The following is a 72,089-nucleotide window of genomic DNA, read 5'->3' on the forward strand; positions in this document are numbered from 1 at the left end:
CAGTATTGCAAAAGCCCCAAGAGAAGAAAGTGCTTGAGACTGAGAAGAACTAGAAGAGGTTCAGAGGTGTGGGAACATCACTGCTTTGTGTTCACCTCATCTCCCCTTCATGAAAGCTTAGTTCTGATTTAAATGTTTAAATGTCATTTGGCTGGATCCCCTTTCTTAGGAGTTCCCTTAGACAGTTTATGTGGGTCCCTACAGTAAATGGCATAATTGCTGAGCCCTTGTATGCCTAAAATTTCTTTCTTTTGCTCATGTGTTAGTCTGGGCTTTCCAGAGAAACAAAACCAATAGGATGCGTGGATGGATAGATATAGATAGATGATAGAGATAGATAGATGATAGAATCTATAGAGCTCTGCATCTATCATTATTCATCCATGTATCTATCTATCTATCTCTATCATCTATCTATCATCTATAGAACCAATAGTATATATAGGAAGACGGAAAGGGGCAGGAGAGACAGAAAGAGAGGAGACGGGGGCCAGCAAGTCCCAAGATCTGCATTTGACAAGCTGGAGACCCAGGAGAGTCAATGGTATAGTGTGAGTTGGAGTTTGAAGGCCTGAGAACCAGGAGAGCTGATGGTGTAAGTTCCAGTTGGAGACTGAGTCAGAAGGGAGGAGGAGACTGATGTCCCAGCTTCAAGATAAACACAGAAAGCTTTCTTATTTAGCCTTTTCATTTTATTCAGGCCTTCCATGGATTGGGTGAGGACTGCTCACATAGGGGAGGGCAATTAGTCCCCTGATTCAAATGTTAATCTCATATGAAACACTCTCACAGACACACCCAGAAATGGTGTTTAACCAAATACCTGAACACCTGTGGACCAGTCAAATTGGCACATAAAATTAACCATCACAGCTCTCACTTGATAGGGGGATTTTGGCTAAAGCAGTAGATGATGTTGGTGTTCAACTCAATCATTGTCAGTTTTTTCCAGCAACAACATGCCTTATCCCACGGAGGGTGACTGAGTAAATTATGTTTATACTTAACATGTGCCTGGTACAGTGCTAAAAGTTTCACATAATTAACTTTTTTTTTTTTTGAGAGCGAGCACAAGTGTGGGAGGGAGACGGAGAGAGAAACTCCTAAGCAGGCTTCACGCCAGCACAGAGCCTGATGCAGGCTGGATCTCTCAACCCTGAGATCATGACCTGAACCAAAATCAAGAGTCAGATGCTTAATCGACGAAGCCACCCAGGTGCCCCATAATTAACCAATTTAAATCTAGCAGCAAACCCCTGCACATGTGGTAATAATGTTGCCATTATAACAATGAGCAAAAATAGAGCTTATGAATATTAAGCAACTTGCCCAAGGCCCACCATTTCCAAGTGGGATGATATGGATTTGAGCCATATTGGTTGTGTTTCAGGGCCTTTAGGGCTGAACCACTCTTTATTATACAAATATTAAAAGGAATTATCTTAAGGATGATGAAACTTGAATTTCAAATTTTTATCAACTAGTTAGAATTAGCCAGTGCCTAATATTAAATGTACCTTTAAAAATACTGTTTATATTACACATTTATATTTTACGGCACATCTATAACTTCACAAAGTTGAGGAGACGTATTTTTTTTTTTAAAGATTTTATTTATTTATTTGAGAGAGAGAATGAGAAAGAGAGAGCACATGAGAGGGGGGAGGGTCAGAGGGAGAAGCAGACTCCCTGCCGAGCAGGGAGCCCGATGCGGGACTCGATCCCGGGACTCCAGGATCATGACCTAAGCTGAAGGCAGTGGCTTAACCAACTGAGCCACCCAGGCACCCCGGGGAGACCTATTTTTATATGTAACCTATTTTTTCTCATTTCTTGAGAACTTGTATCAGTCATTATACCTCTACATAATTATTATTAACACCTGCCCAGATTTCCATTTTTTGGAATAGAATACTGTGCCTATTCATAATTATTGTTTCCAAGTTTGCTAATATAAATAATCCTATGGAAAATATAACTTGTCACTTTAACCATTACCATGAAGTATATTCTTTTAAATGGGTTGCATTCAAGAACATATTTGTTTTAAATAGGGGCATAAAATACTCTCTAGGAAAGTTGTATATGAATTCTTTTACACCAAATTAATTTGGAATTAATAGTGCATGAAAATTATGGTACAATGGATATGATTTTTATAAAAATTTGCTAGTTTTTAGGCCAATATGGAATATTTAATGACATATCTATATTATTATCTCATAAATTTAGATATATTTTCTTTTTTTAAAATATTTTATTTATTTATTTGACAGAGATAGTAAGAGCAGGAACACAAGCAGGGGGAGTGGGAGAGGGAGAAGCAGGCTTCCCACTGAGCAGGGAGCCCAATGTGGGGCTCGATCCCAGGACCCTGGGATCATGACCTGAGCCAAAGGCAGATGCTTAACGACAGCCACCCAGGCATCCCTAGATATATTTTCATGTACACATTTATTTGTATTAAATCTCCATTTATATCCTTAGCTCATTCTTTTTCACATCAGTGTGTTCATCTGTGTATTGATATATAAAAACTGCTTATTGGGGCACCTGGTTGGCTCAGTCAATAGAGCACATGACTTGATCTTGGGGCTGTGAGTTTGAGCCCCATGTTGTATATAGAGATTACTTAAAAATGAATCTTTTAAAAAACTGCTATTAATTCAGTCAAATATTTTGTTTCTCATATGTAGAACAAAAAATTTGTGCTTAATTTGCTTTTAACTTGGCAAGGGGGTATTGAAACAGGAGTGTTGTTTTCACAGATAAATCTGTTAATTATTTACTTCATGATTTCACTTGGATATCATGCACTCAAGATTAAGAATTATAGGGGCACCTGGGTGGCTCAGTCGGTTAAGTGACTGCCTTTGGCTCAGGTCATGATCCTGGAGTCCCAGGATCGAGTCCCACATCGGGCTCCCTGCTCAGCGGGGAGCCTGCTTCTCCCTCTCCCGCTCCCCCCTCTCATGTACTCTCTCTCATTCTTTTTTTTTTTTTTAAAGATTTTATTTATTTATTTGACAGAGAGAGACACAGCGAGAGAGGGAACACAAGCAGGGGGAGTGGGAGAGGGAGAAGCAGGCTCCCCACAGAGCAGGGAGCCCGATGCAGGACTCGATCCAGGGACTCCAGGATCATGACCTGAACCGAAGGCAGTTGCTCAACCGACTGAGCCACCCAGGCACCCTACTCTGTCTCATTCTTGCTCTCTCAAATAAATCTTTAAAAAAAAAAAAGATTAAGAATTATAATAGTCTTCATTTCTATTTTATAAATACACTGGTAGTTTTCTTCATTATTTTTCTTATTGTAATATATGTTGACATAATGTTTACCATTTTAACAATTTTTAAGTGCACAGTTCAGTAGCACTAAGGACATTTACACTGTGCAAGGACTACTACTGTCCATCTCCAGAACTTTTCGCCATCCCAAACCAAAATTCTGTACTTCTTAAGTAACTCCCCATTGGCACAGCCTCTACTCCCCCAAACTCCTGGTAACTACTATTCTACTTTCTGTCTCTATGGATTTGACTTTTCTAGGTACCCTATATAAGTGGAATCATACAATATTGTCATTTTCTGTCTGGTTTATTTCACTTAGCATGACGTTTTCAAGGTTCATCCATGTGATAGCATATATCAAAATTTTCCTTCCTTAAGGCTGAATAGCATTCCACAATATATATACATATATGATAACATATATATATGTACATATATATATATCACATTTAGTTTATCCATTCATCTATTGTAGACACTGGGTTTTTACTACCTTTGGCTATTGTGATATAATGTGAACATTGGAGTACAAATATCTGTTGAAATCCCTGCTTTCAATTTTTTGGGTATATATGTAGAAGTGGAATTGTTGGGTTAAATGATAATTCTATATTTAAAATTTTGAGGGTTGGGGCACCTGGATGGCTTAGTCATTAAGCGTCTGCCTTTGGCTCAGGTCATGGTCCCAGGGTCCTGGGATCGAGCCCCACATCAGGCTCCCTGCTTGGCGGGAAGCCTGCTTCTCCCTCTCCCACTCCCCCTGCTTGTGTTCCTTCTCTCTCTGTGTGTCTCTCTGTCAAATAAAGAAATCTTTAAAATTTTGAGGGTTACCATATTGTTTTCCATAGCAACTGTACCATTTTACGTTTCTACCAGCTGCACAAAGGTTGTAGTTTCTCCACATCCTCACCAGCACTTGTTCTTTCTTCTTTCTTTCTTTTTTTTTTAAATAGCCATCCTACTGGGTGTGAAGTGGTATCTATTTGTGGTTTTGATTTGCCCAATTTCCCTAATGATTAATATTGATCATCTTTTCATGTGCTTATTGGCCATTTGCATAGCTTCTTGGGAGAAATATCCAATTCATTTGCTCATTTTTTAAAAAGATTTATTTATTTATTTTAGAGCACGAGCATGGGGTGGGGGGAGGGGCAGAGGGAAAGGGAGAGAGAGTCTCAAGGAGACTCGGCACTGAGCACAGAGCCTGACACGGCTTGATCCCACAACCCCGAGATCACGACCCAAGCTGAAACCACGAATCAGATGTTCAACCAGCTGAGCCACCCAGGCACCCCTATTTGCTCATTTTTTAATTGGGCTGTTTGTTGTTTTGTGGCTGAGTTGTAGGAATTCTTTATATATTCTGGATATTAATCTCTTGTCAGATAGATAATTTGAAATATTTCCTCCATTTCTGAGGGCCACATTTTCACTTTGTTTATAGTGACTGCTGATATACAAAGGTTTTTGATTTTGATGAAGTCCAACTCATCTATTTTTGGTTTCCTGTGCTTTTAGTGTTATATCTGAGAAATCTTTACCAAATCCAATTTCATGAAGTTCTCCCCCTATGTTTTATTCTAAGAGTTCTATAAGCTCTTCCTTTTAGGTCTTTGATCCATTTTGAGTTAATTTTTTTATTTTTTAATGATGTGAGTTAGGGCCCAGCTTCATTCTTTTGCATGTGGGTGTTCAGTTTTCCCAGCACCATTTGTTGAAGAAACTGTTCTTTCCCCATAAAATGGTCTTGGCCTCCTTGTCAAAAATCAATGGACAATATAGTGTATGGGTTTATTTATGGTCTCTCAATTCTATTCTATTGATCTGTGTGTCTATCACTTATGTCAGTAACAGTTTTGATTATCATAGCTTTGTCATAAGTTGTGGAATCAGGATGTTTGAGTTCTCTAACTTGGTCAGGTTTTAAAAATAATCCATATGCACTTCAGCATGTATTCAGTGCATGTTAAGTGCATGGCTTTTATAATATGCTCATAAGATCAAATATATTCATCATGCAATTTTTATCTGCTTGAAGTATCATTTACTGAGCGATGTGTTAAAATCTCCCACTATGTGTTTGAATTTGTTGCTCCTTGTAGCTTCTAGCATCACTTTTGTCTCCAGGTTCGTTCATTTTGTAACATCCCAGGTAGCCCCAGCATTATTGACTTTTCAGTTTCTGTTTTCACTTTTGCCCCCAGTGCAGATTTCTTTAATATTCTTAGATAACTCTGCTATATAAGCACTCGATAGAATATCTGTCAGTATTTGAGATAATTTTTCTATTTTACTGAGCATTTTTAGTTGATTTGTAGGATTTTTCTGCTCCAAATAGAAGTCTTCACATCATTTCATGAAGTCCTGCCAGATTCTGTTTGGTTTTGGTGCCTACCTACCTCAGCCCCCTTTACTATTATTTCATAGCACCTAGTTGTACTGCATTATAAGTATCATATTACTGGTCTACCTTTCTAAGTCAACAGGCAGATATATTTCAGATTCATCTCTGTGTCCTCAGTACAAGGGCTATCTCTGTAGGTTAAAAGAAGGTTCTTGGTTCCAGCATCCTGATGGGAAATGAAATCACAAAGTGTCAGAGGTCATGATTGGAACTTACACAAATGTAGTAAATAGTAGGCTGGTGGAAGAAGGACTTTAAATATTTGTTTCTGGGCTAGGTGGAAGAAGGGTCAGTCACATGTCTACAGGGGATAATTTGAGTCTGAGAATTCACAGGAGTACTTACTTATTCCAGGTCCTAGGGCAAAAACTTTCATTCTTACAGTGTCAAGGACATAAACTGTGTATCTGGTTCTATCAGGAATCAAGCTCAGGACAGATTAAGGATAGACATCCTGGCCTAGACCTTAATCCTGAGACTTCTCTCTGTGGGTCTAGTTTCAATTCTACCCTTTTAAGAGAAATTGTAACACCCCTCTGCAAACTTTAAATGAATCAGTATGGCATCTCTGATAGGCTGGAGTACTATTTCCACTCTTGAAAGAACCTAGGGTTCCCAAGGTTGGAGGTAGCAGTTCAGATTTATCAAGCCCGAGTTTCAGAATGGAATTATTGTAAATTGGCTAGTTAGGAGATACAAAACATGGCTGTTCTTTCGTGGATTGTAGCTGCTCTTTCTGTACCTGCCTTAAAGCAGTTTTCTATCTCAATTTCACAAAGATAGACATGGGGGAACACTCAGTTTAAAAGCCAAGTATAGCAGGCTTTGATAATTCCACTAACTTCTGCTAATGCTCATTGCTTATGTTTCCCAAGCATAGAAGCATTTATTTTATTTAAGCTCCTATCTTGTAATATTCTGTTTTTTATTATGTTCAGTTAGCCACTGTATAGTACATCATTAGTTTTTGATGTAGTGTTCAATGATTCATTAGTTGCATGTAACACCCAGTGCTCATAATATTCTATAAATTAACTTGGCTCCTCTTCCCCAAGGGATGGTCTTAAATAATAGCCTCTAATGACTTTTCTTCCAAAGCTCATGTAGTCTTTCAAAATGTCATTTGGCACTATTTGAATTCTTCTAGAAAAGCAGAAAAGTATGTCCTAGAAGGGAAATAAAAATGTCTCCCCCTTGCAGGTATTCTGAATTTTTGATGAGGTGGGAATGAATACTTACATGGGAATATTCATGTAAAATCTCTGCTCTGTTTTTGATTGAGATGAGATAGGAACATGTGATGACTGTTCTTAGTATACAGTAACCTGGATGAATCAGTAAAGATTGTTTGGCTATAAAAAATGACCCAGAATGACTGGTTCAACCAGGAAAATTTTTCTGTCACATAAAATTCTGGAGGTGGCAGTCTAAGCCGGGTGTGGCTCTGCTCCAAAGTCCTCCAGACCATCTTATCCAAATCCAGGCAGTGGAATGGAGGCATGGAGGAAGGAAGAAAGGGAGATACCCAGGTGTGTTTAAGGTAGGTTCCTTCAAACTGCCACACAATTTCAATTATCTCCAGTTGGACATAACAGAAGAGCCATGGACCAATAAGGTGGGGGAATCATCATCCTAGTGGTGCACACAAGGAAATAAAGGAAGAAAGGAAGATTGATATGGGGGGGTAATTAGCAGACGCCCTAATTCAAATACCAACCATGGAACCCGACTTCCTGGATGCCAGTATTGAACAAAAGATCTAGTAGGCTAGAATTAAATAATTGAAATGGGGGCTTACCGGTACACTTACAGTATTTGAGAATCTTTGTGGAATTTGTGGTCTCTCACATCCCATCATGTCCTGCTGATTGTCCTTAATGTGTGAAAAATATTTGATTTTTTCTACAATCACAGCTGTAGTGAATCTTCCTTATGTCCAATCTGGATTATTGCAATGCCTAGTAATACTGGACAGATACCTTGTATTCAGTTTTTTCTGATGCTCATCTCATTCCCACCCTACATCTAATATAGTGTATATGGCCACCAAATTGAACTTTCTAAGACACAAGTCTAGTGTGACTGAGAAACTGATTTAAATTTCATCCAATTTTAATTAATTTAAATATTAAAAAAGCAATGTAAAATATTTTACCATTACTGACAACTTTATTGTTTTGGTAGGACTACATTTCACTTCAACCATTGCATTGCATAGATTTTATTTTTGTATTATAGTGTGCATGTAGTGTATATGTTTCTAGGGTTACACATAAACACATCACTGACCTAGCTGATGTCAAGCAATTGATGTGTTTATTTGGATATTTTATGAAAGCAACATGAGTTACAGGGTTATGAAGGAAATAATTGGTAATTAAATATACTTATTACTTTAATTACAGTTAAATTATTCTAGGTTAAGTAAGTGTGTACTGATTTTAAAACTTAAAATGAGGGGCGCCTGGGTGGCTCAGTCGTTAAGTGTCTGCCTTCGGCTCAGGTCATGATCCCAGGGTCCTGGGATCGAGCCCCGCATCGGGCTCCCTGCTCCGCGGGAAACCTGCTTCTCCCTCTCCCACTCCCCCTGCTTGTGTTCCTGCTCTCGCTGTGTCTCTCTCTCTGTCAAATAAATAAATAAAATCTTTAAAAAAATTAAAAAAAAAAAAACCTTAAAATGAATATGTATTAATGATGCATAGTCAAGTAGAGGCCAGTACTGTGGCCAGAATAGTAAAAAAAATAAGAGACTGGAAGAAGTACTGTGAATTTCACAACAAATGCCAATTACAATTTGCTGTGAATAGAGCAAAATAAAAAAGCTGGTAGATAATGTACAAAAATTAAGTTAGGGCGCCTGGGTGGCTCAGTTGGTTAAGCGACTGCCTTCGGCTCAGGTCATGATCCTGGAGTCCCTGGATTGAGTCCCGCATCGGGCTCCCTGCTCGGCGGGGAGCCTGCTTCTCCCTCTGACCCTCCCCTCTCTCATGTGCTCTCTCTCTCTCATTCTCTCTGTCTCAAATAAATAAATAAAATCTTAAAAAAAAAAAATAAATAAAATAAAATTAAGTTAAAGTAGAGAATATTGTGAGACATTTGCAACAAATACATAACACATTTGATGAGAATTTTCCTTTTGATAACCAAAAAGGAATAGATAAAATTAGTTGCCTGAAATTATAATTAAATGGGCAACCAAAATTTTAAATAACTTTTGAAACATAATCTGAGCTTATAACTTTGTGTAGCTATAAAATGGCTTTGTGTGTTTCATACACAAAACACCAAATTTTAAGTGGAAATATGGGAAGATAAATTATTACTGTAGTTATGGAAGTTTTGTTAGGATATTATGAAAAAAGAAAAATTATATTGTATAAAAATTAAAAAAAAAATTTAAGCCACCAGTCAACTGCCTATAAAAGTCTTTCTAACAATATCAAAGATTAATTCAAAATTAGTAAAGCTACATATATTCTTCTCTAGCTTTAGATGAGTTGTACAATATGAAATATTGCCCACTTAATACTTTGGGTACATTTTGCCTCAAAAGACTTCCAAATCAAATAGAAATGTTGTCAATTTGCAGCCTACAAAATCAGAGTCATAGCATAGATATTTTAAAATATTTTATATATGTCAAAAAAGAATTTCCACTAGATATGAAAAAAATAATTTCTATTATGATTAAACAGCTATGCTAAGTTAAAAATGTGAATTCCGTAAATTTTAAAGAGCTTTATGTCTCCCTAATTGATTTGCTCCACAGTATGAAAAGTATGATGGTTTAGTATATATGGGTAAATATGAATCACTGTCACTTTATGGAACTGTTGAAAGAAATAGAAAACAATGAATTTATTTATGGTCTTTGCCAATGTTCATTGGTTCAGTGGTTGAAGAGTTTTACAGATCTTTTACAAAGATTTACTGTATTTTGAACTCCAAGGCTTTCTTTAAAAAAATACTTGGCAAATATTTCATAATGAAGACCCCCAAAATGACAGTGTGATTTGTTTTCTCACCAGTATCACACTACATATAAACAAAGAAAATCTGGAATGCCAAGGAAAGGAAAAGCTGTTTTTGTGACCTAACTAAAAGGGTAGGAATATTTCTGGAAACTGATACTTTTCATAAGTTAAAAATAATTTTACTTATTTTTCTATCATGAATCAATATATGAAAGATTTTCACTGGAATCAAAAGCATTGTCAAAATATACAATGAAGAAACAGGAAATCTTAGTAAAGAAATAGAAACTATATTAAAAAAACACTAAATGAAGATAGTAGAACTGAAAAGTGCCATATCTCAAACATTTGATAGATAAGCTTAACAGCATAATTGAGATGACAAGAAAAAGAATCAGTAAATTTGAAGAGAGAGCAATAGAAATTATCCAATCTGAAAAAGAGAAAAAAGGCTGGAGAGAGTCACTAACAGAGCCAGTGACCTGTGGGACAATATCAAAAGATTTAACACAAGTACCTGGAATCCCAGAAGGAGGAGAAGCAAGGGCAGAAAAAAATATCTGAATATGGACAAAATTTTCTGAAATTTGGGGAAAAGTATAAGTGTACAGATTTCAGAGGCTCAGAGAACCCCAAACAGGAGTAACATAAAACCACACTTAGACCAGCATACTCAAATAGATGAAAACCAAAGGTAATGAAAAATCTTGAAAGCATGCAGAGAGAAATGACATATACAGAGGAAAAATAATTCAAATGACTTCTCATCATAACCCATGGAGGACAGAAATCAGTGTCTATCTTTTTAAAAATACAAACCCCAGAATTCTATAGCAAGAAAAATAATCCTGGGGCACCTGGGTGGCTCAGTCGTTGGGCATCTGCCTTCAGCTCGGGTCGTGATCCCAGTGTCCTGGGATTGAGCCCCACATTGGGCTCCCTGCTCGACGGGAAGCCTGCTTCTCCCTCTCCCACACCCCCTGCTTGTGTCCCCTCTCTTGCTTTCTCTCTCTCTGTCAAATAAATAAAATATTTTAAAAAAAAGAAAAATAATCCTTCAAGAACAAAGGCATTTGGTAAAAGAAACTGATAATTCACCACCAGCAGATGTGCACTCCAAGAAATGCTAAATTAAGTTCTTCAAGCTGAGTGAAAGTGATACCAGATGGAAATTCAGACAATTGGGAATTGGTAATTGGGAAATCAGGAAGAGCATGGGAAAGGGTAAATATATGGGTAAATGTAAAATATGAGGGTTTTGGGGGGGTGTCTTAATTTCTTTTTTTTTTTTTTTTAAGATTTTATTTATTTGACAGAGAAAGACACAGCGAGAGAGGGAACACAAACGGGGAGTGGGAGAGGGAGAAGCAGACTCCCTGCCGAGCAGGGAGCCCGATGCGGGACTCGATCCAGGGACTCCAGGATCATGACCTGAGCCGAAGGCAGTCGCTTAACCAACTGAGCCACCCAGGCGCCCTTAATTTCTTTAAAAAAATTTTTTTAAAAATTATGTTCAGTTAGCCACTGTATAGTACATCATTAGTTTTTGATGTAATGTTCAATGATTCATTCATTGCGTATAACACCCAGTGCTCATTACAACACTTGCCCTCCTCAGTACCCATCACCCTGGAGAAGATATTTGCAAATGACATTACAGATAAAGGGCTGATATCCAAGATCTGTAAAGAACTTCTCAAACACTCAAAAAGTCAAAAAGTGGGCAGAAGACATGAACAGACACTTCTGCAAAGAAGACATACAAATGGCTAACAGATACATGAAAAAATGCTCAACATCACTAGCCATCAGGGAAATACAAATCAAAACCACAATAAGATACCACCTTACACCGGTTAGAATGGCAAAAATTAACAAAACAGGAAACAAATGTTGGCAAGGATGTGGAGAAAGGGGAACCTTCTTACACTGTTGGTGGGAATGCAAACTGGTACAGCCACTCTGGAAAACAGTATGGAGGTTCCTCAAGATGTTAATTTCTTTAAAATAATAGCCTGTTTAAATTTCTGAGTGAAGTGCCAGTGTGACTTTACATGGATTACTAATTGCAAAGAAAATATACCAATACAATGGAGGGAACTGGTGGTCAATACATGAATCAAGAGATCAAACATAGTTTCACTTGTATGCCACCTGATATTTTATATTAAATACATTATTATCTATGAAGTAGTCTTATAAAAAATGTTTAATCTGAAACTTAAGCCTCTAGACATAACCTTCAGTTCACAATAAATACAAAGGATAGAGGAACAAGTTAAGCCCACCTTGAGAAAAAGCAGGACAAATATGGAATCACAACATTATATAGGTTACTTCTTCTGAGTCTTCAAAAAATGTAAGGAGGTGGAGGGTAAATTCTTGACCAATTCTTATTAGACCCAATAAGCTGCAGTCATATAAAATACATGAGCTTAGTTTGGTTTTTGGCTTTTAAAAAGCTGGCACTTTTAGAAGATATTCTTTAGCCAATCAGAGAAATTTGTAAATGGGCTGAATACTGTAGAACAATATAGGATTATTATTAGTGTTTTTTAGGTAACAGTGGTTTAATGGTCATCTAGAAGATTACCCTTAATTCTAAGAGTTGTATGTTGACTTTTTAGAGGTGAAGTGATATCTAAAACATTCACTGAAAAACACAGCAAAATGATATATGTAAAATATATTCAATATATATGATATATATATGCATCTGTATATATACATGTTCATATTTATGAGAGAAATATCATATATATTGAATCTAGGTGGAGGGCAAACAAACTTCATTGTAACACTGTTGTACCTTTTATGTAAATTTGAAAACTTTCAAAAACTCAAGGAAAACCTTTCCAAGTCAACCTAGGTCTTTGGCTACCAAATTGTTAAGTTTTTAATTTATTTCAGTTGTAGGGCATGAGGAATGTATGTTATCTGTATTACAGAATTTATTGTAAGAAACTTACTTCAAACTACTCTCCAATTTTTCACAGCTGAACTCACAATATCCAATAAGGGCACAGTGTTTCTTTTTTTTAAACCTTTTTTTTTTTTAAGATTTTATTTATTTATTTGACAGAGAGATAGAAGAGCACAAGCAGAGGGAATGGCAGAGGGAGAGGGAGAAGCAGGCTCTGCACTGAGCAGGGAGCCTGATGTGGGACTCGATTCCAGGACCCTGGGATCGTGACCTGAGCCGAAGGCAGACTCTTAACCATCTGAGCCACCCAGGCAGCCGGGCACAGCGTTTCTTATTATTAATCTTCAGGGGGTTGAGCTTTGAATAAAAAAGTGTCTTGTTTAATATATTCTATGGGATTTTGTCCAGAATTAATTATCTGAAGAAAATATGGATGAGCACTGATGCATTTTAAAAATATGGTTATAGGGCGCCTGGGTGGCTCAGATGGTTAAGCGTCTGCCTTCGGCTCAGGTCATGATCCCAGCGTCCTGGGATCGAGTCCCGCATCGGGCTCCCTGCTCCTTGAGAGCCTGCTTCTCCCTCTGCCTCTCTCTCAATCTCTCTGTCTCTCATGAATAAATAAATAAAATCTTAAAAAAAAAAAAATGGTTATAGGGTCTTCCTTCCACATGAATTTATGTATAGTAATAATGGTGATTATCATTAAAAAAAACCACAATACTTAGTAAGCAAATACTATGTGCCAGATGCCCCTCTAAGCATTTAAAGTTTGTGTTAAATAATCTTTACCATAACATCATTGGGTGGTAGAATAGTGATAATGATAAAGGATGTGCCAAAGGTAAATGCTTTCTGACTCTCATTACATCAGGAGTTTCTCACCACTATGAAATCTTTGATGTTGAGTAAGTTGATAGCAACGAGTAAAGGCCTTTCCACATTCCTTACATTTGTATGGTTTCACACCAGTATGAATTCTCTGATGTTGCGTAAGTCGATCACTACGATTAAAGGCCTTCCCACATTCTTTACATTCATAGGGTTTTTCACCAGTATGAATTCTCTTATGTTGAGAAAGACCTGAGATAGAACGAAAGGCCTTCTTACATTCTTTACACATGTATGGTTTCAAACCAGTGTGAATTGTCTGATGATAAATCAGTTGAGAATTAAGTCTAAAGGTTTTTCCACATTCCTTACATTCAAAGGGTTTTTCCCCTGCATGAATTGACTGATGTGTTTTAAGGTCTCCAACACGACTGAAGGCTTTCCCACATTGTTTACATTCATACGGTTTCAAATCAGTATGAATTATCTGATGTTGAATAAGGTACGAATGAAGCTTAAATGTCTTCCCACATTCTTTGCATTCATGTGGCTTCTCGCCAGTATGAATTCTTTGATGTTGTGTAAGTTGAGAGCCTCTACAGAAGGCCTTCCCACAGTCCTTACAATCATAGAGTTTCTCACTACTGTGAATTCTCTTATGTTTAAGAAGGCTTGAACCCCTGCTAAAGGTCTTCCCACAGTCCTTACATTCATGCGGCTTCTCGCCAGTATGACTTCTCTGATGTTCAATAAGTAGATAGCTGCGAACAAAGGCCTTTCCACATTGTTTACATTTATATGGTTTCTCACCAGAATGAATTTTCTTATGTTGATAAAGACTTGAACGATGACCAAAGGCCTTCCCACATTCCTTGCATATATAGGGTTTCACACCATGATGAACTTTCTGATGTAGGCACATATGTCGGTACAATCTAAAAGTCTCCCCACATTCCTTACATTCATAGGGTTTCAAACCGATATGAATTTTTTGATGTTCAGTAAGGTGAGAATAACGTCTAAAAGACTTCCCACATTGCTTACATTCGTAGGGTTTTACACCAGTATGAATGATCTGATGTTGAATAAGCTGTGAATAAAACCTAAAGGCCTTCTCACATCCATTACATTCATAGGGTTTTAAATCAGTGTGAATTTTTTTATGTCTAATAAAATGCTGGAGAACTATAAAGGCTTTTCCACATTCCTTACATTCATAGGGTCTCACACCACTATGGTCTCTCAAATGCTTGGTAAGGTGTGAATATTTTCTAAAGCCCCACCTACATTCCTTACATTCATAGGATTTCTCTCTAGGGTGAATTCTCTGATGTAGAGGAAGAGATATATGTTTTATAAATGTCATTTGACTAAAACATCCCATGTTAGGCACCTGTTCTCTCCCAAATTCAATTCTGCACTGTGGGTCATTTCTGAAAATAAACCTCGTAAGGTTGAAGGTTTTACTTCTTTTCATTGCCTTCCAATGGTATGAATTTACTTCATAACTGCTTTTTTCTGAAGATAACTTGTTGGTCTCAGTTGTAAAATCAATGTCTGAAAGAAAACAAGAAAATAAAAATAAACAAAAAAACAAAAATAAACAAATAAACAAAGCTATTTTCCTATACTGGGGATGAGGAGGGGCCTTCTAGAGTAAAAATAGTGATGAATTGAGAAGTATATTCACTAGAAGTAAAAGGGTCATAAAATCCTAAAATACTGTCATGAAATTTTTAAAAGGCAAGAAGGCCTCAGAAATTATGAAAGTTCATAATGAGAACTATAAAGTTTGTGAGTAGGCAAAGAGAAAAAGTCAGTAGTTCTCATATTTAGTATGGATCAAAATTATAGAGGGAGCTTCTTACATACACTACCTTTTAGATATCTGCTGAGACTGAGTGAATCAGAATCTAGAGGAGTAGGTTCTGGTCATCTACATTTCTAACATTAATCTATCAGATGGCTTTATGTAATTTTTTCAATGGTTTGTCTTTATTTTAGAATAAAACCCTAAACACATAATCATGAATAAAAAGGATCTGTCTTTTTACACAAATTCATCTCAAGCCCTTGGCATCTTTTGTTCCCTATATACTATCCAAATGCATCTCTTCAGCTACTAAGACATATATAACCTTTCCCATTTCCTGGGACTTCACACAGGTGCTCCACCTTTCAGAAATCCTTTTACCTAGTGCCTTTAAATTATTATCTTGCAGATTAGAAATCACTTCTTCAGAAAGGCTGCCTCTGCTAACTCTTAAGTAAATTCATATCCTTTATTCTATATTCCAACACCTAATTTTTATCTTCAAAATACTTTTCTCTATTACATATTTATTTTCTCATTTGTTTTACTACTTATTTTCTTACTCTAAAACTCAAAACTTCTTTTAACTACTACTGCAAAACAAGTCCTTACCACAAGGTAAATATTAATTGTAGGATAAAATACTGAATTTTAAAAATGAACTTGGATGAAGGTAAAAGTAAATAAGAATGAAAATTAAGGTTACTGGGGAAGGCAACTGAGTAAAATATCCATTTAGTTTCTGAAAATTATGCAACAGTTATCCACCATCTCTCCCTGATTAATCTCTCATACCTTATTACAGTAAAATATGTTTTCTATCATTTACCTTCTATGGCCTTTAACCATAGAAGGTTATCATTTACCAATCTATGGCCTTTAACTGTACTGCTGCAAACTCTTGGACTAAAAGGCTTACATCTAATGAAAAACTAAAGAATTAAAATGAATGAATTAAATATTAAATCAAAAATTAGAAAAAGAATGATAGTCTGCTGAAGGAAAATAGAAAAAGGGAAATGAATATAATAAAAACAAATTTTAAGTAAAATTGTACAATTAACACATGCAAACAAACCAGTAGCCTACCTATTCAAGGAACAAAAGATAGGAGGAAAATCTAAACACAATGATAGTAGGGAAACAGTCATCAATAAGGAAATAAAAAATGTTTAAGAAACCCATACAAGATAACTATGCAAATAAATTTGAGATGTACATGAAACGATGAATTTTTTGAAAATATAATTTATAAAAACTGACCCCAGTTAAATTTACTGACTTGCTTCTAACAAATAAAATATGAAAAGGGGAAAAAATAACTTTTCAATGAAGAAAACCGGCAGACACCACTTTATACAAGTTTTTAAAGTTAGCACCCCACTGATAAATCATGTTGATATCATGTGCCCCTAATATACAATGAGAAGGGCACTTCTCTGGTATTCTTCCCCCAAATCCATAATCTCAGTTTAATAATAAGAAAACACATGGGGCGCCTGGGTGGCTCAGTTGGTTAAGCGACTGCCTTCGGCTCAGGTCATGATCCTGGAGTCTCAGGATCGAGTCCCGCATCGGGCTCCCTGCTCAGCAGGGAGTCTGCTTCTCCCTCTGACCCTCCTCCCTCTCGTGCTCTCTGTCTCTCATTCTCTCTCTCTCAAATAAATAAATAAATAAATAAAAATCTTTAAAAAAAAATAGTTTTCCTCTCCTTAAAAAAGAAAACACTAAACACACCAAAATTTGGAGGCACTCTACTAACCAAACAGTATCTTCAAAAGTATCAAGGTCAAGAAAGAAGGAAAAACAGAAACTGTTACATTTGGAGGAAACTAAGGACACAGGATGACTAAAAGAAATGTGGTATCCTGGATTGGATCCTGAAACAGAAAAAAAGACATTAGTACCAAAACTGGTGAAATCTAAATAAAATATTTATAGTATTGTAAAATGTTAATTTGATAGTTTTCACAAATGTACCATGGTTATGTAAGATGTTATCATTATGGGAATTATATACTGGAACTCTTTGTACCACATTTGTAAATCTGTGAATCTAAAATTATTTCAGAATAAAAGTAAGACCATAACAGAAACAGATTCCAGAAGAGATGGAAAATCTAAACAGACCAATTTCCACAGAATAGTTTTAAAAATTGTATATTTATCTCACAAAAAGGTGATTACAATTAGCTTCCCTGTTGTCCAGGTTTCAGTCCCTGTAAACTATTTCCCACTGATGTTAATGAGGGTGCCTTAGAGAAACAGCTAATTCCTAGTCCAAGGCAGGGAAGATACAAGGTGAATCTAAGACCTCTTGTACTAGAGTGCAAAGAAGCTTTCAAAGACAGAGTTAATAATTTGTGCTTTTGGTCATGTAACATTAAGAGGGATCAAATTTGCCTTCCTACCTTAAACAACTAGAAAACCAAACAAAATATATGAAACAACATCTTTCAAATATTGGAAAATAGTACAAGATAGAAATCTCCCGAGGGAGGGGAAACAAATGAAGTGTGCCCCACAAGTACCACAGCTGACTGTCTAAAGAGAATTTCTAGAAAGAAGCACATGGAGGAGAACCTAAGTGCAGCTGTATCCCCAAGTTGAGAAGACAGAGTAGAGAATTAAGGGAAAGAAAGAAGTGCAGAATTTGCAAGGCAGAGTACTAGAGAGGAGGGAGCTGCACAGAGAGATCTCTGGAGATCTGTAGAGGAATCCCCTTGATACTGTGGCTGAATGTGAATCTGAGCATCTCTATGAGGAAACTAATGAGAACAAAGAATGTACTACTAGATAGGAGTAGGCAGAACATCCCCTAGAAGTCACAAAGGGCAGGGGATAGTTCTTGTTTCCACCAACCACAGTGGAAAGGCCCCATACCACACAAGGCATCAAACATAGTCCCCAGAAGGATATTGCCTCAGTAGTGGGGCCAAGTTAGCCCTATACTAAAAGCTGTTCTGGACCCACCCTAACAAAGCTTAAAAGCAAACCATGAAAGGATCAACAGATTCCAAATTACATACCTACATCCAAGAACAAAGCCCAAATATGTAAAAGAATATTAGAAAATCCAACATCCCAACACAGTAAACTTCACAATGTCTGGCATCTAATAAAAAATTATTAGGCATGTAAAATAGCAGGAAAGTATGACCCTTACTAGGAGAAAATTAATCAAAAGAAACACAACAAGGAATGATACAGATAATATAATTAGTAGATAAGGATATTGAAAGAGCTGTTTTTACTTTTATTTTTAAAATATTTTATTTATTTATTTATTTGAGAGAGAGGGTGAGAGAGAGCATAAGCAGGGGGAGAGGCAGTTGGAGAGGTAGAGGCAGACTTCCCTGCTGAGCAGGAAGCCAGATGTGGGGCTTGATCCCAGGACCCTGGGATCATGACCTGAGCCAAAGGCAGACGCTTAACTGACTGAGCCACCCAGGTGCCCTGTTTTGTTTTGTTTTTTTTCTTGACTGGAATTTTTTATAGATTAAAAATTTCTAATGATTTATTTCATTTGATTTCTCAAAGTTTTTGGCAAAATGTTTTTCAAAATACCATATTTTCAAGGCTTCATGGTTTGTAATGTGGTGCCTTTTTTCCTTACATAAATTTTTTTTTCTTGATTCATGTTGATAGAGTAGCACCACTTTTATTCATTCTTTGAGAGAACCAAATTTATAGTTGTGACTTGCTCTTTTGTATGTTTGGTTTTTATTTCATTAATTTCCGTTCTTTCCTTTATTATTTCCTTTCTTCTACTTTCTTTAAGTCTGTTGTGCTCTTCTTTTCCTGGCATATCAAATGGATGATCAGCTTATTAATTTTCAATATTTCTTCTGGAATCAAAAGATCCATTGGGAGAGGAAGCTTGAAATCAAAACACATAAACAATAAGAGCCATGAAGAAGTGGTGAATTGGCCCTGAGGATCTACCACTTTTCCACTGCAGAAACTTACTTATTCTGAGTACAGCTAGCAGTAAAGGCAGTGATTTAAAAGAAAAAGGTAACTAAGAATTACCAAAACTGAAAACCAGCACCAACCCAGCTCAATCCCTGATTATATTATAGTGATCAGCCTGCCACTCTATCGATTAATAGAGGAAAGTATAAATACTCTGGTGGAATATACCATCATCGGAAACCATTCAGTTATTTTTTTTTTTAAGGTTTTATTTATTTATTTGAGAGACAGAGAGAGGGAGGGAGAGAAAGCAGGGGGGAGAAACAGGAGGAGAGGGACAAGGAGACTCTGTGCCAAACACAAAGCCCAATCGAGCGGGGCTCAATCCCACAACCCTGAGATCATGACCTGAGCTGAAACCAAGAGTCAGATGCCCAACCGACTGAGCCACCCAAGTGCCCCCGTTCAGTTCTTTTGTACACAATATCCAGCATACAATCACAATTACTAGTAACTTGAAGAGGAATTACCATATGATGAATAACAAGAGCAAAGAAGAAATATAAGCATGCCCACAGATGAAAAAACAGTAATGAAAGAAAGTAAATAAAGAATGAGAAGAATTTATATAAAATTAGATGTTATAAGACAAATTGAATTTCTAGAACTGAAAAAGACAACATATGATATGAAAAACCCATCTTTAAGAGCAGACTTATCATAGCAGAATACAGGTAAGTGAGCTGAAATACAGGTCAACAGAAAATAATAGAGATAAAAGGAGATATATACATGATAGAACTGTGAGATATACTCAAAAGATCTAACATAGGTATAACTGGAGTCCCAGAAGAGAGGAAAGAATGGTCAAGTATTTTTCTTTTTTTTTCTTTTTCTTTTTTTTTTTTTTTAATTTTATTTATTTATTTGCGAGAGAGAATGAGATAGAGAGAGCATGAGAGGGGGGAGGGTCAGAGGGAGAAGCAGACCCCCTGCTGAGCAGGGAGCCCGATGCGGGACTCGATCCCAGGACTCCAGGATCATGACCTGAGCCAAAGGCAGTCGCTTAACCAACTGAGCCACCCAGGCGCCCTGGTCAAGTATTTTTCAAAAACTGAATGAAGACTTTCATTTCTTAGTAGAAACTATAAAATCACTGCAAGCCAACATTTCCATTGCTATAAGTATAAAAATAATACTAAAAAGATAATGTTCTTGATTTATTCTACACTGTAAAAATTACCAAGGTTCATTTGTAGCAAAGAGAAAACCAGGACCCCATGTTACCTGTTTTCCATGTAGGTGGACCAGCAATTAAAATGGAATATTTGTAGATATTCTGAACATACACATAATATGAAATTTGTTTTCTTTGCCATTGGCTATTCAGAAAAAATCCTAGAATTCAAATCTTTATTTTGGAAAAAGAAGGAATTGCAGGATGGGGCAGAGGGAGGTAGGAAGGTAAATGAAAGAAAAGATTCAGGTGCTGAATGGAGATGCCCATTTCCATCTAACAAACGTCAAACTAGGCTCTGAGAATATGGAGAATATGAATATGGAAAAATTTATCTAGTTTCTCAGCATAGAGCATAAAATATACAGTGGAGAAAACAGCTATTCCAGATAGCAGATTCTACATCACTTCAGGCAGATGTCCTTACCCAGGGAGACCAAGTTAGTATAATTCTCCAACATCACATCTCTGTACAAATCCCTCTGATCGGAATTTAGGCATTCCCACTCCTCCTGAGAGAAGTCTATGGCAACATCACTGAATGTCAATGGCACCTGCAAAGACAAACCCATGTATTATTCATAACAGTAAAGAAAAAATGTTCAAGATGGAATGACCGAATTGCAGTAAGGGGGCAATATAGAAAAACAAATAAGCTGAAGTTACAAGATCATGACACGATTAGATGAGAATAAATACATTAGCTTCTGAAGTAGAGTACCAACACAGTCTTGAAGAATCCTGTTGGAGTGCACAAAATTTCTTTAAAAATAAAGGAAAACTCAAATACCTAAATGTATGAAAATGAATAAAGTAAACAGACTTTCCCAATTAAATGAAACAGTATATATAAGAACATTACCTACTATGTACCCAATTCACATACTATTAGTAAATACAAGTTCTTATGTCTTTTCTCTTCAAGGACTATGTAAAAAGAATTGTTCATTTTTTCTCCAAAATGAATTATAAAATCTCTTACAGCTAAGATGGAGTAACATGGATTGGATTTACCCTCCCATGTGAAATAACAAAAAACATAGACAAATTGTATGAAACAATGGTTTTTGAGGCAGAAAATATTGGGTAGTGATCCCTGAGAGACAAGTAACAAATGAAGTGAGCCTTATGATTGCTTATGAGTGGCTTACTGTTAGGAGACAGTATTACTACACAATTATTAGAATGGCTAAAATTTAAGACTGACCATTTTAAGTGTTGCCGGAGATGTGAAAAAAAAATGGAACTCTCACACACTGATGGTGGGATTGTAAAATGGTAAATCACTTTGAAAAATAGTTTATTGATTTCTTAAAAAGTTAAACATCCATATTCCCCAGTCATTCCACTCCTAGTGTTTATCCAAGAGAAATGAAAACATATGTCCACACAAAAGTTTGTGCATGAAGCAGCTTTACTTCTAATAGCCAAAAAGTGGAAAGAACTCAAAAATCCATCAACAGAGAAATGGATAGACAAATTTTTGTATATACTGAGAATAGAATACTAATCAGCAATTAAATGGATGAGCTAATATATGTAACAATATGGATGAATCTTAAGATAAATATGCTGAATGAAATAAGATTAAAAAGGACACATGATGTATGATTCCATTTATATAAAATTCTAGAAAATGCGAATTAACCTATAGTGGCAGAAAGCAGAACAGTTGCCTGGGCATGAAGGGCAAGTTTGGGGGCAGGTAGGAAGGGGCAATTATAAAGGGGCATGAGAAAAAATTTGGAATGATGGATATGTTCATTATCTTGGCTGTGGTAATAGTTTCACAGGTATATACATAAGTCAAAATTTATCAAATTCTACACTTTAAATATGAGCAATTTATTGTCAATTATATTTCAATAAATCTGCTTTAAAAAGACAAAATACATACACTTAATTATATATCAATTATACTTCAAAAAGCTGATAAAAAGTTTCTATCTTAGGAAATGGAGTTTGTGTAAAATTAAGTAATTTTATCAAAGCATAATATATGTCAGATTATGCATCATAAGCAGTTCCTTTATTCTCACAAGTTAATGTTTTCATTTAGCCCCTCTTAAAGACATCAGATTTAATCTTTCTTAAAGTATTAGGTATTATTAATAATATTATTAAAGTAATATTAAATTTTAAAGTATTATACTATTACAATATTTAGGTTGGACACAAATTCTAACCTCTTCCCCACTGTTCAGTATCATCTACCACTTGTAGTTCTAGATGATCTTCCTTTCTTCAATCCCTTACTGAACTCCTGTTCCTAGTTAGAACACACTAATGTAGGATGATCAGAACAATACTGATTTACTCAAGACCAGCAATTTCTCTTTCAATACAAAATTCTCAGTGATTTCTGTAGCCAGGGCCCTGATATCTGTCTGTCTGTCTGTCTGTCTCTCAGCAGGCACCAATAACATTTCTACCCAAACCTAAAAGCTTTCAAAGCTGAGTTCTCATCTCACACCTGAGTCTGAGACCATTCATAACCCCAAACTTCCTTATCTTCCTGGAAAACTAAGGAGAAAGTTTTCTCTCCTGTGGTCAGATAGGGCCACCATTTATTTTCCTTTCCTTTTTTTGTGGGGGGGCAGGCAGAAGGAGAGAGAGAATCTTAAGCAGACTCCATGCCCAGCACAGAGCCCAACATGGGGTTCGATCTCACGACTCTTAGATCATGACCTGAGCCAAAATCAAGAGTCAGATGCTTAACCAACTGAGCCACCCAGGTGCCCCAGGACCATCATTTCTATAAAATAAAACCACAAACCTGACAAAGGAAGCTCAAATATTTCCTTCAACGTACTTCACTCGTGCACTGCTCCAACACTGCTCTTGAGAAAAGACTGAACACATAGAAGATGAATAATTGAAAATCAGTTAGAAAAAAAGGGAGCAAATGAGGAGGACACCATCCTTCTCTGTGAGGGGAGAAACCATGAAATAGGGTCAGAGATACAGCTTTCCTAGGTAGGAAGTATGGGGATAAAGAATGAAAGTTTTACCTGAGTTAAAAATCATAGGATTTCAGGAGGGAGACAGACATCCACTTACCTGGGCCATGGTTTTCAAACTGCTGATCTTCCTCAGGTTTCGTCTTTTAGAGAGGCCGATTTCAGAGAAGCCAGAGCTGGGAGAGGAAAAAGAGGCCTTGAGATCTGGTGTATCTCAGAACTCCAAAAATTATTTAAGGTAATATAATCTTTCTTCGTTCTTTATTCCTGCTTCCCACTGTCCTTGCCCACTCTCTACCCTCCCAAACACATGAACACATGTCAGGGGATATGTGAAGTCTAGACAAACCCAAGCCCTTCCCCATACCTACAGATACAAGCCACATAAGAGTGGATACAGAACAGAGGCATTCTTGCACCAAAGCTAGATCCAGACACCCACACTGCTTTATTTCTCATACTTATCAAGCCAACTGAACCCAGCCTTGGTTGTTCAGTGATACTGAATAGATCCTCATCCAGGCGTATCTTCCCGGGTAAAGACCAAACCACACAACACAAACTGCAACAACCTTCATGTCTTTGGGATGGACCTGGACATGAAATCTTTTGCACCAGATAAAAGACAGATAACAGTAGGGACCAACCTGGAAATCTTGACCACTGAAAACTGCCTGCCCATGTGAAGCCTTTCCCCTAAGCCAGAACTATGATTCCCAAGATCCTCTGGGCTAACCAGCCTGGATTTCCCGATCAGGATCTACTTTGCTGGCGTGAGTCATTCCCTGTGCCTCAGCAACCAACCCACCCAGTACCCATTAGAGAGGAGTGAATTCATTCTTACTGAAACCATATAGCAGCACATAGATTTTTTTGCAAACTTATATGTGACAGGTAGTCTATACACATTGACATTTAATTCCACAATGTAGTTATTATCTCAGTTCAACAGATGAAAAAATGAAAGTTCAAACAATTAAAGACATATCCCCATATCACAAACAATAAGGAGAAGTGATGTGTTTTGAATCGCATTTCTATAGTTATAAGGCCAATATTTCTCCAACTATTGCCTTTTAAACCCATATTTTTTGTTCCCTTGTGTGAAACTTAAGAACAGGTAATTAAGACATCACCTATCAAAAGATTTACTAAAGAGATGTTTTTAAGTAATAAGGTACCATCATTTATAAGTATTCAATTTTCAGATTGTAAAGGTTGGTGATGCACCACATATAGTAAGGTTGTAGGGAACGGAGCATTGTTATGGTGTCCTGTAGACTTGTGAAAACCTAGGGCACTTGAGACATGTAAGCAGAATTATGCATAAGAATTTAACCATGAAAGGTGATTTCTGAATCTCCATCCAAAGGAAATAACTGTAAAATGTGCCTAGAGATGAAGAAAGGAATATGATAGATACTAGTGAAAATTTTTTAAAAAACTGGAGAGAAATTTAAAGGTACTAAATCGAAAGGTACTTAGATGGGTGGTTAATTAAATAAACTATAGTGCATTCATACAATGGAAAATGAAGTAGACTTTGAAAATGATTGTACAGACCACTGGTTCTCAATAGTGGAACATTCAGCAATGTCTGAAGACATACTTGGTTGTCAAAATGTGGGAAGGGGTGCCATTGTTTCTATTAGGTAGAGAACTAGGGATGCTGTTAAACATCCTATAACGCACAGGAAAGCCCCCCACAACAAAGAATTATCTAGCCAAAAATATCAACAGCACTAAGTTTGAAAAACCCTGAAGTAAACTCATTAAAGAAAGATAACATAATCCAGAATCTGTATATTATCCACAATGCCACCTTACAATAACAAATATTAAACATTCAAAGAAACAGGAAAAAGTTAACTGATAATCAAGAAAAAAAATCTCAGTAGAGGGTGGGAGGATGGGTTAGTCCGGTGATGGGTATTAAAGAGGCACGTTCTGCATGGAGCACTGGGTGTTATACGCAAATAATGAATCATGGAACACTACATCAAAAACTAATGATGTAATGTATGGTGATTAACATAACATAAAAAAAAAAAATCTCAGTAGAAACAGACCCAGAAATGACCTACATAGTGGAGCTAGTGGACAAGGACTTGAAAACATTATGACTAAGATGCTAAAAAAAATAGAGGAAAACATGGGCAAAACGGGGTGCAAAATGGGTTCAGTTGATAGAGCATGCTACTATTGATCTCAGGGTTGTAAGTTAAAGCCCCATGTTGGATGAAGAGCTTACTTAAAAAGGGGGGGTGGGGAGTGCCTGGCTGGCTCAGTCAGAATACAAAATGAAGCATATCAATAGAGATTTAGAATCTTAAAGATTCACATGAACACTTTATAACTTAAAATATATTGAAAATTAAGAATGCATTGGGTAGTCAATGTAAAGTCAAATTAACAATAATCTTATGCAGAGAGAAAAAAGGAAAGAACAGAGCAAAATACAAAAGAAATATAGGAGACAGGGCGCCTGGGTGGCTCAGTTGGTTGGGCAACTGCCTTCGGCTCAGGTCATGATCCTGGAGTCCCGGGATCGAGTCCCGCATCGGGCTCCCTGCTCAGCAGGGAGTCTGCTTCTCCCTCTGACCCTCCCCCCTCTCATGCTCTCTCTCTGTCTCATTCTCTCTCAAATAAATAAATAAAATCTTAAAAAAAAAAAAAGAAATATAGGAGACAGTCAAACCATGAAATTGGAAACCTAAAAATATAGAACAGAAAATTTATTTGAAGAAATAATGGACAAAAACATCACAAATCTCATGAAATGTTTTGATACATAAATTTAAAAACTCATCAAACCTAACCAGATAAAATAAGGAAATCCATACCTAGGCACAGCGTGGCCAAAGTGTTGAAAAACAAAGTTTACAAATACATCATAATAGTATGTATTTAAAAAAAGCCTGGCGATGGGTATTAAGGAGGGCACGTACTGCATGGAGCACTGGGTGTTATACACAAACAATGAATCATGGAACACTACATCAGAAACTAATGATGTACTGTATGGTGACTAACATAATAAGATAAGATAAATAAAATAAAATAATAAAATATAAAATAAAATAGGGTATCAGTTATAAGAAAAAGTTCATGTCTCAATAGAAACTACAGTGGCCTGAAGAATGGAATTATATCTTTAAAGTATTGAAAGAAAAAAATGACAACTGTTAATTTTATACCCGGAGAAAATATCTTTCATAAATGAAAGTGAAAGAAAGATCTTAGAATTCTAACAGAAGCTTAGACAATTTCTTATTAACAGACCTACAATATGAGAAATACTAAAGGATAGCAGTCAGACTAAAGGCAAATAATCCCAGGTGGAAGCATGTGCAAAAAACTATGACATAGTAAATATATGACTAATATGACTAAACAAATGGACTGTTTAAAGCAACAAAAATAATAATTCTTGTGGTGCTTGTAATATAGGAAGAAGAAATGACAATACTAGCATAAATAGAGTTAAACTATTAAAATGTTCTTATATTATTTGATATGTAGTAAAAGCCCTAATTTAAGGGAGACTGTCTCAAAGATGCATTCTGTAATAGCTCAGTTAACTACTAAAAGAATTATACAAAGATGTACAACCAGAAAAACCTAATAGAAGAGATAAAATGAAATAATAAAAATACCTGATTAATACAAAAGAAGACAGGAAAAGAGGAATAAAGAAATAAAGAATGAACAGGACAAACAAAATATATTTCAAGATGACAGATTTAAACCAAATTTTATCAGTAATTGTAGTAAAATGTAAATGTACTAAACATTGCAATTAAAATCTAAGATTGTCAGATTAGATTAAAAAGAAAAACAGGATCAATTATGCTGCTTATAAGAAATATACTTTAAACACAAAGACAAATATGTGAGACAGTAATAAGAAAAATGCTAGTATTAGTGTATTAATAACAGATACAATAGGCTTCAATGCAAGAAGTATTAAAAGTAATAGAGACATTCATACAATTCAAGAAGAATATAATGGTAGTCCTACATTTCTTATGTACCTAATAACATAGCTTTAAAATACATAAAGCAAAAGTCAACAAAATTAAAGGATAGACAAAGTTATCATTGAAGTTTGAAAGTTTAGTACCCTCCACTGGTAACCAATAACAGGAAGAGAAAAAAAAAAATCAGCAGGGCCATAGAAGTTTGAACAAGATTAATCAAATTGACCTAATTGAACATTATACTCCCAAACTATAGACTATATGTTCTTTTCAAATGCTCACAATATATTTATCAGAATATTCTGGGCCATAAAACAAGCATCTATAGATTTCAAATAATTAATATCAAAAAGAAGGCATATATTCTGAAGCCCTTGGAATTAATTTAGAACTTAAAAACAGATATTTCTCAAATGTTTCCAAATATAAAAAGTTCACTTCTAAATAAGTATAGGTACAAACAATGAATCATGGAACACTACATCAAAAACTAATGATGTACTATATGGTGACTAACATAGCATAATAATAAAAAAATAAATCAAAGGAAAAAAATAAATAAGTATAGGTCAAAACCAAATCATAATATGGAAACCAGAAAATATTTTGAGCTGAATGATCATGAAAGTATGACATAACAAGTCTTGTGAGACGCAATCCAACCAATGCTTACAAAGACATTTTTAGCTTTAAATATATTTTTGTTTTGTTTTTTATAAATGCTGCAGATAAATGCCATTCATTGTTTAATCTCCATCATAGTTGTTAGGTGTACTACAGATATATTGACATAGCAAGTAAATTAGTAGTGAAATTATGATGGAAATCCTTTGTCAAATTATGTCCATGCTAAATAAATCTGGAATTTATTTTCTCCCAGTGGATAGCATGAGCATTTTTTAAAATTTTTTATTGTTATGTTAATCACCATACATTACATCATTAGTTTTTGATGTAGTGTTCCATGATTCATTGTTTGTGTATATAACACCCAGTGCTCCATGCAGAATGTACCCTTTTTATTTTTTTTATTTATTTGTTTTTTTAAAAAGATTTTATTTATTTATTTGAGAGAGAGAGAGAGCACAAGAGGGGGGAGCGGGAGGGGGAGAAGCAGACTCCCTGCTGATCAGGGAGCCCGATGCAGGACTCGATCCCAGGACTCCAGGATCATGACCTGAGCCAAAGGCAGCTGCTTAACCAACTGAGCCACCCAGGTGCCCTGAACGTGCCCTCTTTAATACCCATCACCAGGCTAACCCATCCTCCCCCACCCCCTAGAACCCTCAGTTTGTTTTTCAGAGTCCATCATCTCTCATGGTTCGTCTAGCATGAGCATTTGTAATAACTGTCCTCTTATTTTCTTCTTTCTTTTAAATATTCTTTGGCCTACTTCATCCAAACATAAATGTATGTATTATCAAAGTAGAAAGGTTAAAAATCAATGATCTACCTTTGGAAGCTAGAAAAAGAAAAGCACATTTAGCCTATAGAAAGTAGAGCATACTAAAAGAAACCAGTCACATAAAAAACCCAGATATACAACAAAGAAAAATCAATAAAGCCAAAAACTATTTCATTGATGAGATAAAATTGATAAATCTCTCACTATGCTAGTCAAGAAAATAAATGCCAGTATCAGGAATATGAAAGGAGATATCACTACATATATTACAGACATTAAATTGGTAACAAATTTCATGAACAACTTTATGACAATAAACCTGAGAATATAGATGAAATTTTAAAATTCCTTGAAAACACAATTTAACTGAACTGATATGAAAATGGAAAATCTGAATATTGTTATATTTACCAAAGAAATAAAATCTTTATTAAGGACTTTCCCATATATGTCTGGTCCAGAGGCTTCAGTGGCAAATTCTCCCAAACATTTAAGGAACTAAAAATACAAGTCAAACTCAGTATCTTCTAGAAAATAAAAAAAATGGACCATGTCATGAGGCATAACTGTGGTAACAAAACCTGACAGGGACATTAATTACATGAAAAGAAAATTACAGTACATCTCTCATGAACATAGATGTAAGCATATTAAACCAAATATTACAGGTGATATAGAGGGCAAGAGAAATTTAGTCTAGAAATATAAAGGTCATTTAATTTCCAAAAAATCAATCAACATAACCTTCCAACCTTAAATAAAAAAAAATGGAGAAAGCCATTCATACATTTCATTAGATGCAGAAACTGATAATATTCAAACACGGTTCATGATAAAAATTCTCAGCAAACTAGGAAAAGAAGGGAACTTCTTTAATTTGATAAAGGGGATCTACAGAGTAAAACTACAACTATAATTATATGAGAGGTGAAATATGGATCACTGTCCTTCTGAGTTCAGGAACAAGGCAAGTTTGTCCATTTTTACCACTTCTACTAAATTTTGTACTGTAAGACCAATCCAATACCATAAGGAAAAAAAGTGAAATGAAAGGTATTGAAGGTTAGAAAAAAAAAGAAGTAAAACTATCTTTATTTGCAGATAACATGATTTTGAAAAAAATTTCAGTTCTACAATCTATTAGAATAAGTGAATTTATTAGCAAGATTGTTGAGTAAAAGGTCAAAGTATAAAACAATTACTTGTATTAAAGCAAAGTTACTGGAAAATGAAATTTTAAAATCCCAACAGTTTATAAAAAAATCTAAAAAATACAACGTTTTGGAATAAATCTAACAAAAGAAGGACAAGACTTTTAGACTGAAAACACCAAAACATTAAGGGACTAAAGAATAATTAAACAAATGGAAACATAGTCTATGTTTATGAATTGGAAGACTCAATTTTAACTATCAATTCTCTCTAAATTGATCTATTGATTTGATGCATCTCCAACAATATCAGCAGGGTTGTTTTTTTTTTTTTTTTGAGAAAATTAAAATTAACTTGTTCTTATAATTATATGGAAATGCTAAGAACCCAGAAGAGTCAGGGCAATTGTGAAGAACAAAATTGTCAAAATCACGTTAGATATCAAGATGTGATATAAAGCTACTGTAATTAAAACAGTGATACTGGGGCGCCTGGGTGGCTCAGTCGTTAAGCGTCTGCCTTCGGCTCAGGTCATGATCCCAGGGTCCTGGGATCGAGCCCTGCGTCGGGCTCCCTGCTCGGCGGGAAGCCTGCTTCTCCCTCTCCCACTCCCCCTGCTTGTGTTCCTGCTCTCACTATCTCTCTCTGTCAAATAAATAAAATCTTAAAAAAAAAAAAATGAAAATAGGGTGGAAAAACTTTGGATATAGATAAACTTGTCTTTTGCACCAGATTTTTAAGTTGCAAACTACAGACCTTTAGTGAGCTGTGGAATAAATTTAAAAGCCTGTAATAAGCATTCAGAAAAACAAACTATCCTGCATCACCAGCGACAAGAAATACAGTTAAATTCTCCTATCCATTAATTCATTCGCAAAGTCAATAAATATTTACAGGTATCTGCCACATCCCTCCACTAGTCTAGGCACCAAGGACACACCAATTATCAAAACAATTAAAATTCTCCTCCTGCAGGGGCTCCTGGGTGGCTCAGTCGTTGAGCGTCTGCCTTCGGCTCAGGTCATGATCCCAGGGTCCTGGGATCGAACCCCGCATCGGGCTCCCTGCTCGGTGGGAAGCCTGCTTCTCCCTCTCCCACTCCCCCTGCTTGTGTTCCCTCTCTCGCTGTGTCTCTCTCTGTCAGATAAATAAAATCTTTAAAAAAAAAAAAACAGTGATACTGACATAGGATTGACAAACAGACCAATAGAATAGAGAGTCCAGAAAGAGACTTGCACATCTATAGTCACAGGTTTCACAAAAAAAAGTCTGACTGCAATTTAGAGCAGAAAGGATAGTCAGTCTTTCAACAAAAGGTACCTGAGTAATTGGCTATCTGTGTGCAAAAACTGATTTTCACTCTGATCCCACTACATACACAGATATAAATCCAAGATGGATCATACACCTAAATTTGAAAACTGAATAAACCTGGAAGAAGAAACAGGAAAATATCTTCATGATCATGGCTATGCAAAATTCTTTTTTTGGTTTAATTTTTATTTTCACTTATTTTAGACTTAGAGAAAAGTTGCAAGAGGAGTAGAGAGAGTTCTTTTTACCTCTGACCTTAATGTTAACATCTTACATAGGACAATTATCAAAACCAGGAAATTAACATTGGTACAATACTACGGATGGCATATCTTATTCAAATATTACCAGTTTTTCACACTAATGTCCTTTTCTTTTCCAGGATCCTATACATGATCCCACATTGCATTTAGCTGTTATTTCTCCTTAGTCTCTTCCAATCTCCAAAGTCTTCTTATGGTAATAGTTTTCTTTCTTTCTTTTTTTTTTTTTAAAGAATTTATTATTTTTTTGACAGAGAGAAACACAGTGAGAGAGGGAACACAAGCAGGGAGAGTGGGAGAGGGGGAAGCAGGCCTCCCGCGGAGCAGGGAGCCCAGTGCGGGGCTCGATCCCAGGACTCTGGGATCGTGACCTGAGCCGAAGGCAGATGCTTAAAGACTGAGCCACCCAGGCGCCCCTTTATGGTAATAGTTTTCAACTGCTGCCATAACAAACTACCACAAATTTAGCTTAAAACAACACATATTTATCATCTCACAATTTTTGTGGACCCAGAGTCTGCACACAGTTTAGCTGGATGCTCCCCTTAGGCTGATCTCATAAACTGCAAACAAGGTTTTCACTGGGCTGTGTTTTCATTCAGAGGTTCAACTGGGGAAGAATCCACTTCAAAGTTCATTCAAATTGTTGGCAGAATTAATTTCTTTGCAGCTATGGGACTGAGGGCCCCTTTTTGTCCAGTGGTGGACATCCTTAGGTCCTAGAGGCCACCTGCAGTTTCTGGCAACATAGGCTTCTCCAGCATTGCCACTTACGTCATCAAGCCCACAAAGAGAACCTTTAGCTCTAGTCTGCTATAATGGGGTCTTACATGACATAACATAATCGCAACAGTGACATACCATTTCTTTTACCATATAAAATAACCTTACCACGGGAGTGACATCCCCCTCACCTTTGCCATTTTCTGTTGGTTAGAAGCAAGTAACAGGTTCTGCTTGCACTCCAGGGGTGGGGATTATACTATGGCACAGATACCAGCAGGCAGCAATCACGTGGTCACTATAAAGTCTGGCCACCACACCTATCTTCATGACCTTTTCATTTTGGAGGAGTACCAATCATTTATTTTGTCAAATATCCTCCACTTGGTTTTTCTAATATTTTTGTAACTGGAATTTGGTTGTACAATTTTGGCAGTACCACGATTGTGCTGTGTCCTTCTCTTTGTATCATAAGACAGGGCTAATGACAGTAATGTCTTATTACTGGTGATGTTAACCTCAATGGCTTGATTAAACTGCTTTCTGCTGGGTTTCTCTACTGTAAACTTACTATCTTTCCCTTTGTAGTTAATAAGCACCTTGGGGGGACGCCTGGGTGGCTCAGATGGTTAAGCATCTGCCTTCAGCTCAGGTCATGATCCCAGGGTCCTGGGATCGAGCCCCACATCGGGCTCTGTGCTCAGCAGGGAGCCTGCTTCTCCCTCTCCCTCTGCTTGCCTGTCTGCCTACTTGTGATCTCTCTCTCTCTCTCTGTCAAATAAATAAATAAAATCTTTAAAAAAAAAAATAAGCACCTTGGGTAGTGGGAAATATTTTGACACTGTGCAAATCCTTTTTCTCCTCAAATTTTCACTCACTAATTTTAGCATCTATCAGTTGTTTGTGTGAAACAACTATTACTGTGGTGTTTGCCTAAACGGCCACTTTCTATGTTCCTCTTTCCTTCTACATTTAACAACTGGAATTCTACCATAAGGAAGAGCTGTCCCTTCTTCCCCAAGAAAAGATGTTTTAAATAGAACAAAAATGCAATAAATATAAAAGAAAAAAATTGGTAGGGGCGCCTGGGTGGCTCAGTCGTTAAGCGTCTGCCTTCGGCTCAGGTCATGATCCCAGGGTCCTGGGATCGAGCCCCGCATCGGGCTCCCTGCTCTGTGGGAAGCCTGCTTCTCCCTCTCCCACTCCCCCTGCTTGTGTTCCCTCTCTCGCTGTGTCTCTCTCTGTCAAATAAATAAATAAAATCTTTTAAAAAAAAAAGAAAAAAGAAAAAAATTGGTAAATAGCTCGTTAAAATTATGAACTTCTCTTTGCTATATCATTAAGAAAGTAAGAAGCTGGGCGCCTGGGTGGCTCAGTTCGTTAAGCAACTGCCTTCAGCTCAGGTCGTGATCCTGGAGTCCCAGGATCGAGTCCCACATCGGGCTCCCCGCTCAGTGGGGAGTCTGCTTCTCCCTCTGACCCTCTCCCCTCTCATGCTCTCTCTCACTCTCTCTCAAATAAATAAATAAAATCTTAAAAAAAAAAAGTAAGAAGCTATAGGCTAATGAAAGACATGCTTTCTCTATTTCTTTCTCTTTCCACACACACACACACACAGAGGCATACATACATGTTTACACACACTCACAAAGGACTTGTATTCAAAATATACATAAAATCCCTACAAATCAATATGAAAATGACAAAAAAAGACTAAAAAATGGACAAAAGATTTGAATAGACACTTCGTAAGAGTATATCAACATGGGCAGTATCATATGAAAAGATGCTTACATCATGACTTATCAGAAAAATGAAAATTAAAATCACAACGAGATACTACTACACAGACATCAGAATGACTAAAGTTAAAATGATTAACAATAGCAAGTGATGGCCAGTTTGAGAAGTAACTATATCTTTCAGGGAGTGCAAATTAAGTCAGCCACTTCCACCCTTAAGTATATATCCAGGGGGCGCCTGGGTGGCTCAGTTGGTTAAGCGACTGCCTTCGGCTCAGGTCATGATCCTGGAGTCCTGGGATCGAGTCCCGCATCGGGCTCCCTGCTCAGCAGGGAGTCTGCTTCTCCCTCTCCCGCTCCCCCCTCTTGTGCTCTTTCTCTCTCTCACTCTCTCTCTCAAATAAATAAATAAAATCTTTAAAGAAAAAAAAAAAGTATATATCCAGGGAAAACATGAACATATGCCCACAAAAAAACTTGTACAAGAGTGTTCATAGAAGGTTTATTCATAATAGTCAAATACAGGGAACAACCCATCATCATGAGAATGAATAAAAAAAAGTATGGTATGGTCACACCAGGAAGTTTTCATAATGTGATCATATTCTGGCAGGGCTGCTAGAGAAAGAATGATGTCTCTTCCTATGAACTCCCAAAGCAGGTCACCTGGATTTCTCTAGTGACATCTCACATCTTCTCTCTTACTTATTCCTATTTTGATTTCATTTCCTTGGTGGATAACAGGTCATTTGAGGAGAGCAACTATGTCTTTTTGTCATTATATTCCAATGACTACAAGCATATTGATATATTGTAAATATCTGGTATCTGACTTAAATTTCAAAACTAGAAATTCATCCTTAGGGAATGACTGTAAAAGGACATAAAGATCTATGCATAATGATGTTCATTATAGACTAATTTAGTTGGGAGTAAAAAATTAGAAACATAACAGCTAATAGTAGGCAACAGGTTAAATAAATTATGGACAAAAGGGCTTGAGGGCCCTGAAAAGGGTGATCCATCTGCATGGCCTCACACACAATTCACAGATATGTCACTAATAGGCAGGACATTTCAGCGAAGGAAAAGAAAGCGTCTCATATCTTTAAAATTCAAATGTATTGGGCGCCTGGGTGGCTCAGTTGGTTAGGCGACTGCCTTCGGCTCAGGTCATGATCCTGGAGTCCCGGGATTGAGTCCCGCATCGGGCTCCCTGCTCGGCAGGGAGTCTGCTTCTCCCTCTGACCCTCCTCCCTCTCATGCTCTCTGTCTCTCATTGTCTCTCTCGCAAATAAATAAATAAAATCTTAAAAAAAATAAAAAATAAAATTCAAATGTATTTAATGAATAATGAGGACACACAAACTCACCTGAACTTTAACTTCTTGATGTGTAACAAAAATTCTTTTTTCTCTCAGTATCGTCTTTTTTTCTTTAGAGACAGGCAGCACTGGGAAAAGAGAAGGCAATCCTGAAACATCAAGATTTTCTTGGATAGCGCAGTAACTTAGAAAACACACTCCATGACCACACCCTGTCACCTAGACCCCCTCTCCCCCCCCCCCCCCCCCCCCCCCCCCCGCCCCACAACCAGTATAAGAGTAGAAAGGATACTGGAATAGTGTTGACCTTCCCAGGATGAGAGAGGCCAGGGTCACTGATGTTCAGGGAGAAATCGGTCTCTAATTCACAGCAGGTTCTTGGGGCCACAGTTCTGGAAATGCTGTGGTTATGAAACATGTAACTGACCTTCAGGAGCTTCCAAGGGGGAACCTTCCAGGAGGGAATCCTACTCCTGGGACCTTATCAGGTCTTCCCAGAAGCCTGCCTCGAGGCCGATTGCAGCTTCAAAATATCTCATCTCAAGATCAAGTCTGTGTCATCTTGCTGTGATTCTCCATTCTTCCATTCTAAGGCTCCGGATCTGACTTCCCTCTTTTATCCGCGGCGGAAGGCGGACAGGGCGGAGGATCCGCGGAGCCTAGAGCCATGAGTTCCAGTGACAACCCACACGGCCACACAACCGTCGCTCACCCATAAGCCACGAAGTTAATTAAGTAAGCACAATCAAGTATCTGATCCACAAGCGCAGACGCCGTCATGGAGACACGCTGTCACAGCGTCACACACACACAGACTCACACACGTCTCTCATAGGAACACAAATCTCTGCTGTTCACGTAGACACAGGCCTGAGACTCCGGGCTCCACACGCCTTGTCAGTTCCCAGATTGTCCTCGCCTGGAGAGCCTCTCACCCCATCCAAGGATTCCCGTCGGGCTCCGGTCAGAAACTGTGGATGCCTCGGCTGATTTTTATCTTTGGATAGGTCCTACTCACCACGTAGTGACCACAGCCGCTCGGACACCGGAAAAGGACCCAGGGGTCGAGGCGGATGCGAGCCCGGTGGCTTCTGGGAAACGCAGTCCCGCCGGCTGGGAGCCGGGGATGCGGTCGCTAGTGCTCGGAGTGCGCAGGCGCAGGCGTGTGCCGGCGGGGCGCAGAGGAGGAGCCGACCTGTGGAGGGCCGTATTCTCAGGTGGTTCTACACGGGTGAGGGAAGCGAGTGGAATGTGAGTCCAGGCTGTAGAAAACAGAGCAAGGGTGGCGGACGCCAGAGCCTCGACCCTGCATGCGGGAAGTGGAGGTAGCGGGCTCCTGGGTACAGCGGTTCCGTAGATGCGAGTTCTGTGAGGGGACCAGAACTTCTGTCTTTCGCACCCCAGGGTAGCACCAGCGCCTGGAGTAGAGCCAGGAGCACAGCAGGTGTTAGGTATGCATTTATTTTATTTTAAAAAATACTTTATGTATTTATTTGAGAGTGAAAGAGCGCGAGCTTGAGCGTGGGGAGGGGCAGAGGGCGAGAGAGAAGCAGGCTCCCCGCTGAGCAGGGAGCCCCAAGCGGGGCTGGATCCCAGGACCCTGGGATCAAGACCTGAGCCGAAGGGAGACGCTTAACCGACTAAGCCGCCCAGGCGTCCCTATGCATTTGTTTTAAAGAAACAGTGACTCGGCAGGTATAGGTGTGTTGGGTTTTCATTCTTTGTGACACCGTGGAACCCATTGTGTGTCTGTAACTGTGGGGGGGGGGCGGGGGGGTATTGTGTTCCTGGTTGTGATTTGTTTCAGAGTTTGTTCTCTGGGTGTGATAGTGCCTTGTATGTCAGATTTTGAGGTTATATAAAATTTATTAAGCCCTGTTCCTCCTCACACCTACATTCCAACCCCCAGATTCTTCATGCCCAGTAAGTTCTTTCCATTAACAAGGAGTCTCGGTGACTTTTGTCCAAGACACATCCTAGAAGGGCTGACTCATTCGTGAGGCACAATGGCAAAATGCCTAGGGCCCACAATACTTTGGGAGGCACACAAAAAGTCTTGCATTTATTTATTTATTGTTATTTTTTTTTTAAGTTTTTAAAGTCATAATTAAGCAAATGTTTGTCAAAGAAACGTTAATATTTAATTTATTATTATTACTATACCTAAGCAATCATAAAATACAATCTTTTTTTTTTTTAAGATTTTATTTATTTATTTGACAGAGAGAGAATGAGAGAGAGCACATGAGGGGGGGAGGGTCAGAGGGAGAAGCAGACCCCCCACTGAGCAGGGAGCCCGATGTGGGACTCGATCCCGGGACTCCAGGATCATGACTCGAGCCGAAGGCAGTCGCTTAACTAACTGAGCCACCCAGGCGCCCCCATAAAATACAATCTTTCTTCTCTTTTTTTTTTATGGAAGAAGGGGCTCATGAAAGTCATAATGCAGCCCGGCATCTTAGTCAAATCAAACCAGATTTCTATCCATCTTAATACCTCTTCCATCTCCCCACTGGGACTTGGGAATACAGCACCATACCCTCCGACTTTAGGTGCATCTGCCTGTGAACTCTGAGCTTCTCTCATGAGAGCCCCTCCATGGCCCCAGTATGGAGTGCAACATTTCCTTCCCCAGCTGCCTGAGTACCTTGAAAGTGAAGTTTGGAACATGTTTTTCAGTCTCCTAAAATTTTTTTCTTTCCCAGACTCTTGGGGAATAGGCAATAAAAAGTTTGAGTGCCTTTGTGACTGTGTATGGAATTATATAATATGATGCATTTTTTTGAGGCCTATTAGATTGTGACTTTAGCTATGAGATTATATGTTTTTATCTGTATGACTTAAAATTTATGTGATATTTTGAAAGATATGCTTTTCTTATGTGTGCATTCTGTAGATACTGTAAATGTGAATCCCGGTGTGAACAGACTTGTGTGAGAAGCTGCATGACTTTGAGCTGGATATGTATGATTTTGATTATATGATTATAAAATCCTGTGATATTAAGACTGTGTATATTTGTGAGTGACCATAAACCTTCTTACTCTTCTCAGCAATGAAATAAAGAGAGGAATATTACATCTTTTCGGAGCAATAACTTTAAGATTTGGGTAGAAGAGGATTTGTCATTTATCTGTCAAATCATTTGGATATTTTATGTTCAGATAGATTTTTTTCAAGGGGAAGAATACAAATCAGCATATCTTTCACAAAAGAGGGAATTCATAGTCACATGCTCTGTATGCAAGAGGTTGCAGCTTTTGTGTCTGTCTTCTGTCCCAGAGGTAAGCTTTCATTCTCCTAAGCTGTGAAGGAATTTTTATAGATAAGTTTGAAAAGTCCTGGACTAAAGACATAATTTATACATAGAGAGGCAGTTTGGCTTAGAGCAGATAAGTAGGACTAGGATTAGGGAGTCATGTCCTGAATTCTGTGTCAGGCATCATTGTTATTTCTATTTGCTGAAGAGAAAACTGATTCAGAGAAGACTGCCTGTTTAAGACCATTCAATTTGTCAACAGAGAACTACTTGCCATACTTCAAATTATAGGTAATTAATACATTGTTACCAGTAATCCAGTGAAATGCAAAATTAGAGTTTTAGTTCCTGTGTAAGGCCTTATCACAATTAAAAAATGTTAACTTTGAATGGCAAAGTGGTCATTATCAGTGATAATAGTTTTATTTTGGTGCTCTCTTTCTTTACATTGACTTTTAAAGTTATATTTCCTTCAATTTTTAATAAAATACTAAATACCTCAGTATGCATTTCTGTAGGCTGTAGTTCCTATAGTGCCTATAACTGTCCACTGTGAGTTGGGTTCTCTCAGACCCACCAAGTCATAACCGCCCACTGTAGACAAAAGTGGTACATCTGGAATCAAGCATTATCAGGACCAGAATGCACAAGCAGGTCACATGAATATGTAACCCAGGCTCCATTTCATTCACCATGGTTGCATCAGTACCTCTCCCTCAGCTCATATATGTATGTATGGCTTCATGGGGGATCATCTATGACCAGCTGATAGAGGAGGAAAAATTTGATTCACATATTCATCCATTCAGTATACAAGCCAGAAATGGATGGACAGTACATTATAGTGCCATTCAGGAGTGGCCCTGAAAATTCTCCCAGTGGAGTAAGAATTTTATCAGTATATCAGGGCTCCTGGGTGGCGCAGTTGTTAAGTGTCTGCCTTTGGCTCAGGTCATGGTCCCAGGGTCCTGGGATCGAGCCCCGCATCGGGCTCCCTGCTCAGCGGGAAGCCTGCTTCTCCCTCTCCCACTCCCCCTGCTTGTGTTCCTGCTCTCACTATCCCTCTCTCTGTCAAATAAATAAATAAAATCTTAAAAAAAAATAATTTTATCAGTATATCTGGTAATTCCCTTTGTGTGAAAGGAAAAGTGACCTAAAGTTAGAATATATATGGCCTCATGTGCAGTGGTGCATGGATTGTCAATTAGTAAGGTATCTGAGAAGAACAAGATTGGAAGATCACGGAAAAGGAGACCTGGGGTGGAGGGATGTGGAGAGAAATGGTAGTAGGCATGAAGTGTATGTAAACAATTTTGTATTTTACATTAAAACCCACAGAGAGCATGTACTGTGAATGAGACAGTACATCAGGTAGACAAAATGATGTGGTCAGTTAATATCATCTATTCTTTGTCATTGTTTTCCTAATTGTGGCACGATGGTGGCAGGGATAGAAGTTACCCATGGGCCAAACAGCATGGGCTTTCATTTACCAAAGTTGATGTAGCTATTAGTGCCACAAAATATTCAGCTTGCTAACAACAGAGACAAATTCAGAGTCCCAGATATGACACAGTCCCTCAAGGAGACCAACCAACCATTTGATGGCAAGGCAGAACTACTTCCACACTGAACAGGAATTAACACATATTCTAATTATGGATTTACCTTTCCTGTCCTCAGGGCTTCAGCTAGTACTAGCATATGAAGGCTTACAGAGCTTTTGACCATTGTCATGGACCCCAATAACATTCCATCCAACCAGGAACCTACTTTGCTGGAAAGGAGATGCAGGAGTTGGCCCAGGACCATAGGTTCCATTGTATTATATATTGTACCAACAAAAAGCTGCCAACCTGATAAAGCATCAGAAGGCCTTTTGAGGACACAGCTAAAATGCCAGGTTGGAGGATATACTTTACAAGAATGGAGTGCCATCCTCCAGGATACAGCACATCCTTGTAATAAAAATTTAGTGAAAAATATAAATTTATAGATTCAAGAAGTTCAGGGAACTCTAAGAAGGATAAATAACAAAACAAACTACAGGGAGACACAACATAATAAAACTGTCTTAAAGCAAATATAAAGAGAATTGTGAAAGAAGCTATATAAATAGGACACATTACATAAGGGGGAAATGATACAAATGATTGCTGACTTTTCATTAAAAAATTGAAAGACTGAAGACAATGGAGTAACATAATTAAAGGGCCAAAAGAAAAGAAATAAGAAAGAATAACCCCAAATTATTCATCCAGTAAAAATATCCTCCAACAATGAAAGCAAAATGAAGATACTTTTAGATTAAAAAAAAAGTTAAGAGAATTTATCATCAGAAGACCTTAACTACAGGGAATGCTAATGGAATTTCTGCAGGTTGAAGGGAAGATATCAAATGAAAACATAGATTGTTGTGATGAGCACTGGGTGTTATACATAACTAATGAATCATTGAACACTACATCAAAAACTAATGATGAACTATATGTTGGCTAACTGAACATAATAAAAAAAAACCAGATTGTTAGGAAGAAAAGAAGTGTACACAAAATAGTAAATATGTGGGCTTTTTCTTTCTCAGTGTCTTTAAAACACATGACTGTTTAAACAAAACTCTAACATTTTGTTGTGTGATTTAAAGCATATATAAATGTAATATATGCAATAAGTTCAATATAAAGCATAAAAGTAAATGGAACATTACAGGCACAGCTGAGATGTACTAAGCCCACTACAGCCAATCTCCCCCATGGATTACAACCAAAAACTCTGGATAAAATACAAAGAGCAACTACCTGAGGACTTTGTAAAGCAGATAATAGCAGGCAGATTAAGGAGAGAATCAAAACTTGAAGATAAATTAGTATTGCGAGGTGAATTTCCTTCTATTTACTTATTTATTTTGCCCCTTCTTTTATCTCCTGACTTTGAACTGACGGTTGGGAATCCCCCTTTTCTTCTGTTCTACACCTGCCCTCCATTCCTGGTGCCTGCCCAAGGTCAGCACCAGTGATGGAACTGCACTGATGTCAGTGCATATGAAATCCTGAGTTAAAACCCATTTCTCTAGATACAGGAACTGAGAAAAGAGCTTTTGTTATATAGAGTGTGGGGAGGAATGGTCATTATATATCTAACTTTCTTTCACCACTGTAACTCAAGGGTGGCCCAGTAGTACAGAAGTATGTGATAGGGTGGCTAAAACTCTGAGAGAATCTCATCTTTTGGGTCAAAGAAACTTGTAAAGAGGGCCCTTACAATCCAAAGTGTGAGAGGAGATTCAAAAGAGGACATTGCTAAAGAAGGAGATACTCAGGTTCTATGGATGAACTGATACAATTTCCAGGCTCACCCCTAAGCTGCACATTCACAGCATACCCAAAGAAGTGTAGAAAAGACATTGCTCAGAACTCAACTAATTTCTGGGGTGCCTGGGTGACTTAATCAGTTAAGTGTCTGATTTCAGCTCAGGTCATAATCTCAGGGTCCTGGGATGGAATCTGGCACCGGGCTCCACACTCAGCAGGGAGTCTGCTTATCCCTCTCCCGGTCCCTCAGCCCCTCCCCACATTCATGCTCTCGCTCTCAAATAAATAAATTAATTAAATTAAATAAAAAAAGAACTCACTAATTTCTGAATGGCTCAATGAATGACAGACCCAAACAATATATCCAGGGTTTTGGAACCAACACATACAGAAAGTGAGGCATAATTTGTGATTTGAACCTAACCCAGTTGATTGTCTGCTGAAACAAAAAATCAATATACTCCAACGATCTTAATAGGAACCACAGTCTTATAATGTTATATTAAAAATGTCCAGGATATAGTCCAGAATTACTTGATACACAGAACCCAGAAATATCTGACCAACTTCAAGAGAAAAGACAGCCAAGAGTTATCAACCCCTAAATATATCAGATGTTTGAATTACAAGGCAAAGATTATTTTATTACAGTAATAAAGCAGATATTATCACCATTCTCCATGAAGTATAAGTAAACACTCTTGAAATGAATGGAAATATAAAAGTTCTCAGGAGAGAAATAGAAACTATAAAAACAACCAAATTGAAATTTTAGAACTTTAAAATTTTAGAACTTTAAAATACAAGAACTTTAAAATACAATTTAAAAATTCAATGAAGGGGCATAAAAGCAGAGTAGAGATGACAAAGGCAGCTCAGTAAACTTTAAAAGTGATCAGTAGAAAGTATCCAGTCTGAAGTAGGGAAAGAAAAATTAGAAAAAACTCCACTGAGCCTCAGTGACCTTCGGGTCAATATCAAAAAGCCTAATATTTGTGTTATGTCATTGGAATTCCAGAAGGAGAGAAGAAAGAGGAATAAGAGAAAGTTTGGAGAAATAATAGTTGAAAATTCCAATTTGGTAAAAGACATACGTTTTTCAGATTCAAGAAGCTCAATAAAACCCAAACATGTTAAAATCAAAATCATCAGACTTATCATAGTTAAACTATAAAAGTCCAAAGGTGAACTTTTAAAATGCTTAAAAACATGTAGAAAAAATTATACATTATAAATAGGAGAACAATGTTTCACATCACTGTGTATTTTGAATTAAAAACCATGTATGTGAGAAGACAGTGGAGCAACATCTTAAATGTGCTGAAAGAAATGAATTGTCAAGCCAGGAAAAAAACTCAAAAGTGAAGACAAAATAGACATTTTCAGATGAAGGAAAACTAAGAGAATTCATCACCAGCAGACCTACTCTAAAGGAAATGTTGAGAAATGATAGCAGATGAAAAATCTCAGGAAGCAACAGAAATGCTAAATATTTAAGTACATATAATATAGTATTTCCCCTTTTAAGTTCTTTAACATATGCATGATGTTTGAATAAAAAATCATAATGTCTGCTTGGTTTTTAAATGTACGTAGATACAATACATATGACCACTATAACATAGAGGGGGATGAGAAAAGGACTTGGATAGTTGTAAGGCTTCCATGTTTTTGTTCTTGTTGTTTGTTTTTGTTTTGTTTTAGTGCCAGGAATTTAAGCAGAGACTTGAAGTGGAACCAATTGACTCATAACAGTAGTAAATACAAAGTAAAGCAATGATCTTGACTTGAGCTGTCTGGTTCAGTTTTCTGGCAGAATGTCACACATAAGCGTGGTCACTGGAAACAATGGTTTTCTGGCTGTCACTTGTAGCATGGTAGAATCACGTTAGGGAGGGGATGGAAAAAGTGAGCACCACTTCTTACCATGTTCTCCCTCACCCTGCTGGTCTCCCTTGGCCCCTGTGTTGGATACCGCAGAGATCACTCACCAGTCAACCCAGGACAGACCCAACAATCACTCTGTCCTCCAACTACAGCCAGACTTGCCTCCATAGCAGTACCTGTGGCTATAGTCTGGACTCCTGTGCAGGAATTTGGCTTTGCCAGTGGCAGCTGGAGAGGGTAGTAGGACCTCCTGCTGAATGAAGGCAATTGAGTGAATGAATGGGTGAGCTGCAGGAGTCACTTGCAAAGGGACCAGGAATGATAAATTAACAAAAACTCATTCAGGCAGATGCTTTTGACATCTAACTCCCAAACCTGCCTGCTGCATGAGGGGAAGACATCTCCCATGGGCAAGAAGTCAGTGGGGTAGGGGCCAGGGCTTCAAGGTACAAGACTCCTGGTTCTTCCTTCTCTCAACCACCCCCTCTACTCTCACTCCCACACCTTGTGCTCCTCCTCCCCCTCCCACTCCCCTCCTCCTCCTCTTTCCCTCCTCCTCCTCTTCAATGCCCTGCTGTCTTTTGATGTTTATCTTGCCCTCTTGCCTGTGTCATTCTCATAGTCTAAGCTGTCAGGGTCAGATGACTTCCTGCCTCTATGTTTCTTTTTCTTCTTTCTTTTTCTAGAAGAATTCCTCATGGAGTTGGGCTTCTCAAACTCTGCTGACTTTGCCTCCTCCTTCCCCTCTTCCTCATAAGGTATCAGAGAATATTTGGTGCCTCCTGGTTGCATAAAATAATCCTTTGCAAAGTGGCCTTTATAAGCACACTTCTTGCAGGTAGTGTTCAGGACAGCCTCAAGGGTGATCTGTCCAGTGTATTCCTGGAAGGACCACCTCCACATCTCTTCTTTGTCTTTTTTTTTTTTTTTAAGATTTTATTTATTTATTTGTCAGAGAGAGAGAGAGCACAAGCAGGGGGAGCAGCAGGCAGAGGGAGAAGCAGGCTCCCCACTGAGCAAGGAGCCCAATGAGGGACTCGATCCCAGGACCCTGAGATCATGACCTGAGCCAAAGGCAGACGTTTAACTGACTGAGCCATCCAGGCATCCCTCCACTTCTCTTCTTGCTCAGTGATAACATTGTTGGGGTCGAGGTCTTTCTTAGTCCATTGGTTGATGACTTTCATGGAGAGGGATACTTTTATCCTATCATTTTTCATTGCTTGGCCAATAAGCTTCACCCACACTTTGTCTCTGACATCTATTTCAGAGGGCTTTTCCATGCGACAGGATGACGTGGGAGTTTGATGACCCAGAGCTTGCTTCTGACAGCATGGGATTTTGATAAAGCCTCCATAGTCTGTCACCATACGAACCTCTCCTTGGAAAATAGTGTAGAGAGCAAGCAAGTTCTCAATGGCCTTGGGTCTTCCTGAATTCATCCTTAATGTTCTATGGCTCCTCCATTTCTCTTCTGCTAAAGCTAATTCAGGTGTCTCTGTGTCAACTCTGGGTCTCCCAAGGCTTTTGTGTTTTATGTCAAGTCATAAAATATTTACTCAAAGTAGTCCACAAAAAGTTATGTATATGTATATATACATGTAAAGTTTCCCAGATCAACACTAAAACAAGCAAACAGGAAACAAAAAAACCAAACCAAAATAATAAAGCTTTAAAGACAATATGTAAATAAATACGGAATACTCAAAAATATACAAACAATCCAAAAGAAGACAGAAAATTTGAAAAATAGGTACAGAAAAAGACAAAGTAATAAAATGGTAACCTAAATCAAACCATATCAATAATTAAATGTAAAGTCTAAACACCGTGAGTAAAGACAATGTTTGTCATATTGTTTATAAAAAGATGACCCAACTATATGCTGTCTTCAGGAAAATCACTTTAAATATAATGATACAGAGAGATTGAAAATAAAATGATAAAAAATGTGCACATGAAGACATGAATCAGAAGATAGCTGACACAAGTGTTGGCTTGAGTGTGGAAAATTGGAACTCTTGTGCATGTTAGAATGTAAAAGGTACTGCTTCTGTGGAAAATGGTATGGCAACTCCTCAAAAAATTAAACATAGACTTACCATTTGATTAATCAATTCCACCTTTAGTATATAAACTAAAGAATTTAAAGCAGGGACTCAGATATTTGTACACCAATGTTCATAGCAGCATTATTCGCAGTAGCCCATAAAGGTGGAAATAACCCAAATTTCTGTCAATGGATGAATGGATAAACAAATTGTGGTGAATACATACAATAGAATATTATTCAGCCTTAAAAAGGAATGAAATTCTGGTACATGCTAAAATATGGATGAATCTTGAAGTCATTATGCTAAATGAAATAAGCCAGACACAAAAGGGCAAATGTTGCATGATTCCACTTATATGAGGTACTTAAAATAGTCAAATAGGCACAGAATGTACAGTGCTTACCACGGGCCGGGGGGAGGGAGGATGGAAAGTTATTGTTTAATGGGTACAGATTTCAGTATGAGAAAATGAAAAATTTGAAGATCGATAGTAGTGCTGGTTGCACAATAGTGTGAATATACTTAATGCTACTGAATTTTGCACTTAAAAATGGATAAATAGTAGGGGCGCCTGGGTGGCTCAGTTGGTTAAGTGTCCAACTCTTGATTTAGGTTCAGGTCCATGATCTCAGGGTTGTGAGATTGAGCCCTGCATTGGGCTCTGCACTGAGTGTGGAATCTGTTTAACATTCTCTTTCTTCCTCTCCCTCTGCCCCTCCCCCCCGCTCTGTCTCTCTCTCTCTCTCTCTCTCTCTCTCTCAAAAATAAAAAAAAAATGGGTAAATAGTAAATTTTATGTTAGATATATTTTGCCACAACAAAAAAATATAAATGATATGCTTACGTTAGTATCAGATGATCTAGACTATAGAATGAGGAAAATTAGTGGAGATAAAGTTGGATATTACACAATTATAGAGGATCAATTCACTAAGAAGACCTAACAATCCCAAATGTGTTTTATTTAACAACATAGCTACAAGATAAATGAAACAAAACGATCGAAATTGAAAGGAGAAATAGATAAGTACAAAATTAGAAACTGAAAGTAAAAAACAACACTATACTAGCATTAAAAAATGAAATATTCCAGGCGCCTGGGTGGCTCAGTTGGTTAAGCGACTGCCTTCAGCTCAGGTCATGATCCTGGAGTCCCTGGATCGAGTTCCACATCGGGCTCCCTGCTCGGCAGGGAGTCTGCTTCTCCCTCTGACCCTCCCCCCTCTCATGCTCTCTCTCTCTATCTCATTCTCTCTCTCAAATAAATAAATAAAATCTTTAAAAAAAAATGAAATATTCCTAGAAGACAGTCTCTTCAACAAATGGTGTTGGAAAAATTGGATAGCTACATGCAAAAGAATGAAACTGGACCACTTTCTTACACCACCACAAAAATAAATTCAAAATGGATGAAAGACCTAAATGTGAGGCACAAATCTATCAAAATCCTAGAGAACACAGGAAGCAGCCTCTTTGTGGCTGCAGCAATTACTTGCTAGACATGTCTCCAGAGGCAAGGGAAACAAAGCAAAAATGAACTATTGGGACTTTATCAGGATAAAAAGCTTTTGCACAGCAAAGGAAACAACCAACAAAACTAAAAGGTAACCTACAGAATGGGAGAAGATATTTGCAAATGACATACCAGATAAAGGGTTAGTATCTATAAAGAACTTATCAAACTCACCACCCCAAAACCAAATAATCCACTCAAGGAATGGGCAGAAGACATGAACAGACATTTCTCCAAAGAAGACATACAAATTGCTAACAGACACATGAAAAAATGCTCAACATCATTCATCATCAGGGAAATACAAATCAAAACTACAATGAGATGCCACCTCACACATGTCAGAATGGCTAAAACTAACAACACAGGAAAGAACAGCTGTTGGTGAGGATACAGAGAAAGGGGAACCCTTTTACACTGTTGATGGGAATGCAAACTGCTGCAGCCACTCTGGGAAAAAGTATGGAGCTTCCTCAGAAAGTTAAAAATAGAACTACCCTATGAACAAGCAATTGCACTACTATTTCTCCAAAGGATACAAAAATAGTGATTTGAAGGGGCACGTGCACCCCAATGTTTATAGCAGCAATGTCCACAATAGCCAAAATATGGAAAGAGTTCAGATGTCCATCAACAGATGAATGGATAAAGAAGATGTGGTATATATATACAATGGAATATTACTCAGCCATCGAAAAGAATGAAATCTTGCCATTTGCCATTATGTGGATGGAACTAGAGGGTATTATGCTAAGCAAAATAAATTAGAGAAAGAAAAATACCATATGATTTTACTCATATGTGGAATTTAAGAGACAAAACAGATGAACATAAGGGAAGGGAAGGAGATGAACATAAGGGAAGGGAAGGAAAAAGTAAGATAAAAACAGAGAGAGAGGCAAACCGTAAGAGACTCTTAACTATAAGAAAGAAACTGAGGGTTGCTGGAGTTGAGGTGGATGGGGGGATGGGGTAAGTGGATGATGGACATCAAGGAGGGCACTTGATGTAATGAGCACTGGGTGTTATATGCAACTGATGAATCACTAAATTCTACCCCTGAAAGTAATAATACACTATATGTTAACTAAATTGAATTTAAATAAACAATTTTTTAAAAATGAAATATTCACAAAAAATTATGTAGCTACTCTGCCCACAAGGGGGTGAGCATAACACCCCGTTTTCTCAGTTTGGGGTACACAGTGACTTCCCTTCCAAAGAGTACAATATGGAAAGGGGGAAAGAAGAGAAACTTTATAATGGGGAAACCTGACAAACCCTACCTCATCTGGATGATCAAGGTCAACATTAATAGTCATAAATCATAGGGCACCTGGGTGGCTCAGTTGGTTAAGCAACTGCCTTCGGCTCAGGTCATGATCCTGGAGTCCCGGGATCAAGTCCCACATCGGGCTCCATGCTCAGCGGGGGGTCTGCTTCTCCCTCTGATCCTCTCCCCTCTCGTGCTCTCTGTCTCTCATTCTCTCTCTCTCAAATAAATAAATAAAATCTTTTAAAAACATAGTCATAAATCATGTTGATTGTACATCCTTGCTATGATGTGATAAAGAGGCATTTTACTTCTGTGATAGGCTGAAAGAAGAAAAAAAAACCCTGCCAACCAAGAATACTTTATCTGACAAGGATATCCTTCAGAAATGAAAGAGAAAGACTTTCCCAGATAAACAAAGACTGAAGGAATCATCACCATTAGACCTGCATTAAATGCTAAAAAGAGTTCTTCAAGCTGAAATAAAATGATGCTACCTAGTAACATGAAAAAATATGAAAATATACAACACACTGGCAAAGGTAAATGTATAGTCAAATTCAGAATACTCCAATATCTTAGCATGGTGGTGTGTTAACCCCTTAACTATAGTATAAAGGTTAAAGGACAAGAGTATAAGAATAACTGTAGATACTATAATTTGTTAATGAATACAAAATATAAGAGGTAAATTGTGACATTAAAACATAAAAGTGGGGGGAAGGGTTAAGTATTTGAATATGACCAAGTTAAGTTGTTATCTGTTTAATATAGACTATTCTAAGATGTTTTATGTAAGCCTAATAGTAACCACAAAGCAAAAGTCTAGAGTTGATTTGCAAAAGATAAAAAAGGGAATCAGAACATACCACTACAGAAAAATCACCAATTCTTGAAAGAAGGTAGCAAAAGAGGAAGAAAGGAATAGCCCACTACAAAATAACCAGAAAAAATAAAATGGCATTAGTAAGTCCTTATCCTATCAATAATTACTCTAGATGTAAATGGATTGAATTATCCAATCAGAAGGCCTAGAGAGGCCAGATGGACTTTTTTTTTTTTTTTTTAATGATCAAACAACATGCTGTGTAGGAGACTCACTTCAGCTTTAAGGACACACATAGGATCAAAGTGATGGCTGGAAAAAGATATTCCATGCAAGTTGAAACCAAAAGAGCAGGGGTAGCTATACTTATATCAGACAAAATGGATTTTAAGCCAAAACGAGAACAAGAGATAAATAAGGTCATTATATAATGAAAAAGGGGTCAATTCATCAAGAAGATATAACAGTCATAAATATCTACACACCAAACATTGGACCACCTAACTATATTAAGCAAATAAGATCTGGAGAGAGAAATAGGTAACAGTGCAACAATGGATAGATTATGCTGACAGAATGTCAACAAGGAAATGTTGGATTTGAATCATATGTTAGACCAAATGGCCTTAGCTGATATAAATAGAACATTCCATCCAGCTGTAGCAGAATACACATTCTTCTCAGGCACACATAGAACATTCTCCAAAATAGTTCATATGATAGACCACAAAATAAGTCTTAGTAAGTTTAATAAAAGTGAAATCATATCAAGTATCGCTTCTGACGACAATAGTATGAAACTAGAAATCAGTAACAGGTGGAAAGCTGGAAGATCTACAAATATGTGGAAATTAAACTACATACTCTTGAACAACTAATGGGTCAAAGAAGAAATCAAAAGGGAATCAAAATATATCTTGAAACAAATGAAAATAGAAACACAACATACCAAAACCTATGGGATGCTACAAAAGCAGTTTAAAGAGGGAAGCTTATAGCAACAAACCTCTAGATAAAGAAAATAAAAAGATCTCACACAACCTAACTTCACACCTGAAGGAACTAGAAAAAGAAGAAGAAACTAAGCCCAAAGTAGAAAAAAGGAGGAGAAAACAAAGATTAGAGCATAAATAAGTGAAATAGAGACCAGAAAAACAATAGAAAATATCAGTGAAACTAAGAGCTGTTTTTTTAAAAAGATAAAATTGACAAATCTTTAGATTAAGAAAAAAATACTGATAATAAAGTCAAAAAGGAAAGAGGAGACATTACAACTGATACCACAGAAATTCATAGAATCATAAGTAACTAGTATGACCAATTACATGCAAACAAATTAGATATCCCAAGAAGAAAGGGATAAATTTCTAGAAACATACAACCTACCAAGACTGAATCAGAAAGAAATAGAAAATCTAAACAAACCAATAACAAATAAGGGGAAAAAAGGAAAAAAAAAAAACACAACAACCCTCTCCCCACAAATCCAACACAGCTCAGGACCAGATGGTTTCACTAGTAATGTCTAACAAACATTTAATGAAGAATTAATACTAATCCTTCTCAAACTCTTCCAAAAGTTGAAGAGAGCGGATCACTTCCAAACTCATTTTATAGGGAAGGCCAGCACTACCCTGATTCCAAAGCCAGATAGGGACACTACAATCACAGAAAACTACAGACAAATGTTATTGATGAATATCGATGCAAAAATTCTCAACAAAATATCAGCAAACCAATTTCAACAGCACTTTATAAAGATTATACACCATGACTAAGTGGGATTTATCCCTGGGATGCACAGATGATTCAACACATGCCAATCGATAAATGTGATACACCACATGAATAGAATGAAAAAGAAAAATCACACGATCATCTGAACAGAGGATCAAAAAACTTTAGAAAAAATACAACATCCTTTCATGATAAAAGCTCTCAACAAATCACATATAGATGGAATATACCTCAATATAATAGAGGCCATATACCTCAAACCCACAGCTACCATACTCAATGGTGAAAGGTTGAAAGCTTATCCTCTAAGATGAGGAATAAAACAATGTACCCCCTCTTCACCATTCCTGTTCAACATAATGCTGGAACACTCAGGTAAGATAAAGAAATAAAAGACACCAGATCAGAGAAGAAGTTTGTCTTTGTTTGCAGATGATATGATCTTATATACAGAAAATCCTGAAGACCCCACCAAAAAATAGTTAGAACTAATCAGTGAATTCAGTAGGGTTGCATGTTGAAGGATCAACATATAGAAATAAATTGGGTGTCTATACACTAAAAAAGGGATATCTAAAAAAGAAAGAAAAGAATTCCATTCACAATAGCATCAAAAATAAAAATACTTAGGAATAAATTTAAACAAGGAGGTAAAAGACTTGTATACTGAAAATTATGACTTTGATGAGAGAAATTGAAGACAGAAATAGATGGAAAGATATCTTGTATACATGAAATAGAATTAATATTGTTAAAATGTTCCTACTACCCAAAGACATCTATAGATTCATTGCAAGCCCAGTCAAAATTCCAGTGGCATGTTTCACAGAAATAGAAATAAATAATCCTAAAATTTTGTATTGAAGCACAAAAGATGCCTAATAGCCAGAGCAATTAGAAGAAAGAAGAACAAAGCTGGAGGCATCCCACTTCCTAATTTTAAACTATTCTACAAAGCTATAAGTAATTAAAACTGTATGATCCTGACATAAAAGTAGATAAAATGGAACAAAACTGAGAGCCCAGAAATAACCCCCTGCATATATAGTCAACTAATATTTAACAAAGGAGTGAAGAACACTCAATTGGGAAAGGAAAGTCTCTTCAAAAAATGGTGTTGGGAAAACTGGATAAACACATGCAGAAAAATGAAATTGGACCTCTGTTACGCACCACTCACAAAAATTAACTCACAATGGATTAAGAACAAACATAAAACCTGATACCATAAAACTCCTAGGAAATAACATAGGGAAGAAATTCCTTGACATTGGAATGGGCAATGATTTTTTGGATATGACACCAAAAGCACAGGCAACAAAAGCAAAAATCAACAAGTGGGATTATGTCAAACTAAAAAGCCTCTGCACATCAGCGAAAGACAAATAACATACGATTTCACTCATATGTGGGATTTAAGAAACAAAACAAATGAACATGGTGGGGGGAGAACCAAACCAAGAAACAAACTCTTAACTATAGAGAACAAACTGATGTTTGCTAGAGGGGAGGTGGGCAGGAGGGATGGGTTAAATAGGTGATGGGTATTACGGAGGGCACTTGTGATGAGCACCGGGTGTTGTATGTAAGTGATGAATCACTAAATTCTATACTTGAAACTAATATTATACAATATGTTACTTGGAATTTAAATAAAAACTTGGAAAAAAATTTAAAAGCTTCTGCACAGCAAAAGAAATAATTTTTTTTTTAATGAAAAGGCAACTTATGGAATGGGAGAAAATATTTGGAAACCATGTATCAGATAAGGAGTCAATACCCAAAATATATAAAGAATGCCTACAACTCAATAATAACAACAAAAACCAAATAATGCAATTTTTAAAAATGGGCAGAGGAACAAACAGACATTTTTCCAAAGAAGATATCCAAATGGCCAACAGGTACATGAAAAGATGCTCAATATGGCTAATTATCAGGGAAATCCAAACCAAAACCATAGTGAGATATCACCTCACACCTGTTAGAATGACTACCACAAAGAAGGCAGGAGATAACAAGTGTTGGTAAAGATGTGGAAGTAAAGCAACCCTCGTACACTGTTGGTGAGAATGTAAATTGGTTCAGCCACTATGGAAAACAGTATAGAGGTTCCTAAAAAAATTTTAAAATAGAATTACCATGATACAGCAATTCTACTATATCTGGAGATATAACCAAAGGAAATGAAAATAGGAGTTTGAAGAGATACATGTACTCCCATGTTTATTGCAGCATTATTTACAATAACCAAGATGTGGAAACAATCTACGTGTCTGTCAACGAATGAATGAATGAAGAATTTGTGATATATATACAGTGGAACATTATTCAACCATGAGAAAGAAGGAAATGCTGCTGTTTGGGACAACATGGATGGCAACCTTGAGGGCATTATGCTAAGTGAGATAGACCAGAGAAAGACAAATATTGTATGATATCTCATTTGTGGAATCTAAAAAAGGCAAACTCTTAAAAGCAGAGAATAGCATGATGATTACTACAGGGTGGTGGTGGTGGGGGAATTGGGGATATGCTGTTTAAGGGTACAAATAGTAAATTAATAAATTCTATAGAGCTGGGCGCCTGGGTGGCTCAGTTGGTTAAGCGACTGCCTTTGGCTCAGGTCATGATCCTGGAGTCCTGGGATCGAGTCCCACATCGGGCTCCCTGCTCAGCGGGGAGTCTGCTTCTCCCTCTGACCCTCCCCACTCTCATGCTCTCTCTATCTCATTCTCTCTCTCAAATAAATAAATAAAATCTTTAAAAAAAATTCTATAGAGCTAATGCATAGCATATTATAGTCAACAATACTATAAACTTCAAAGTTGCTAAAAGACTGGATCTTGTTTTCACCACAAAAAAAGAAATAATTAAGGGAGGTGATAGTAGTGTTACCTGAGGCTAAGATGGTAATCATATTGGAATATGTAAATGTATCAAATTAACGTGTTGTACACCTTAAATTTATACAATATATAAGTCAATTATATTTCTACTAAAAAGAGCAAAAGTTATATATGATTCCTTAATTTGAACTCCAAGAAGATTTTTTTAAAGATCTTATTTATTTATTTGAGACAGAGAGAGTGAAAGAGAGTGGGGGGGGGGCGGGGAGAGGGAGAGGGAGAAGCAGACTCTCTGCTGAGTAGGGAGCCTGACTCCGGGCTTGATCCCAGGACCCTGAGATCATGACCTGAGCAGATGCTTAACCGAAAGAGCCACCCAGGTGCCCCTCAAGAAGATTTTTTTAGAAGATACTGTATAGGGTGGACCCTATTCTATACTCTATTTTCTCCAATTCCCTGCCAATGCAAGAAAAAATTCCAAAAGTGAAGGAAAAGCGGGGAATTTTTCTCCCTCTGTTTTATATCCTGCTGGATGGTTGCATCTCCTTTTAAAAAATATTTTTTAAAAAAATTTTAGAGAGAGTGCGTGACCAGGGGGGCAAGGGGGAGAGGGAGAAGAGAATCTCAAGTAGACTCCACGCTGAGGTGGGGGCCTGATCCCAAGACCCTGAGACCATGACCTGAGTCGTAACCAAGTCAGACGCTCAACCGACTGAGCCACCCTGGCATTCCTGGTTGCATCTCTTTTTTAATGGGTTCTTGGTCACAGGTGAATCCAGGCCCATGTAATAAAGAAGGCTTGTTCAGTGCAGCTCAGCGTGTCCCTTTTATGATCTGTATTTTTACCTAACACAAAGCAGCCTTTCTAATTATTTCCCTTTTGTTTTTCCAATTTCCAACTATGTCACGTATGAAAGGGAGCAGTGAGGACAAAAGGCAAGCCTAGTTCCACAGCACCCCAAGGCTTATTTAGACTCCACCTGCTAATTCAAAAGAGAAATTTCAGGTAGGCGGGAAGCTCAGGCCTGCAGAGGATTCTGGGATGTGTAGTCCAGACGCTTTCTGGGCTCGGGGCACTTCCGCTCCAGGAGAGCGCAAAACTATTTGCTCCGCTTGAGAAGTGGGAGAGTATAATACAGTGCTCTGCGTGTTCGGAGGCATTTCGGCTACCGGAGGGCAAGAATGCGAAGCCCTCTCCTTTCGTGGACTCCGGGAAATCGGATTCAGGCAGTTGGTGTGGGAGCGGACTTTTCCTCCTCACGCGGGGGAGGGGCAGCGGCTCGGGTTCCTCTCGGGAATGCTGGGAAATGTAGTCCAGGAGCCCCGCGTAGTTGGCGGTATTTCCGCTGCGGGAGGTTAAGATCGCGGCCTTCGTTTCTCTCTGGGAGGTGAGTGATTCCCCAGAACCCCGCGACCTCTTTTAAGTTTTTGACCCGGTTGTGGGATCAGCCGCGCCGGGCGCTGGGCCTCAGGGAGGAAAAGCCTCGGCCAGTGGCAGAGAGCGAGGTTGAGGGACGGGGGCGGCCGCTTGCCTGCCCCTCGCCGGAGCCTCTGCGTTTGGAGCAGTTGGCGGGTGTCCGGCTTGGAGGCGGACGCGGCTCCGCAGGGTTCGAGGGCCTCCGCGCTCCCCGCTGCCCAGCTCGCCTTCCCCTCCCCTTCCACACGCTCTGTCACCGCCTAGAACTTAATCTTTCTGTGCCTCAGTTTCCTTTGCTGGCAACGGGGATATTACCTACCTTATACATTGGTCTTGAGAATTCATGGTGTGTATAGTACAAGTGAAATGTTCGGAGCAGTTCGGACGTGTGGCAAGGTGTTAGCTGTGAATATAAACACTAATAGTCAGAAAAGTTGCCTCTCCGGAAGCTCTTCCAAGTGCTACTGGCTCTTCTTACCAATGCAGGAAAGGAGGCTGTGCCCGGACTACTTCTGACTCGTTTTTTAGAAAGAGAGCGTCACCCACAAGTATCTTCCGCGGTTTTTCCGGGGCCACAGACAAGATTGTAGTATCTCCGCCTCCTTTCCGCTGTCCTGACTTTTGAAAGAAGGCTCCTTGGCAGCAGAGCCCCACTGTGACCGTACTTCGCTTTCGTCTTCTTTTTCTGCGGTGGTAGAAGGTATTTCATTCATTAGCAACCGTTAAATAATTGGGAAAATATGTAGAACATGTACAGGACGTGAGTGGTAGTCATAATGGTTACACCTTGAGTGCTAAGCGTCGTCCTGAGGGCTTTATAAAAAGTAACACAGAGGGCGCCTGGGTGGCTCAGTTGGTTGAGCAACTGCCTTCGGCTCAGGTCGTGATCCTGGAGTCCCTGGGTCGAGTCCCGCATCGGGCTCCCTGCTCGGCGGGGAGTCTGCTTCTCCCTCTGACCCTCCTCCCTCTCATGCTCTCTGTCTCCCATTCTCTCTCTCAGATAAATAAATAAAAAATCTTAAAAAAAAAAAAAAAAGTAACACAGATAGTCTTCACAAAGCCCTATGAGGTGAATACTGTTACTGCCTCTATTTTACAGATGAGGAAACGGAGGCAGAGGAGCCTGTTACTTATCCTGTGTCACACTGCTAGTGGGTGAGGTGGATTTGAATCCAGGGTGTGTGGCTGTTCTTGGTCCCGAAGTTGAAAGTCCCCAAATTGGAATTAGGAAACAAAATAGAAAAATAAGCTATATAAATATTTAACCATAGGAAACTGGCTGCAGAGAAGTCATTTGGGATCAAGTTATGGAAGTAGGTTGGAATTTTATTGTCGAGTATTTTGAAAGCAGGATTTATGAATCTGGACTTCTTTATAAAATTTTGGAAGCTTTCTCATTTAATTTTATTTCAGACAGTATTTATAATTCATGTTCTCATTATGGAAGATATGCACACTCATAGTAGAGAATTCAGAAAATATATAAAGAAAAGCATTAAGAATAACTCCTAATACTAGAATATAGACAGTTTTTTTGGACATCTTAGTGCATTTCTGTTTAGCAGTTTTTAAATGTGTATTTATTTATTTTATGAAATTGTTATCCCAGTATTCATAGTTACTCCCTTAACTCTTTGCTATGGAAGTTTCCAAGCATACCCAAAATATAATGTAATGAACTCCTATGTAACAATCACCCTAATTCAATCCTTCCTAATTTTGTTGCTTCTCTGCTTTCCATGCACATATTTTTTTCTCCTTGAGTATTTTTTTTTAAATATTTATTTATTTGACAGAGAGAGACACAGCGGGAGAGGGAACACAAGCAGGGGGAGTGGAAGAGGGAGAAGCAGGCTTCCTGCCGAGCAGGGAGCCCGATGCGGGGCTCGATCCCAGGACCCTGGGATCATGACCTGAGCCAAAGGTAGATGCTTAACCGACTGAGCCACGCAGGCGCCCCCTACTTGAGTATTTTAAAAGATTTTATTTATTTGAGAGAGAGCAGGAGAAGGAGCAGAGGGAGAGAGAGAGAATCTCCAGCAGAGCCTGACTCAGGACTTGATCCCAGGACCCTGAGATCATGACTTGAGCAGAAACCAAGAGTCAGACACTTAACTGACTGAGCCACCCAGGCACCCCTCTCGTTGAGTATTTTAAAGCAAACCCGGATGTTGAGTCGGTGGGACTGAAAAACTAAAGTATCACACATTGTTTATATGTGAAGACCAATGGAAGGGAGGCACCAGGACTGGTGCAACAAAATACCTTAGACTGGGTGGCTTAAGCAACAGAAATTTATTTTGTCACAGTTCTGGAGCTAGAAGTCATAGATCAGGGTGTTGGCAGGTTTAGTTTCTTCTGAGGCCTCTCTCCTCGTCTTATAGATGGCTGCCTTCTTGCTGTGTCCTCACATGGCCTTTACTCTGTGCAAATCCTTCTCCTGTCCCTTTGTGTGTCTAGATTTCCTCTTACTAGGAGAGTAGTCAGATTGGCTTAGGGCCCACCCTAAAGAACTCATTTTAAGTTAATCACCTCTTTAAATGCCCTATCTCCAAATATAATCACATTCTGAGGAACTGGGGTTTAGAACTTCAACATAAGAGTTTTAGGGGGTCAAAATTCAGTCCATCACAGAGATATTGACAGCAACTCTAAGGTTTTCACTCTTGGCACCGAGGAGAATGTTACTTATAGGAGAAAGTTAGAGGGAGTTGCAGTTAGGAAAGATGATGGGTTGTCTTTGCTCCTTTGAGGTTGCTCTTGCCACTGGCATATAGCTTTGATTTCTTTTCTCTCTCTTGCTGGCTGCAGGGACCACTGTTTCCTGGACCTCAGAGTGCCTAGCAGCAACCTAGAGGTTGGCAGAGAAGAGTTATTCAGTGAGTAAGTGTGACTCATGTAGCTATCCAAAGGGAAGCCCTAGCCTGGGATTAGGAAACAAAATAGGTAATCTATATTCACATTCCTTGTCTTTGATCTCACTTGTGGTGGGCTGCGGAATACCACCAGCTTTTTCAGAGTATTCAGAAGTTGATGTACCGTTATGTACAGTATGTCACGGTCTAAAACAAATTTCCTTAGAAACAAGTGGATGCTAATGTTTTTCTTTTTTTTAAGATTTTATTTATTTGACAGAAAGAGAGAGAGAACAAGCAGGGGGAATAGCAGAGGGACAGGGAGAAGCAGGCTCCACGCTGAGCAGGGAGCCCAACGCAGGGCTTGATCCCAGGACCCTGGGATCATGACCCAAGCCGAAGGTAGACGCTTAGCAGACTGAGCCAGCCAGGTGCCCCTAATGTTTCATTTTTTGCTTATTGCGCAGAGATCATAATGGGTATGATTAGAATAGCTAACTTGTTGGGCACTTCTAACAACTTGGAGAAGTTCCAATGCTTTGCATGTACTAATTCACTTACTTTTCATAACAATGCTATTATTATTCGCCTTTTAAAAATGAAGAGACAGGCAGAGACTATTGAATAAATGACCTGTTGCACAGTCAGCAGAGGGCAGGACAGGATCAAACTTGAGCAGCTAGGTTTAAAACCTAGCTCTAGCACTCTCTGACTGGATAACCTTGGGCAAAGTATTTAACTGCTCTGTGCCTCTGTTTTCTTACCTGTCCAAATAGGGTTCTCGGTATGCACCTCCTAAAGTTTTTGTGAATATTAAAAGAGATATGCTATGTAAAATGCTTGAAATAGCACCCGGCACGTTGTAAACCCTCAACATATTACAGATTAAAGTTGTCTTTTTCCTACTATAGGTGGCTATGCAACATGAAAAATGCAGCAAGTTATCGAAAGGGCAAAAGGGGATTTTAAGGTATTCTTTTTTTCACCTGCCTGCCGTTTTCACTACTTCAGTTCTGTCATTCAGTTGAACAAAAATGAAGAGTTTCTGTAAAAGCCATTGGTTAAGCTTATAACTAACACTAATTTGCTGTCTTTTGAACCCAGAGAGTCCCTGGGGGATGGTTATTTGGTCTCTGTTGCTTTAAAAAGGTTCAAGTCGTCACTATCCAATATGGTAGCCGTCAGGTACGTGTGATAGATAACTGAGCACTTGAAATATGGCCAGTGCTAATTGGGATGTGCTGTAAGTGTAAGACACACAATGGATTTCAAAGACTAGTATGAAAAAAAGGAATGTAAAATGTCTCAGTAATTCTTATGTTGATTGCAGGTTGAATGGTAATATTTTGGATATATTGGGTTAAATAAAATATAGTGTTAAGATTGAGCTCACTTGCTGCTTCTTACATTCTTACATTTTTTAATGTGGCTACTAGAAACGCTTCAATTACACTATGGAACTTGCATTATATTTCTGTTGGATGGCACTGGTCTTAATGGAAGCTCTGTGTTCACTCCCTGGATTTGCCTCCAGGGACATTCACAAGTCACTCTTGCGCCTGAGGCCTCCAGAGGCATCTTACAATGGAGAGAAGCAGGAAGTTGGGAATTAGGAGGCCTGAGTGCCAGGTCTAACCCTGCCCTTGACTTTCTGGGTGTCCTTCAGCAGTTCAGATAACTCCTTGAGAGGCAGAATAGAATAACACAGTGGTTCTCAAATTTGGGTCATACCAAAATCACTTTAGGGAACTTGGTAAAAAATGGAGAGACTATAAAGACCTAGGAGTTTTACTATATCAATGAGCCTGGCCTTTTGTGTTCTTTATTAGCTTTCTGGGTGATTCTGAGGCTGTTCTGATCACCTCCTACTCACCCTGTGTAGGAAGGAGAATCCTTGTTCTTAGTAGTGTGAGGTGGCTGAATGCAGGACACCTGTCACTGGACAGGGTGTGATTGGCAGCAGCTTACCCACAGCCCGTGGGAGGAGGACACTACATGCCATGCAGGGCCGTGTGGGGGTTGCACCCAGGAATAGACTAAACCAGCAGGGACTATGGTAGGTGGGTTTTATAGGGACAAGAAAGTACAGTGACCCTTGTCTCCCGAAAGAAGATGTGATTAACTTGTCTGAATAATTTCACAGGCTGGCAGGGAGGTAAAGCCTGTTAGGTTGAGGACTGAGTGGGGTGCAGCTGGTCCAGTTGGTAGGGTGAATTTTGTCGGGTCTTAAGTTACAAAGGTGATCAAGTGGCAACATGGAGAGGTTCACGCCATTGAGAAAGAAGGTTTTTAACACTTAATGGTTCCCCCAGAATCGAGAGGCATAGCCTGCTATACAGGACCACATGAAGCCTATCACATGCAGGGTTGGGAAGCAGAGAGAGGAACTGGGGTATGCCTTTATGACTAGAGTGGCAGGAAGTAACTAGGTGGAGACACCTGTATTGGGTCCTGGTGAAAAGAGGCAGGTTGGGGTCAGTGGTCAGGGGAATTATGACTCTTGAGTGCTCTCAGGAAGCTGGCTTTGGTTGACAGACTGGCTTTGTGATTGAGCAGACTCATGGAGAGGTTGGAATAACAGATGTCAAAGAGCCAGTAATTGAATCGAAAACCCTGGTTCATATGCAGAGGAAGTAGCTGGGTGGGGAGCCTTTCAACCCCAGGGTCAAGGCCGTATCTGGAGAGAGCAGAGGAACTCATGGCTAGGCCTTTGGGCCTGTGTGGCTCAACCATGTTCAGGCAGCATGTAGAATTTCAGGCCTTACAATAATGATGAGCACAAGAGTTGACAACCACTGAGTATAGGACAAGGTCTTGGGCCTGGGCGCCATATTGCCTAGGTTCATTAGTGCCTGGTGTAGTGTCCTGACTGGACAAAGAGATTGTGGCCAGGGGCAGCGGGAGGGGTGTAGAAATGCACATGTCAGCCACCCACCTCCACAGACCTGATTTCATTAGTTGTGGTTGAGGTCTGAGCCCCGCCCCCCTTTTTTTTTAAAGTTCCCTTGTGAGTCTAATGTGCTGTCCAAGTTGAGAACTACGGTCCTAGTAGATAAGGCTCTGGGTGAAAATCTTGACTTTTCTATTGGCCACTGGTTGATCATGAACCGAGCTACTTCTCTGTGCTCCATTTTCTTTACCTGTAAAATGGGGATGATTGTTGTCTCAGTCTCTAGACTTGTGAAGATCAAGTAAGATAGCACATGTACAACATTCATGGAAATGGTGCCATGGTAGGTACTAAGTCAGTTGTTACAATTGTCAGCTGCTGAACTATTAATGGAAGTATTTTCTGAATGGCCTGGGTTTCTTGTGGGTAAAATTAGGTGCTTAGAGTTGCTCTTGGTATTCTTGCTGATCCTAACAAATGGATTCTAATACCATTTTTAGAACCAGAGATAAAGAGAAGATCGCAATGTATTTACTTTCTCTAACTTCTTTGTTCTGTTGTGGGTAGAAGAGTTGAAGGTGAAAACCTCAAGTCTTTAGTCCATCTGAGAATACCTGGAGAGTTGTTTTGACTGATGCTACTCACATAGTGACCCAGAAACCAACAGCGTCAGCATCATCTGGGATATTGTTAAAAATGTAGATTCTTAGTCTCCATCCTTGATGTTCTGATTTAGAATTTCTGGGGGTGAGACACAGGTGTCTGTACCTTTCCAGGGTCCCCAGTTGATTCATGGAACATTAAAATTTGAGAAGCACTGGTAGAACAGACTTGTGGCTTTTTAACAAAAAATACTTTCTGTTTCTCTCTGGCTGAATTCCACATCCTTCCAATACCAGATATCTGCATGACGTGCTCTCCCTTGGTTCAGGTCTCTGGTCAAATGTGGGAGAAGCCTCCATGACAAAAACTTATTCTGCAACAGCCACTCCTTCCATTTCTTCTTATCTCTTTACCCTGCCTTATTGTTCTTCCTTTCTTTCTTTCTTTTTTTTTTAGAGAGAGAGCGAGCTCAGGAGCGGAGGGGCAGAGGGAAAGGGAGAGAGAGAAACCCAGGCAGGCTCTACGCCCAGTGCAGAGCCCAACATGGGGCTTGATCTCATGACCCTGAGATCATGAGCTGAAATCAGGAGTCGGATGTTTAACCGACTGAGCCACCCAGGTGCCCTGACCCTGCCTTCTTGTTCCTGAAAGTACCTCTCACTGTATTATCTGTTTGCTATTGTCCTTGTCCCCGTTATAGTATCAGCCGCATGAGATCATGGTCCTAGCTGCTTCATTCACTGCCGTGTCTTTCGTGTCTCGGATCCTTGGCTGGCATATAGAGTAGGCTCCCAATAATTACATGTTGAGCAAATGATTCAGGAGTTAAACAATAAAGCTCTGATCTGTATCTGTCAGCTGTTCATTACAGCAGTCATTCTGCAGGTCTTTGCTGATTCCTACCAAGTGCTCACAGAAAGTGTCTTCTTTTGTCTTGCTGCTTTTTAAATTTTTTTCTTTTTCACTACATTTTTGCCATTTTAATTACAATATGTCTTGGTGTGGATCTGCTTTTGTTGATTTTGTTGGGGGTTCTCTGTGCTTCCTAGATCTAGATATCTGTTTCCTTCCCAGATTAGGGAAGTTTTCAGCTACTATTTCTCAAGATAACTTTTCTGCCCCCTTTTCTCTCTTCTTCTTCTGGGATCCCTATACTATGATTGTTACTATGTTTGATGGAGTCACTGAATTCCCTGTCTGTTCTTGTTTTGCAGAATTCTTTTTTTCTCTCTTTTGTCCAGCTTGATTACTTTCCATTACTGTGTCTTCTAGGTCATTAATTCATTTCCCTGCTTCGAGCCTGCTGTTCATTCCATTGAGTGTGTTTCTCATTTTGTTTATTGAGCCCTTTATCTCTGTTGTTATTTTATTTCTGTGTTAATGGCCTTACTGATGTCCTCCACTCTTTTCTCAGGTCCAGTGAGTATCTTTGTGGCCATTACTTTAAATTCCCAACCAGGCATGTTAGTTAGATCTATTTCACTGAGATCTCTGGCCGTGGCCTTGTCCTGTTCTCTCATTTGGGACAAATTCGTCCGTCTTCTCATTTTGTCTAAGTCTGTGCCTGCTTCTCTGTGTTTGGAAAGTCAGCAACATCTCCTTTTCTGACGGTAATGGCCTTGTGAAGAGGTCCTGTGGTGTCCTGCCGTGTAGTGTCCTCTGTTCCCCAGCGCGTGGTGCTTCAGGGAGTGTCTCCTGTGTGTGCTGTGTGTGCTCTGCTTGGTGTCAGCAGGTGTCAGTGCCTCACTGGTTCCTACAGGTGGCTCTGTGTATGCTGAGGGGCGGGGGAGGGCAATGGCTATGGCAATGGCTCTTTCCGAGCCCATGGCTACGGGGATTCGTTTTCCCCCTGTGCTCCCTGTGTGTTAATCTGTCTCTCACACTTCTCCACAGCCATGGCTCCCTCTTCCCCACTGAGGCCACGCTCTGTTTCTCTCCGAAACCGAATCTCCACACTTCCTCCTGACCTCATCGGGGGGGGGGGTCTCTTCCCTACCTTTACTTGTGGAGTTTGCACTGTTTGACGGGTTGTGTTCAGGTTGATTTCTGGGGTATTTAGGATGATTTCATAGTTATCCAGTTGTATTTGTGGGAGGAGGCGAGCTTAGGGTCCTCCTACTCTTGCCACTATCTTCCCCTGTCTCCAAGAAGGAAGTGATTCTTGATGTCACCCTCCTAACAGTCCTCTCTGACCCCAGCCACTTCCCCCTCAAATCTCTCTGCTGAGAGAGTAATCTGTTTCCAAGACAAAAGGGATCTTCTTGCCCTCCCTTCCTCAAGGCCTTTGCTGCTTTCCTGTTGACTTGCAGATAAAACTGGGACTCACGTCACCATAGGTTGAATCCTGCCCACCTGCTTATCTTTTGCTGCCTCTTATTTGTATTCACTCCCATCATGGCATTTATTCTCTTGAGGTTTTCCTGTGATTCTGCTTCTCTTGGGCTAGTAGAACTCAGTCATCCCCCACAGTTCAGCAAAAGCCATGTTTATGTAGAACCTGCTCTGTGGGCCTTGGGGGACCCAGAGGACGACCCTGTACCCTACTCTGCCAGGTAGCAATGTGTAATCACCAGACTGTGAGCAAGTTGGGACTGGGTAATTGTAGCTCTCTTTTTTAAATTTTATTTATTTATTTGAGAGAGAGAGCATGAGAGAGCATGAACAGGGTGAGGGGCAGAGAGGGAGTGTGTTTCACAAAATGAGAAACACACTCAATGGAATGAACAGCAGGCTCGAAGAAGCAGGGAAATGAATTAATGACCTAGAAGACACAGTAATGGAAAGTAATCAAGCTGGACAAAAGAGAGAAAAAAAGAATTCTGCAAAACAAGAACAGACAATTCAGTGAGCAGGGAGCCTGATGCAGGGCTTGATCCCAGGACCCTGGGATCATGACCTGAGCCGAAGGCAGACACTTAACCTACTGAGCCACCCAGGCGCCCCAATTGTATCTCTCTTAGTGAGTTTTCCATAAGTGTTCAATGAATTAATAAACTCATTTATTTAATGAAGAATTTATAAATTAGCCTGTCTAATGCTAATTATGTAGGCAGTGAGCTAGTTGTTATTCTGATTATTTTGATGGATACATTGTGTGGATTTTGTAACAGGAGTCCATGCAGGCACTGACTTTGAAAAGCAGAAATCACCTTCCTAAAATGGTAGTTTTAAAAATCCAGAGGCTCCTCTCTCTCTTCTCCTCCCTCTGCCCCTCCACCCGCTCATGCTCTCTCCAAGTAAAATCTTTAAAAAAGAAAAGGGGGCACCTGGGTGGCTCAGTCGGTTAAGTGTCCAGTTCTTGATTATGGCTCAGGTCATGATCTTGGGGTCCTGGGATTGAGCCCTGCATTGGGCTTGGCGTGTAGTCTGCTTGGGATTCTCTCTCTCCCTCTCCCTCTGTACCTCCTCCCACTTGTGCTATCTCTCTCTAAAATAAATAAATAAAATCTTAGAAAAAAAAATCCAGAGGCTCTTTTCCTCCCAAAGATGACCTTGATCTTGCAGATATTGTGAAAGACTTGGAGAAAAAACTTGGAAATAAAACCCCTGCTCTCCAAATCCTTCCAATTGGGATCAGCCTCAAAATTTTACAATTCAGGGGTGCCTGGTGGCTCAGTCGGTTAACTGTCCAACTCTTAATTTCTGCTCAGGTCATGATCTCAGGGTTGTGAGGTGAATCCCACGTCAAGCTCCATGCTGAGTGTGGAGCCTGCTTAAGATTCTCTCCCTCTCTCTTCCTCCCTCTCAAAAGAAAATTTTTTTTTACAACTCAAGGAAATCTTAGACCAACTAGTCTGCTCTTTGCGTATGCCTCTGCCTGTCTCCCTGATGGTATGTTCATTCATCAAGACATTGACACTGACTGCTGAGTGTCTCCTGAGCAGTTTCTGTTACAAGCACTGTTTCAGGTGCTTGAGATATAAAGCTGAGTAGGTATTAATTACAAGATCGGTTTACCAGTTATCCCCTTTCCCCCAGAGGTGACGGAAAGTTCTCCCTGCAGAACACTCTTACTGAGCAGAAGTTGTTGGACAAACAGAGTCAGAACAAAGTGAATCACAGATCCCAAAAGCGTATTTCTTCCAAGATTGGGAAGTTTTCCATTGCCCTTTTCCATACTAGGGTTCTTGTATCTGAAGATGGAGGAATAACTAATAGTAATTAACTAATAAGTAATACATTAACCAACAGTTAACCATCTCTTAACCTGAGTATTGTATGTTCAGTTTCCACCCTCCTCAGAATCAGAATCCTACTGAGAGCGATAAGGAAAACTTGTATTCAGGCCACCAGTGTGGTTGGGTGGGTTGTTCACTGCCCAGGGGCGCTCAGCTGGAAGGGGCTTGGTCTCGGGAATCTAACCCACGCTCTGCATGCAGCTGCCCCGAGGGAGGGGTTCCTTGGCTGTTCCATGTAAAGCAGCCATACAAGAAACTTGTATTGAATGTTTAAGCCGCAAGACGCTGTTCCGAATGTCTGACGTATAGTCACTTAGACCCACTACCCTTCCCCTGAGGTTGGTAATATTATTGTTGACATTATTATTATCTCCAATTTTAGCTTGGGCTTTGAGACACAAAGTGATAGCAAGTTGGGGATGCAGTATTCACATACTGGTGGTCTGATTCTAGAGCCTACACCCTTCACTGCGCTGTTCTCTTCTCCCTCAAGCACATCCTTTGGCTTCAGAGTCCTCTCCCTGTTTCCGTGTCTGTCATCCCTAGCTCTCAGCTCTCGTTTCTCTTCCTGTGAGACCTTGGAGTCCCATGTGCGTATTTTTGTCTTCAGAAGTAGCAGAGAGGCAAGATCTAGAATACCAGTTCTGGTGTGAGCTGGAGTCCAGTTCCGCCCGTGTGTCTTGACCTCATCAAGCCTCAGCTTCCTCGTCTGTTAAATAGAAGCCACAGTCCTCATCATCACTGATTGAGAACTTCCTAAAATGCCAGGTACAGTGCCAGGGGAATTGCATGGATTAACTCATTTATTCCCGCACAATAATCCTCTGATTGAAATTCCATTTTTATCTCCTTGTTATAGCTGAGGACGGGCACAGAGGTGTAGGCGATTGGACCGAAGTCACACTAGTGTGACAGAGCTTCGTCACAGGTACGTAGGCGGTACCTTCACGAAACTGTGTGCCAGGTGCTTCATAAGGTCCCCAACATGTGCTTGGTGCTCAGTTAACGCCACCCATGCTGTTTTTGTTGTTTTTAATAATTTGCTACGATTATTGTACCTCGTTAGTTTGAATGACATAATGACAAGGGCTACCTAGCTTATGGGTAAATAAATCTTGCAGTCACAGGTTTTTATTAATTTTTCTTCATCTTCATGATGGAGTCTTTTCAAGGCCCTGCTGTTAACCAGAGTAAATTTGGCAAGGTCTCATATCTTTAAAAAAACAGTCATCTGTAAAAAAAAAAAAAAAACAAAATAAAAAAGCCCACAGTTTCCCATATAGTCAAATTCACAGAGAGAAAGTAGAGTAGTGGTTACTAGGGGCCGAGGGGCGGGCTGGTGGGGAGCTGTTGTTTTATGGGTACAAGAGTTTTAGTTGAGGATGGTGAAAAAGTTCTGGAGATGGGTGGTGGTGATGATTGCACAGCAGTAGGAATGCACTTAAACTGTATGCTTAAAAATGGTTAAAAGGGTAAAATTTTTTTTTAAAGATTTTATTTATTTGACAGAGAGATAATGAGAGCAGGAACACAATGGGGGAGTGGGAGAGGGAGAAGCAGGCTTCCTGCCAATCAGGCCCAATGTGGGGGCTCGATCCCAGGACCCTGGGATCACAACCCGAGCTGAAGGCAGACGCTTAACGACTGAGCCACCCAGGTGCCCCTAAAAGGGTAAATTTTATGTTATTTTATGTTATGTCATTTTACACAGGAAAACAAGTCATCCATGTAATCTCACACCTTATTGCAAAGACATCCCATTAAGTATGACAGACCATGAGAGAATAATATATTTCAGAGGTTAAAGGGGATTTTCATATGACAGAGCGACATCCTCTAAAGGCTCCGTTGATAGAAACCATTTATGAGGACAGGTTTTACATTAGTGAGTATTACCTGCTCTTCTACAGCTACTAAGAAATAAGATACCCTGAAAGTGTTCCATGTGCTTGCACCTGCTGATTTAATTCTTAAAACAATCCTATGAAATAGGCACTGTTAATCCCTCCATTTTTACAGATTAAAGAATTGAGGCACAGAGACATTAATAATTTGTCAGAGATTTCACAGCTGATAAGTATCAGTACCATAGACCTAAAACATTTGGCCCCAGCGATTACTCTCTCAACCTGGGTGCTTTACTCTCGATGTCCACGCTCCCTAGAACCAGATTCATACCCTAAAAGCTATAAGGAGAACTTGTGTTAGGGGCACCGTGTGTAGTTGAGCAGGTTGTTCATTGTGCAGGGGCTCTCGGCTGAAGGAGTCAGTGGTCTCAGGAATCCAGCTCACACTCTGCTCATCAAGCCCCCTGAGGAAAGGACACCATTTCTATTTGATGTAAAGCGTGAAATATGGGTAGTGATGTTAGCCATATGGGTTAAGGACAGTCTTGGCCAGACTCTGATGGCTTTTTTTTCTCCTTCCCCTTTTGTGCCTTCTCAGGACTCAGCCCTTTCTTAGAAGGACGAGGACAAAATGACCAAGTTCAAGGTGAGTTGGGCTTCCTTTCTAGATTTTAAACCATTGTCTCATTTCTCAGTGATTAAATGCTTTCTTGAAACAAACAGAATAGCAGGCATTTCAAAACCTCTTCTGTGCCAGAGGATCACTGCTTTTTATTTTAGTGTAGTTTAATTTTTGTTGTTTTAATTTACCCTTTTATAATTTCACAAATAAAATAGAAAAGTCAATAGCAGTGAACCCCCCCCACTTTACTACTATTTTCCTTATAAAAACTGTTTCATTTCCCCATGTTTTTTTCCTCATACGCATTCATAACTGTATATTTGTAATAGTTACATAGTTAAAATTTTCAAATTATGCCTTTTTTTTTTTTAAGATTTTATTTATTTATTTGATAGAAAGACACAGCGAGAGAGGGGACCCACAAGCAGGGGGAGTGGGAGAGGGAGAAGCAGGCTTCCCGCAGAGCAGGGAGCCTAATGTGGGGCTCGATCCCAGGACCCCGGGATCATGACCTGAGCTGAAGGCAGACGCTTAACGACTGAGCCACCCAGGTACCCCTCAAATTATGCCTTTTCTAATTAATTGATATTATATTCCCTACATTTTTAATGGCTGCATCATATTTCCTTAAATTGATGTACTCTGTGTTTGTCTCACAACTTTTGCCCCATTCATGGACATTTAGGTAGTTTAGAATTTTTTTTTTTTTAAAGATTTTATTTATTTTTTAACAGAGAAACAGCGAGAGAGGGAACACAAGCAGGGAGAGTGGGAGAGGGAGAAGCAGGCTTCCCGCCGAGCAGGGAGCCCGATGTGGGACTCGATCCCAGGACTCTGGGATCATGACCTGAGCTGAAGGCAGACGCTTAACAACTGAGCCACCCAGGCGCCCTAGAATTTTTTTTTTTAAGATTTTATTTATTTGAGAGAGAACGAGCAGGGAGAGGGACAGAGAGAAGGAGAAGCAGGCTCCCTGCTGAGCAGGGAGCCCAGCATGGGCTCGATCCCAGGACCCTGGAATCATGACCTGAGCCGAAGGCAGACACTTAACCAACTGAGCCACCCAGGCGTCCCTAGAATTTTTATTATGTTAAAGAACACTGTTGTGATGAGCACCGGGTATTATATGGAAGTGTTGAACCACTAAACCGTACCCCTGAAACTAATATTACACTGTATGTTAACTAACTGGAATTTAAATAAAAGCTTAAAAAAAAAAGTAAGACCAGGAAAGTGAAATTATAATAAATTCTGATTTTGATATACTTAAAAAAAAAAAAGAATATTGCACTAACAGTTTTCCTAACATAACCACTTTCCTCAAAAAGGAATTTGGAGGAGTTTGCTCTTCTTTGTTCTTAATGTTTCAGGAATCTAAATTGAAAAAGTGTACTTGATAGGCAGTACCTTGGGGATTTTGTACATAGAACACTCTGATGTGGCCTAGTGCAGCCGGCTATAACTGATGCATCACACAGAGAAAGTATTCTTCCATATTTTCCCATAAGAAAACTAGATTCCTTTTTTTTTTTAAGATTTATTTAGGGCGCCTGGGTGGCTCACATGGTTAAGCGTCTGCCTTCGGCTCAGGTCAAGATCCCAGGGTCCTGGGATCGAGTCCCGCATTGGGCTCCCTGCTCCTTGGGAGCCTGCTTCTCCCTCTGCCTCTCTCTCTCTCTCTCTCTCTCTGTCTCTCATGAATAAATAAATAAAATCTTAAAAAAAAAAAAATTTATTTATTTATTTTAGAGAGAAAATGAGCTGGAGGGGCAGAGGGAGAGGAAAAGAGAATCTCAAGCAGACTCTACGCTGAGCAGGGAGCCCGACAAGGGGCTAGATCTCATGACTGTGAGATCACCACGAGCTGAAATGAAGAGTCGGATGCTTAACCAACTGCGCCACCCGGGCACCCCCAAAGCTAGATTCTTTCTAACCTGTGTCTGAGTCCTATCATGTGCATGTGTTATTTACTGATTTATATGTGTATATTTTAAATATTTGAGAGAGAGAACAATAGGGAGAGAGCGAGAGAGCCAGCATGAGGGGCAGAGGGAGAGGGAGAAGTAGACTCCCCACCGAGCAGGGAGCCTGATGCGGGGCTCCATCCCAGGACCCTGAGATCATGACTTAAGCTGAAGGCAGACGCTTAACCAACGAAGCCACCCAGGCACCCTGATTTTATATTTTTTGTTTACATATTGATTTATTTTTATCAAAGTAATAGTGTTCTTAAATTTAAAAGTCTAGTAGTAAAGGAAGACCTACTGATGCTTTTCTTACTGCATTTAGTTTCCGACCAACCTTAAGAGGCAGTACTTGGTCGCCTCTGCATGTTAATTCCAAAGAAACAGGATTGTAGAATTTTAGAAAACTCTTTAGGTTCACACAGGAAACCAAAGGTCCAACTGATCCAAAAAGACTCCTAGGAGTTTTACTTGGATAAAGAGGGAGGCAAGGGAAAATAATTCTTCTCGGGGCCTTAGCCCTTTCTGTGTGTGCTTAGTTGCTGTCGTTCATAGAAGACACCACATATAATACTGCCTCTTCTTGGTCACTCTTTGGTGGCTCCTTCTTTAGGATCTCTGTTGCTCATTCAGGGCACCTGGACGTGCAGGGCTCCCGCAACGAAAACACAGTTTCCATATGAAAAAGTTGAGATTGTACTGTACACCAGCGATCCTTTTTTTTTTTTTTTTTTTTAAGATTTTATTTATTTATTTGAGAGAGAATGAGAGAAAGCACATGAGAGGGGGGAGGATCAGAGGGAGAAGCAGACTCCCCGCCGAGCAGGGAGCCCGATGCGGGACTCGATCCCGGGACTCCAGGATCATGACCTGAGCCGAAGGCAGTCGCTTAACCGACTGAGCCACCCAGGCGCCCTACACCAGCGATTCTTAATCACGGGTAATTTTTGCCCCCAAGCAATGTCTGGAAACATTTCTGGTGTCAAAACTTGAGGGAGGCTTCAGCATCTGGTGCATAGAAGCCAGGGCTGCTGCTAAACATCCTACATTGCAGGGGACAGCCTCCCCCCCCAACAGTTATCTGGCCCAAAATGTGAGTGGTGTCAGGGTTGAGAAACCATGCTGTACACAAAGCTATACAAGAACAATAGCAAAATGTGGGTGATGATACTTATGTATGTTTTAAAAAAAAAAGAAAAAGAAAAGAAAGCTTGAAGTCTCTAATAGAAATTTTACAGAGTGATAAAATAAAACCCAATTGGAATATGAGCAAAGAACATTGACTGGCAAGGTACTAAAGAAGAAATAAAGATAACCAGTAAATATATGAAAATGTGATAGTTTAATTACCAAATAAGTATAAAATGAAAAGTAAGTTGTTTTTTACTGATCAGATTACATAGGACTTAAAAACATTGGTTATATTCAGTGTTGTGTGTGGTGTGGAGAATCAGGGCTACTTATATTCTCTCAGGGGAGGGGTGAAATACAGAAAAAGTTGAAAAGGAAACCTGCCATCCTACATAGTAATTTTGAAGTGGCATATCCTCGATATTACAATTTTTCCTTCTTAGAACTTATTCTAAGAAAATAATTAAGACAGGAGGCTAATATTTATTTAAAAGTTGTTCTTGGGCGCCTGGGTGGCTCAGTTGGTTGAGCGACGGCCTTCGGCTCAGGTCATGATCCTGGAGTCCCAGGATCGAGTCCCGCATTGGGCTCCCTGCTCGGCAGGGAGTCTGCTTCTCCC

At 39.0% G+C, this 72,089-nt stretch overlaps 3 protein-coding genes across 9 annotated transcripts in view; 1 reads left to right on the forward strand and 2 right to left on the reverse strand.

Annotated features, from left to right (window-relative positions):
• Positions 1 to 13,259: 13,259 nt before the first annotated feature.
• On the reverse strand, positions 13,260 to 36,301 carry ZNF404 (zinc finger protein 404). 4 transcript variants are annotated; one of them, XM_034986700.1, is made up of 6 exons: positions 35,682 to 36,301; positions 35,303 to 35,382; positions 23,451 to 23,526; positions 23,167 to 23,242; positions 20,818 to 20,944; positions 13,260 to 14,982 (listed from the first exon to the last, which is right to left on the reverse strand). In XM_034986700.1, exons 5-6 carry the CDS (start codon positions 20,849 to 20,851, stop codon positions 13,460 to 13,462), a joined length of 1,557 nt encoding a protein of 518 aa, XP_034842591.1. In that variant the 5' UTR covers positions 20,852 to 20,944; positions 23,167 to 23,242; positions 23,451 to 23,526; positions 35,303 to 35,382; positions 35,682 to 36,301; the 3' UTR covers positions 13,260 to 13,459. The 4 variants fall into 4 exon arrangements, with proteins under 4 accessions (XP_034842591.1, XP_034842590.1, XP_034842592.1 ...); XM_034986699.1 differs by lacking the exon at positions 23,167 to 23,242; XM_034986701.1 differs by lacking the exons at positions 23,451 to 23,526; positions 35,303 to 35,382; positions 35,682 to 36,301 and having other exon boundaries at positions 23,167 to 23,442.
• Positions 36,302 to 44,299: 7,998 nt separating this feature from the next.
• On the reverse strand, positions 44,300 to 45,269 carry LOC117998106 (nucleolar protein of 40 kDa-like). Its single transcript, XM_034986705.1, has 2 exons — positions 44,828 to 45,269; positions 44,300 to 44,606 (listed from the first exon to the last, which is right to left on the reverse strand). Exons 1-2 carry the CDS (start codon positions 45,151 to 45,153, stop codon positions 44,300 to 44,302), a joined length of 633 nt encoding a protein of 210 aa, XP_034842596.1. The 5' UTR covers positions 45,154 to 45,269.
• A 9,575-nt stretch (positions 45,270 to 54,844) lies between these two features.
• ZNF45 (zinc finger protein 45) overlaps positions 54,845 to 72,089 on the forward strand; it is a 24,919-nt gene continuing 7,674 nt past the window's right edge. The window contains exons 1-6 of one of the 4 annotated variants that reach the window (XM_034986691.1): positions 54,845 to 55,351; positions 55,867 to 56,080; positions 58,192 to 58,263; positions 66,517 to 66,674; positions 66,766 to 66,834; positions 68,341 to 68,399. In XM_034986691.1, coding sequence (XP_034842582.1) covers positions 68,385 to 68,399 — 15 coding nt within the window. In that variant the 5' untranslated portion in view covers positions 54,845 to 55,351; positions 55,867 to 56,080; positions 58,192 to 58,263; ... (1 more) ...; positions 66,766 to 66,834; positions 68,341 to 68,384. Of the gene's footprint in view, positions 55,352 to 55,393; positions 56,081 to 58,191; positions 58,264 to 66,516; positions 66,675 to 66,765; positions 66,835 to 68,340; positions 68,400 to 72,089 lie in introns of those variants that run through there. The other 3 variants (XM_034986692.1, XM_034986693.1, XM_034986694.1) reach the window with 3 other exon arrangements.

Source organism: Mirounga leonina, unplaced genomic scaffold (genome assembly GCF_011800145.1).
Source record: "Mirounga leonina isolate KUSES-001 unplaced genomic scaffold, KU_Mleo_1.0 Mir_376, whole genome shotgun sequence".
Lineage (NCBI taxonomy): Eukaryota > Metazoa > Chordata > Mammalia > Carnivora > Phocidae > Mirounga > Mirounga leonina.

What these genes read in the sequence shown, in the direction of transcription:
- ZNF404 (XM_034986697.1), bottom strand. Translation starts at nt 20,962, where the DNA reads ATGGGTTTGTCTTTGCAGGTGCCATTGACATTCAGTGATGTTGCCATA. An exon ending in TACTAACTTGGTCTCCCTGG is followed by an intron (nt 14,983 to 20,817) that starts GTAAGGACATCT and finishes GTTTTCTTTCAG; the next exon opens with ACATTGATTTTACAACTGAG.
- LOC117998106 (XM_034986705.1), bottom strand. Translation starts at nt 45,153, where the DNA reads ATGAATTCAGGAAGACCCAAGGCCATTGAGAACTTGCTTGCTCTCTAC. An exon ending in ATCACTGAGCAAGAAGAGAA is followed by an intron (nt 44,607 to 44,827) that starts GTGGAGGGATGC and finishes AGAGATGTGGAG; the next exon opens with GTGGTCCTTCCAGGAATACA.